A 72089-nucleotide genomic window follows, 5' to 3' on the forward strand; every position below is an offset into this window, starting at 1 on the left:
TGCATTGTAAATTATTCAAGGCTTGTGAGTTACCAAGAGGCTTCTTTTTTTTTTTTAGTTGTAGATGGTGTGCACTAAAAGTTACAGAGCTAGAAACATTTTTGCAGCTATCCTACTGTTGCAATACAGGGAACATCCTGCTATTACCCTGCCCCACCCAAGAAGCCCATTGTACTGGAACCCCTGATGCCTGTTAGCATCAGAGCCAAGTGTCAAAGCTGTTCACATCCTCACTTTTGGGAAAGGAATGTTTCCCAGGCCTGGCTTTTGCCAACACTATAGGATCAGCTGATGACCAGAGGCTTGTTCGCTCTCCACACATTATCTTTTTATTCTTTTTCCATTTTTTATTTCTCTCAGGATACTTTAAATTTCCTTTTATTTTCTTCACTGGTTGTTCAGGAGCGTATTCTTCAAGGACCCTGAATTTGTAAATTTCCAGAAATTCCTATTGTTTATTTCTAGTTTTCAATGGACCTTTTATTTTACTTAGTTATATGTGGTGCTGAGAATTGAACCCAGTGCCTCACATGGGCTAGGCAAGCACTCTACCGCTGAGCAGCAACCCTAGCCCCCAAGTGTGGAGAGCAGTGACAGTGATTGGAGACCAGTGTCTGAAATTGGGGTCCCTGATGAATTCATGGCTGTGGCATCCTTGGTGCCTGGGAAAGTTTCTGAGCAAAGGTACAGATACCCAGTTGCTATGGTAATGCCCTTTATGGGGAAGCTCCATGCTAGAGTCTTATCAGCCGCACCTTGCTCTTGGGCCCACAGCTCCTGGCAATGAAGGAATTCTCTTGCTAAGAAAACTACAATGTTTCATCAGTTCTGCTGATACTGAACCTTTCATGAGAGCTACACAATGCTCCTAACATTGCACATTGCAACTGTAGAATGTAACTGAGGAGTAAGATGCATAATGTTGCTAACTCTGTAACTTTCATGATACAAGGAATAATGCTAGCATAGTCTTTAATCTGATTAATGAGACATATATAATAAAGATTGCTGGCATAATTCTTTAGACCTGCTTCTCCATCAGAGACCAGCACTCCACCCAAACCCAGCTGTTAATTTCACAATCTGCATACATAAGTCTTATTTCTTCCAATCTCCAATCACCTCTCACAAGAACCTGCTAGTTTGGCTGTGCTGGTCATTGCACCCCAGAAATTCCTATTATTGAATTCTGGTTTCAAATTATTAGAGTTGGAAAGGACACCAGATAATATTTTCTTCTTCTTGAGTTTGCTAAGATTTGTCTTGTAGTGCAATATAAGGTCTCAGCTGGAGAATGTTCCATTGTGCTCAAGAAGAACTGGTATTGTTTTGCTGTTCTGTGGAATGGCCAATGAGTGTCGTGGTTGCATTGGGCCTAAAGTGGAACTTAAGTCTCATGATCTCATAACTTCTGTCTGGATGATCTGAACTTGGTGCATAAAAGCCCCCTATTTTCACCATTTGGCCATCTTCTGCTCCCTTCAGCTACTTTAATATTTGCTTTAAACATCTGGGTACTCAACTGTTGGGTGCATAGATATTATAATTGCTATAGCCTCTTCTAACACAGGACCCTTTCTGGTCATATAAAGTCCTTCTCCTGGTCTCCCTTTACAATTTTCACAATTGTACCTGAAAGTTTTCAAATTTATATTTAGCTGAAAACAAAAATATTAAAATATATGCTTATTCACTTTTGTTCCAGATGATGGTCAACACATGCACGTATTGTGTCAGGTCCAAGTCAGGATGTATTTATCTAATCAAGCATTTAATTAGTATATCATGGTGAAAACCTCTGGCTTCTTGCAGTATACCACATTGTCCTCCCTCTGCACAGTGGAAAAAGGGGACCAAGCAAGAGAGGAGGCACTAGAAGATGAAATCGGCAAGATTATGTTGCATGCGTGTATGAACACATCTCAATGAATACCATAGTTGTACAGAATTATAAGGCATAAATGTAAAAAAAATAAAAGGGGGACAAGGAGTGTAGGGGAGGGGAATCAGGAGAGGGTAGTAACAGGGGAAGTATTGGGGATTGAAAGGGAACATATTGTGTTATGAGTACGTATGACAATGTAGATGAACCCCACCATCAAGGATGATTAACTGCCACTAATGAAAACACCATTTCAAAAAGCATACGGTGCATGACTGTTGTCTATCAAGTAATATATTTGAGTCTAGCACTATTGGAATGAAATAAAAGTACATGCACATCACTAGTGAAAGAGTAAGACATGGCACAGGAGTGGGAATGGCAGGATAAAGAACAGATCCGGGGTTTGGAAAACAGTGCTACAGACACAGAAGCTCCAAAAGCTGAGGTTTGGACAGTGAAGGGGAGCACTAGGAGAGGGCCCATCAGTGAACTTTGCAGAATGTTCTACATGTTGTAGTTTGGGTATGAGGTGTCCCCTAAAAGCTCCTGTGTGGGGTACTCAGCGATAAAGAAAGTGGAGTGGGAGAGCTGTTACCTAAATCATCCATCCCAGTTTGAATGAACTGAGTGGGTGGTAGCTCTGGGCAGGTGGGCATTGGAGCATGTCCTGGAAGGATGCAGCCTTCCTGGGCACCTTCCTGGCTGCTCCCTCTCTGTCTGCTGGCTGGCATGAGATGAGCACTGATTCTCCACCAGGCATGTCTGCCATGATGATCTTTCTCACCTTGGGCCAGAGCCATGGACTCAATCTCTGGAACCAGGAGCCAAAACACTTTTCCTCCTCTAAATTGTTCTTGGGTATTTTGGTTACAGGTATGCAGAGTTGACTAGTGCACATCACCACCCTCAGCCTCTAACCAGTAAGACCCCAAGTCTGAGAGAATCAGCCAAGGTTAGCAAAGCGTCCTCAGTTGACTCTTATCTGACAACAAACCTTGAAAGGAACTGGAGGCATGTGAAGAGATGGAAAAGACCAGAAGATAAGGAGTGATATTGGCCAAATCATGTTCTTACATTGTGTTCAGCTACAAACATGTGATGACAAATCCCATCACAATTTGCAACTGTAATGTTGCAAATAAAAAAATTTTTTACATGTGGGGGAAAAAAGGCCAGAAGATTTCCCAACATACACACCAATATGAACAAAACTAAAAGCATTATTTTAAAATCATTTATTTTGGGATAATGTTCGTGGTGGCAAAGGCTTGATACCATAACCAGTGCCAGCAGAATGGAGAGAGTCAGAATAACCTGCTACATCTTCTAATTACCATTTGCTCTGATATTTAAAAGCAATGATCATGACGACCTGGTTGTTCATATTTATTTCGGATAGGGGTATCAATAAATGACCATGGTGGGATTGTAGGAAACCTGGAGATGCAGTCAGCAGGACGACCACTGAGGCATGAATCCTCATTCCCAGAAGCACTCCTGGGCAGCAGACAAGCTCTGGTGCATGCCTTTCTCACATGGTCAACCGTAAAACCACCACTCAGTGGACCTCTACATATTAAGGAAGAGCAGTTAAGGTAGCAACACAGAAAGGAAAAGAAAAAGAATAGAAAATGGAAAAACTGTGGTCTCAGATTTCCACCTTCATAAAATAAAGGAAACAGCCTCAGTGGGTTATATTCCACAGGACAGTGCAACTCAGCAGAATATCAGACTCATGGAAATCTGCAAATCTCTTCTGATCTGAGATGGAAAGAATTGAGAAGTTAGGACTGAAAAGGTAGAAAATGTTGGCAATCCAGAGAGAAAATGATACTTCCTAATGAGCTTCCTTAAATACTAACACAGTTGAGATTAAAAGAAACTCCAGGAAATTAACAGAAGGCACAAGGTCTACTTCGTGGTCTGGATAAAGAACCGCAGGGTCTGGTCCAGGGTCTCTGAGGCACAACTTGGAAATGTCTCCTCTACGGCTTCCCTCGGAAGAGTCTCCTCAGTGCTCCCGTGATGTCCTTGTTCCTCAGACTGTAGATGAAGGGGTTCAGCATGGGGGTGACCACGCTGTACATCACCGAGGCTCTTGCCGTGGATTGTGAGTTCTGGGTAATGGAAGAGCTGAGGTACACCCCCAGGAGTGTAGAGTAGAACAGGGAGACCACAGAGAGGTGAGACGCACAGGTGGAGAAGGCTTTGTACTTGCCCTGAGCTGAGGAGATTGCACGGATGGAGGACACGATCTTGGAGTAGGAGTAAAGGACCCCAACCAGAGGACCACCTCCCAGCAAGACAGCTCCAAAATACATCACCATGTTAATGGAAAAGGTGTCGGAACAGGCAAGTAGGACCAGCTGGTTGAGTTCACATACAAAGTGTGGGATCTCCAGGTCTGTGCAGAAGGACAGCCTCAAGGCCATTAAGATGTCTATTAAGGAGTTCAGAGCAGTCAAGGCCCAGCAAGCCAACACCAGCAGTCCACAGAGACGGTGGTTCATAATGACCATGTAGTGCAAGGGATGACAGATGGCCACATACCGGTCATAGGCCATCACAGCCAGGAGGAAGTTATCCAAAACCCCAAAGAATATAAAAAAGTATATCTGGATGATGCATCCATTATAGGTGATGACCTTGCTCTGGGTCTGGATGTTTACCAGCATCTTGGGGATGCTCGTTGTGGTGAAGCAGATGTCTGCAAAGGACAGGTTGATGAGGAAGAAGTACATGGGCGTGTGCAGGTGGGAGTCTGAGATGGTGGCCACGATGATGAGCAGGTTCCCCAGCACAGTGACCAGGTACATAAACAGAAACAGCCCAAAGAGGAAGGGTTGCAATGTGGGGTCCTCTGAAATTCCCAGAAGTAGAAATTTTGTAATGCGTGTGTCATTACCTGGCTCCATTTATTTAATGTGACTAATAAAAAAAATACAGATAAATCATTTGACACAATTAGGGAGTACTAACCTGAAGGAAGGGGATCTTTGAAGTGTACAATCAAGACTAACTGCTAAGCTTTGTTTATGATTCACTTCCTCTTTAGGGGATCCCCTGGCCACCTTCAGTTTGGAGTTACTGTCTCACTGTCTTGGTCTTTCCCCAAGAGAACCTTCATTACAGATCACTAAAGACTGACTCTTTCTTGTATTTGAGGAATATAAGTTAATAATTTTGGTGATCCAAGCACCATGTAGGCAATGATAGATCACTCGCAACAAACTGAACATCCCTGCAATCCAGTGAGGGGGAAAATAATAGAAGGAAGTCAGAGCAAATATTCATAGGGGAAACAGTAATCCTTCCACATTCTGATGAAGGTCAGTACACTGAAGCTCCTAAGGAGCAAGGGCAGCAGGAGTGTCATTTCCTAACGGGTGTTCAGACAAGATCAGCCCTTAGGTGACACAGCATGTAAGCCCTCCAGAAGGACAGGGAGGGGGCCACAGAGTCACCTACAGACACGTGTGTCAGGCAGAACGGAGGATGGTCAGTGCAGAGGGCCTGAGGAAGGGGCTTGTTCCTGATGTTCAAGTTCAACCAGGAAGCCAGAGTGGCAGGAGGATCAGCAAGGGGGAGGGGACGTGAGCTGGTGTCCCAGGGTGACAAGGCACAGATTCCCCCTTGAGGAGCCTCCTGGGCTTTCTGTGAATTGGCAGCACCTTGTTTATTTCTCTCAGTGGCCTTATGCTAGGGGTTGTGTGTTATGAGTCGCCTTCTGGAATACTCTCAGCTCAGGTCTCCTTTCTCTAAAAACCCTAAAGTCAAAAGCAAACACAGGTGCACACACACACACACACACACAACTTAAAAATATGCTGCAGACCACAGACTTCTGGGCCCATGTCTGCCCTGTACTTCTCCCTTTAGTCACACTATTTAAAATGAAAGGATGACAGGGAAGACGTCAACAGCAAATTATTTTTCCTCAACAAAGGAAAAGACAGTCCTCAGAGCTCTCACTCTGCCACACACATTTACACGTGGGTTGCCATTTGGAAAGGTGATTTTGCACTCTGCATTCAAGGAAACAAAAAGAAAGTCTGTTCAATTAAAACAAAGAGAGGAATCAAGTGGCTCTCAGGATAAAACCAGTCTATTAAACTCAGGTGTATCTGAAATTTTGTTAGAAAGAGCTTCTTGTTCCTGGCTGCATCTCAACTCCAGTTACATTCCAACCAGAACCATCAAACGTGATTGAAAATCAAACACACATTTATCAAAGGATAGACATAAGTCTACTTGGTGCCGACACACACGTGGAATGTCCATTTTTTTTAAAAAAAAAAAGGAAGAATAAATAAAAAATAATATACAAAACAACAACACAAATGGGTATTTTATATGAAAAATTAGAAAACCTGTGTTTCCTGCACCATTCAATGTTGGCTTGACTAACTGTGTTTACTTGTTAATTGACACAAATAACCATACATATAAAGCCTCCACTCCCTCTTCCACTGGGGCTGCCTTTGTCACCACTTTATTGTCAGCAAGGACCCTGCATTGCTGATCTCACTGTTCACTTCCTTTTCAACATGGTAAAAAAAATACATCAGTGAATTAACCAAGTAATTCAATAACCAACCACAGCAACCTCCCAGCTCTGGGCAACGCTGGTTTGGCACTTGGCTGAACTTAGGCACATGCTCTTGGCTGCAGAAGCCTTTCTGCAGCACCTGCTGGGCTCTCAGGCTCACCTGGATAGGTTTCTGGAAGGAAGTCCAAGTTCCTCCCTGGACGGTTGACAACGGACACTGAAGTGGCACTGCCAGGCAAGACTGCAGGAAGGGGTCAAAGCTCAGATTCCAAAGCAGATGTAGAGCTCTAAAGCAAGGAAGCCCACTCCACCCAGACCACGGCTGCACACATGCTGGGGGACAGGGGCAGGAAGATAAGCACTCCCTGTGTGTCTGCTCATGAGGCACACTTCCCTCTTGTTATTCCAACACTCAGACATCATTTCCCTGAGGGACGCTGCTCTGCACCAAAAGCAATTTATTTTTTGCCGATTCTCTGTTCCCAAGATGACTAATTAAGTGCCAGGTGAATTAGTCAATATTACTTTTCTCCAAGAACTATTCTGCCTTCTATATATCAAACTTCCCACACATTCCCCTAGCCCTGACAAAGTTTTTTCCTAAGTCTAAGACTCAGAAACCTACTTCACCAGGTCCCTTGAGTCCCCATGAGCTTGAGCCCCATCTCCAGGAAATTGACTCTTCCTCTATTCAACCATGGATGAACTCTGATCTCTGAATACAAAATCAAGCTACTACAAGCCTTGGCTTCGTGAGACTTTTTCCACAACAACAAACAAACAAAAAGTATGCTTATAACACAAGCTGAAAGTTGTCCTGTGGTCATGTATTCATAAAAATTTTATAAAGAGAGAAATTTAGATCCTTTTATGCACATTGCTCTGAGATTAGCAGTGTGTAATAATTCCCTCATTTAGTTTTTATAAAAGCCCATTCTTTGTGGTCTGTATTGTGAACCTTGTCCTACATTCAAACCCATTGGGTCTCAGAATGGTTAAGTGGTCTGCCCCATTGGGCCCAATGGGAGTTCCAATCTCCACACAGGAGGACTCAGAAACGTGCAGTCTGTAACAGAATGGAAACACCGTGAATGCTGTGTTCCATGTACCTGGAACATAGCAGGTGCTCAATAGACACTTGCTGAATGAATTATTCCACAGATCATTTGATAGAGCAATTGGTTTGAGAGGTTAGTGGGAAATGCTGCTGAATACTGAGGAAGGTGGATGAGTGAGAATTCACTCTGATGGGAAAGAAGGCAGAAGGCTTACAAATGTGGGGCAAAGGGTTGGGGACAGCAAATAAAGGAGGTCTATAAATGGAGAGATAGGGAATGTGCCAGCAATGACAAGGGGTCCTGAGAGGGTGATTGCTCAGTTGTCCTTGCCATAGTGAGCCGCCATATTGGGAGAGGCCCCAATGGCTACAGACCAAGGACAATTCCTGGTGCTGAAAGTGAACCTTGTCCAATAACCAGTCAGATAACAGGAGCTAGTTCTACCAAGGCAAAAAACAGAATTCTGCCAATTTCCTGCATGAGCCCAGAGGAGACTCCTGAGCTCCCACTGAGAACATACCCTGACCAGTGGTTTGATTTGGCCAATGTGTGAGAAGCCCTGAGCAGACAAAGCTGTCATGTATACCTAAATTCATCTGGAAATGGGCACTCGGGTTGATTCCATATCTTAGCTATTGTGAAAATCCTAAAACAAACATGGGAATGAAGATATCTCTTCAACATACTCATTTCCTTCCCACAGGATTTATCCTTTGTAGGAAAATTGCAGAATCAGATAGTTCTATCTTTAGATGTTTGAGGAAACTCCCTACTGTTCCCCACAATGATTGTATTAATATACATTCCACCAACAATATGCAAGAGTTCCTCTTTCTCCCCATCCTCACCAGAATTTTTGTATATATTTGATAATAGGCACTCTGACTGGGATTAGATGGTTTCATTGCAGGTTTCTTTTAAATTATTTTCTTTAGTTGTCAATAGGCCTTTATTTTATTTATTTATATGTGGTTCTGAGATTCAGACCAGGACCTCACACATGCCAGAAGATAATACATGGGTGTTGCTTTAGGGCGCTTACTATGTGGTGATTTCTTTTGCATCACTGCCAAGGCAAGATGCACATTCTATCTCTCCAATTATTTAGGTCTTCTTTGTTATTTTTTTTTAGAATTTTTTAAGAGAGAGAGAGAGAGAGAATTTTAATATTTATTTTTTAGTTTTCGGCAGACACAACATCTTTTGTTTGTATGTGGTGCTGAGGATCGAACCCAGGCCACATGCATGCCAGGCGAGCACGCTACCACTTGAGCCACATCCCCAGCCCTTCTTTGTTATTTTTAATGCATGCTGAATTGTACATATTTATGGTATGTGGGGTGCTATATTTATAAGCCTATAAATAAACATAATGTGTAATGATTTATTCGGGGTGATTAGCATTTTTATCATCTCAAACATTTATGATTTATTTGCATTGGAAATACTTGAAATCATATTTTTCAGCTTTTTTCAAATCCACCATAAATTATTGTTACCTTTAGTCGCCCTACTGTATTATAGAAGATGAGAGCCTTTTCTGCCTAACTGTATTTTTGCACCTAATCACACACTTCTTTCTATTCTCCCTCCCTCTTTCCATTCCCAAACTCTGGTAACCACTATTCTACTGTCAACTTCAATGAAGTCAATTTTCTTAGGTTCCACTTAGGAGTTAGAAGATATGGGACTTTTGTTTCTGTGCCCAGTTTCTTTCACTTAACATAATCTATATGGATCTCTTTATCCATATTACTGAAAATTACAGGATTTCTTTCATTGTCAGGGCTCTGTAACTTTAAAATGTGTAAATATACCACATTTCATTATCCATTCATCTGTAAATGGACACTCAGGTTGAGTCCATATCTTAGCTATCGTGAAAATCCTGAAACAAACATGGGAATGCAGATATCTCTTCACCATACTCATTTCTTTCCACAGGATTTATCCTAGGCAGGAGAATTGCAGGATAAGAGGACAGCAATGTCTCCTGCTTGTGAATCTACGAGGGTACTGAATGAGCCTGTAGGAGGGTAGGCAAAGCAATGAAATAAATCCTCTAATTTGAGGTCTGGGCTCTGCAGAAAGGACATGGGGGAGAATCCTTATGTTTAGGAGAATGAGACTCAAGGGACAGCATTGATAGAATAAAAATAATCTTCAGATAAATAAACAGATGGCAGGAATGGGAAAACATGGCTGCAGGAAGGGAGTGAGCCAGCAGATCTCACCTAGTCGAAGCATTCTATCTCTGAGAGTGTTAGAGGACCCCTAAACAACTGCTCTCTGCAGAAATCACCAGCGCTGGGACCCCAAGTGGGGCTCCAGGCCTTAGTGTTGGAGTAGGAAACCTTAGTGTTGGAGTAGTAGGTTGGAGCAGGACCCAAAGCCTGAAGTTCTAGCCCAGGAAGACTCGGGGAGCACCTTAGCAGAATCACCTATCAACACATTTGCAGATTGCCAAGACTTCGCTCAGTTCCCACACAAGAATTGCAGAATCAGATAGTTCTATATTTAGATGTTTGAGGAAACTCCCTGCTGTTCCCCACAATAGTTGCATTAATTTACATTCCACTAACAGTGTAGAGAGTTCCTCTTTCTCCCCTTCCTCACGAGAATTTTTGTATATGTTTGATAATAGTCACTCCGACTGGGGTTAGATGGTTTCCATTGCAGGTATTTTTTTTAAGAGAGAGAAAAGAGAGAGAGAGAGAGAGAGAGAGAGAGAGAGAGAGAGAGAGAGAGAGAGAGAGAATTTTTTAATATTTATTTTTCAGTTTGAGGCAGATACAACATACATCTTTATTTTATTTTTTTTGTGTGTGTGGCAGGCATTTTTTTCATTTTTTTTAGTTGTCAATGAGCCTTTATTTTATTTATTTATATGTGGTGCTGAGATTCAGACCCAGGACCTCCCACATGCCAGGCAAGCCTCTACCATTGAGCCACAACCCCAGCCCTCCATTGAAGTTTTTATTGGAATCTCAATTATAATTAGTGATGGCAAACATTTTGTAATTTATAGGTCCCATTTCTTTCATCTCCAGATAGATATCCAGTGTTCCCAGCACCATTTTTTGTAAATATAATTCTTTCTCCCATGTATGTTAACAACTTTGTTGAAATTAGTTGGATTTAAATTTATAAATTTATGTCTCAGCTCTCTATTCTGTTCATTGGTCTGTGCCCATGCCAGGACTATTTTATTACTATTGCTTTGTAGTATGTTTTGAAGACAAATATTGCTCTTTCTTCACCCTTATACTTCTTGCTTAGGGTTGTTTTCATTGTTTGGATCTTTAGTGCTTCCTCAACATCTTTAAGATTGCTTTCTTTACTTTTGTGAAGAATGTCACTGGTATTTTGATATAGAATTGCATTGAATCTATGGATTGTTTTGTGTAGATTGAACATTTTAACAATATTAATACTGCCAATGCATGAACATGGGCTATCTTTCCCTGTGTGTGTCTTCATCAATTTCTTTCATTAATGTTTTCTACTTATTGTAGAAATCGCCTACCTCCTTGGTTTATTTTATTTTATTTTTATTATTATGTATTTTTAAAGAGCTGTTTGTAAATGAGATTGTTTTCCTTATTTCTATTTCAGCTAGTTCATTATTGTTGTATATAAATGCTGCTGATTTCTGTTGTTGACTTTGTAACCTTCGGGTTTCCTGGATTTATCAGTTCTCGTTGTTTCCCAGTGACATCTTTCAGTTTTTCAAGCTAAAAGATCTTGAAGCTTGGATAGCAAGTACCAAAATATAGTTTTGTAAGGGGAATAACTTCTGGTGTTCTCTCACACAGTAAGTTCATTTTGGTTTTACAACATCTCATTATGTGCCTCATAAAGAACTAGGAAGAGAGGAGTTTGCAGCCTTCACACAAAAGGAAGTAGCACTTGTTTAAGGTGATAGAAAGGCTGATAATACTGATTTTATTATTGCACACTGCACAATATCAAATTGTCACGATACCCCATTAGTATGTATAATTATGTGAGAACTATAGGGATAAAAATCAGGTCACCTCAAATGGGACAACCTGACATTCTCCTGTCCAGTTTGGATGCCCTTATTATTGTAACTTCCAGAATTATGATGAAGAACAATGGTGAGAGTGACCACCCTCACCTTCTTCCACATCTTACAGGAAAAGCTTTCAACTTTTCCCCATTCACTAAGCTGTCGGCTGCGGGTTCATCATATGTAGCCTTTATTGTGTTGAGCTATGTTCCTCCTATGCCTAATTTGTTGAGAGTATTTTTCATCATGCAGGAAGGTTAAATTTTATCAAGTGCTCCTTTCTGTATCTTTTGAGATGATCATATAGTTTTTATCCTTCATTCATTTGATGTGATGTGTCATATTTATTGATTTGTGTATGTAGGATCATCATGTGAGAAAAATTGTGGGATATTACTCCTATTTGATCATGGTGTATAATCTTTTTTGATACACAGTACTCATTGTTTTTGGAAAAGATACTAAATATGATTTCATTCTGCTTGAATTTTCTAAGTCTTGTCTTGTGGCCCAACACATGATGTCTCCTGGAGAGTGCCCCATGTGTGCTGGAGAACACATCTTTCTGATGGTGAAAATGCTCTGTATATGTCTAATGGGTCCATTTACTCAAATGTGTGAAGTCTAGTGTTTTCCTAACTTTCTGTGCGGATTATGCAAAAGTGATATATTAAAGTCCCTTAATATTGTGGCATGATCTCTGTCATTTCTGGAATCTATAAAAGCTTGATCTCATGAAAATGAAAAGCAGAAGGGGGGTTACTACAGGCTAGAAAGATAAGGGGGATTAACAGATGGAAGAGACTAGTCAATAGATACAAGATTACAGATAGTAGGAAAAAATTATCATGTTCTATTGCACAGTGGGGTGACTATAGTTAGCCATAGTATGTTGTATGTTTCAATATGGCTGGTGGTGAGGACTGAATGCTCTCAGCACAAATGATAACAATTCAAGGCGTCGGATGTGCTAATTATTCAAATTTGCTCATTACACCTTATATGCAAGTCTACTCCAGAAATACATACAATACTCCATAAATATGTACAATAATTATGTATCAATTAAAAATACCACTCCTCCATAGTTATCCAAAAGAACTAAAATCAGCATATACCAATACAAATTTGTATAGCAGAACAATGCAGAATAACCAAGTTATGAAATCAGCTCAGGTGCCCATCAATAGACCACATGACAAAGAAAATGTGTTATATATACACAATGGAAATTTGCTCAGCCATAAAGAAGGATGCAATGAGGGCATTTTCTGGTGAATGGACAGGACTGGAGGACATCATGCTAAGTGAAATAAGTCCTCCAGTGTCAGAAAGTCAGAGGTCAAATGATCTCTCTCATATGCAGAGATAGATTGAAATAAGAAATGTTTTAAAAGGTGGGGGATTCCCATGAAAAACAGAAGGGAGGTCTATAGAGCAGATGAAGGGATCAAGGGGGAAGGAGAAGAGATGAGAAAGGGAAGGAACTGTAGAATGAAATTGACCAAACTTTGCTATGGGCATGTACACCACAGTGAATCCCACTTCCATACATGCTTATAATGCACCAGTTTTTAAAAAAAACAATAAACTGATAGAAGGAAGACCAATAGAGTAGAAGGGAGTCTAGGGTAGGAGAGGAAGGAAAACAGAAATACTGGGGATTAAAATGGATCTGATTATATAATATGCATATATGAATGTCTAAATTACCCCCACCATGATGTATTATTCTCATGAACTAATAAAAGCATGAGTTTTTTAATAATCAGTATTCTATAAAAATACTACCACTTTATCATATGTAATTGTTTTTAATAATTGGAAAACGAGAGAATGTAAAAAATTTAAATTTGTTAAATTCGGAAAGCTTGGACTCTAATTTAGAAATGCCATAATAAACAAATGCATTTTCATCAAAAAAGGCATCTTACTATTCTTTTATAACAATCTATCTATCCCTTTACATCCTGAAATACTTCCTTTACATATTTGGATGATCTACTGTTGGGGCTATGTGTTTATATATTTTTTTCTCTCATGGAATCAAATCCTTTATCATTATTTAATGACCTACTTTGGGTTATTTAAAGTTTTTATCACCAGCTTTAATGGTTCCCATGGGAAGGGAACTTTTTTCCCAATTTAGAGATACTCCCAAGGGGACAAAATTGACTGGAAATTTCACAATCATTTCTTGTCCCCAGATTCCTAGCAGATATATATTGCCTAGAGATTACAACATCAGAAGAAAAATAAAATCTAGACAAAATGCTCTGAGAATTCAGACTCTGGAATTCAGGACACACTGTGCATCCTGATGTTGTCCATCCACCAATCCAAGGACAGAAGGAAAATCTCTTCTGCCTCAGGAACATGACTGTGTTCCATCCCCTGATGGTGAGTGCACAGCGCCTGTCTGCACCCCGCACCTGCCTGCAGGACAAGATCACAAGCTCATCTGCCCAGGACCACGGTAGAGAGAGCAGGCAGCAGAGTGAGGTCTCTGCAGATGCAATCAGAGGAATGAGAGGCAGCTCCTCTCGGGGCATCACCTGGGGCTAGGAAACAGGAAAGTTCATTGTGTCAGAAATTTTCAGGTGCCTAGCCTGAAAGAAGGAAGCCTCAGGGACAACTGCAGCCTATTCTCTCCAAACACCTCCCTTGCCCTCTGCTCACTCTGACTTTTTTCCTCAGTCCTCTTCTTCCTCATCAGGAGCCCATTGCTAGTTCCCCTGGGGGCAATGCTGGCTTCCCCTAATGTCTTTCCCAGTGTCCATGTCTCCCGCTTACCCACAGGTCCTGCAACATCACAGTCACCTTGCTCCACCCACTCACATGGTCAGTGACCCCTTAATCCACCTACAGTCATTTCTTCCATGTGCACAAGTGACACCTCTCTCCTCCCATGTGTTTTTAGGCAGACAAAATGCTGTCAATCAGCAGAAAGGACTGATAAATCTTCTGCCACCGGTAAGTGCAAATGAACATGACTTACTGTTCATATCATATCCTGTTCACCTTCAATGAGCCAAACCCTGGTCTGTGGGTGTGACATTTCTGTACTATATGGAATACAACCTTTATGCAGGGTGGATTGGTTAATTGCTGCAAATAAGGAAGAAAGTTAAGTATGTGTGTTATTATTTAGCCTTATCAAAAAGACTTCTGAGTAGTTAGACTTTGCAAACAGTTTTAGGTTGTTCATATTGTCATCTGAAATGTGCTCTATTTACCTTTCCACAACATGTGAAGCTGTGGTTACTTTTTTTCCTTCTGTGGTCACATTGGTTTAAAATTTCAGAACAACATTGGGTAATGGTAGCAGCAGGTATATGATCTTCTGTACGAGCCTCATGTAAATTCCTCAGCTTCATGTGAGAGTGGATATAGCTGATAAACAGGAGAACTATTTTTGTCATATTTAAGCAACTTAACTGTACTTTTCCAGATCTATTTCCATAAAGTTTTTTCTGCATCTAATTACATGATCCTATTATAGCTAGAGGATCATTATCTTGCTGGTTGTATTAGAATGAGTGACCAGCATGAAATATTTGTTGCTTTCTTGGATCATATGCCACCTGTTTATCATATTTGACACACAATGAATATACTTTGTGACTTTTTCTACTTGTGCCAATTAATGGAAATCATGGCTGCTTTGTCTCCTAGTGCTACAGAACAAGCAGTTGTCATTTGGTATCAGGGTTAACATAGACTTGGAAAATTCCTTGGCACATTTATTTCCATGTGATTCCCAATAATTTATATGCATTGAAAATAGGTGAGATTTCAAAATTACTGAATTTTAATTTGGGTGACGTTCATCATTCATGAACATCACCAAAATTAAATGAAGAAATTGACTCACCCAATAATTCATCATTGGGTAAAGAATTGGGTGAGTCAATTTCTTCATTGATTGGTCCATTATACTTTTTAATTAAAAATTAACCAAGCCTATAGAAAATGTGACTTCCTCATCATTAATGGGAGTTATACAGACCCAGCTTTTAAATTTTTACCTAAATGGTGGTTATTACCATGACATTTAAAAGTGAAGCACAAAAATCATTCCAAAGACACCTGAGATCAGGAAGGCTGCTGACCAGGTGCAGGGAGTCGACTAGGTCCAATCGGGTTTGGGAACTGAATTAGGTTTGGTGTCTGGGTTTTCCAGCTGGTGGTGGCAACAAAAGGGAACTAGTGGCACTAAGGAACCCCAGTGTGACCCACAGTAGAGGAGGGGCCACCAAGCCAATGCCTCCTAGAGCACTGGGTCCATGCCCAGGCAGCCAGGGTCCTGAGGTGGCCGTGGACTTCCTCTAGCTGCCGTTTCCCCCCTGGGGATGTTTACTTTACATGGATCCAGAAAACCACACGGGGACTCCAGGATTTCTCCTCCAGGGACTTCCTGAGAAGCCAGAGATTCAGTCGGTTCTCTCTGGGCTATTCCTGTCCTTGTACCTGGTGACCATCTTTGGCAACCTGCTCATCATCCTGGCCATCATCTCAGACTCCCACCTGCACACGCCCATGTACTTCTTCCTGTCCAACCTCTCCTTTTCTGACATCTGCTTCACCTCCACCACCATCCCCAAGATGCTGGTGAACATCCAGACACAGAGCAAGGCCATTACATACACAGGTTGCATCACCCAGATGTACTTCTTCACTGTTTTTGCACTGCTGGACAATGGACTTCTTACTGTGGTGGCCTATGACCGCTTTGTGGCCATCTGCCGGCCCCTGCACTACACGGTCCTCATGAGCCCCAAGCTCTGTGCTCAGTTCTTCTCCTGAGCTGGCTCATCATTGTGCTGGGAGCTCTTCCTGAGAGTGTGAGTGGACTGAGGCTCTCTTTCTGCACAGAGGTGGAAATCCCACACTATTTCTGTGAATTCCTTGAGGTCCTCAAGCTCGCCTGCTCATACTGTCATCAGTAGCATCATGTTGTACACAGTGACAGGCATCATGGGTTTTTTCCCTCTTGCTGGGATCCTTTTCTCTTATTCTAAAATTGTGGCTTCTGTCCTGTGGATCTCCACAGCAGGAGGGAAGTACAAGGCCTTTTCCACCTGTGGTTCTCACCTCTCAGTTGTCTCCCTGTTCTATGGAACCTGCCTGGGGGTCTACCTCAGCTCCACAGGGTCACACGCCTCCTGGACAGGGGTGTTGGCCTCCACCTGTACACCCTGGTCACCCCCATGATGAACCCCTTCATCTACAGCCTGAGGAACAGAGACATGAAGAGGGCCCTGGGAACATTTATGTGCAGCTCTTTGTCCTCCAGCAGACAGGAATACTGACCCTGGGCCTGCACAGTGTGGTGAAGAGTGACCGGAACAGGGCGCTTCACGGTGTGAACGCTGCCTCTCCTGGCTGGGCTCCAATGCAGATGCTTTGCTTTTTGTGCTTCTTGGTCATATACACGGATTTTATGAAAAAGGGTGTCTATAAGTCTGTTGCCTATTTTGTATTTTTTTCTTCCTTTCAATCTGTAGAAGCAATTACTTGTTGGTTTGACTGTTATTGTTGTTGTTTTCTTTTGTTTTTGTTTGAGACAGGATGTCTCTGGGTTGCCCAGGCTGGCCTTAAACTCCCGATTCCCCTGCCTCTGCCTCCCAAGGAACTGGGATGACAGGTGTGCACACCATGCACAGCTGCAGTTAACCTGCTCTCAGATTTGTGTGTCTGTGTGTGTGTGTGTATGTGTCTTTTTCTAACCTGGGGCCTTCCTATTCCAGTATGTTCATGGATTTTTTGGTGAGCCAGCCTGTACATTTTCAATGAAATCCAGTGTTGCTCCATTTTTAAATTTACTTTTTCTTCCTTTAGATCAGGATTTCCGATCACAAAAACTATTTGAGCTCAGGAGGTGATAGACATGGACCCCAACTGTGGGGAGCCCCCCTGAATGCCTCGAACCTTCCATCCTGAAGCGAGAGGCTCTGACCCATCACTACATTTCCTAGTGACTTTGGCATTGTCCCAGTTCAGGAAATTGAGGGCCTGTCTTCAGATGTAGTGACGCCCCTTGGGTTGAATTACACTCACTTGTCCCTTCTGGCCTTTTGGGGATAGAACTTTCTAAGAACAAGGGTCCCCCCAATACAATCCCACTTCTCAATGTGCTCGCTCACTCTCATTTGTGACTTCCTCTTGCTCTCCCATTGGGGAGCCTGAGGCCAAGAGTGGAGAAAATGTGGGTGTGATGACTAATTGTAAAATTTGTAACAAGTTCCCTGTGGTGCAGAATCAGAGAGGAAAACAGTTTATATTCCTGGTGACATCAAAAATTTACTAATTATGGATTGGCATTGTGGCTCAGTGGTAGAGCACTTGCCTAGCACGTGTGGGGCATTGGCTCAAGCCCCAGCACCACATAAAAAAACTACATAAACAAAATAAAGCTATTGTGTCCAACTGGAACTAAAAATCTCTTCTAAAAAAGTGTATGAATCATACTTTATGGATTTGAACCAGAAATAGTAAGATGCAATGGGGAAATAATTTGATGTGCCAAAAAACATCAGTTTTATACATTTTTCCAAGAGTGGAACATGCTAAAATAGCATTAAAGACTCTGAAATCCCTTACTGTGCCTACTTGGAGCCTTCATGAGTGGTTCAGAGATGATGTTCATGAGTCTAACACAGGTGGTGGACAAAGGCTCTGAGCTGCCTTCCTGGGTTCAAGGACGATGTCCCCTGCACCACCACCCCTGTCTCCAAGGAGATGCTCAATGCTGTACTCCCTGTGCCAGGAAACCGTTGTGACATCACAGTGACCTGAGCCAATAAGGAATAAGGTGATGATCAAATGGCTGCTATCCCTGGAGCATCTGATCTGGGCAGGTCATTTCCTGTGAGGTTTTACCTACAGCTTAGTTCACACAGAAACACCATAAAGAAGGGGGGAATGACCCAGTTTGTAAATAAGGAGCCAAGGTCAGTAAGTTGGACTTCCTGTCATGAGGGAAACATTCAGGATGCAAATGTCAAATTGTTTAGGAAGAAGTTGCGCTCAACAGGGTCCACATATGACCACCTAAATTCAGAACTGAGGTGGTGGAGAAGGCCTCAGAACACCTGCACCTAACTCTGACTCTGGACCACAGCCTCAGTGCAAAATAATGGAACCACCATGTGATCCCACAGTTCCACCACTGGAAATGGTCATCCAAAGGAAATTAAGGTGACATCTCAGAGACTTCTGAACTTCCATACTCAGGGCAGCATTCACCAGAGTATGCAGATATGGAATCCACTTAGGTGTCTATCCATGGATGGATGGATAAAGAAAACACCATATGCATACTCAGGGGAGTATGATTCAACCATAAAAATTGAAGAACTTCTGTCAATTGTGACAGCACAGATGGAAATGGAAGTCCCCTGGGAAGTTAAAGTGAGACAGGAAGACAAATGCTGCATGATTTCTCTCACTTATAGAATCATAAAATGTTAACTCATAGAAATAAAAAGAGTAAAATGGTGGTCACCAGGGACTGATGTGGTTTGTGAGGTTGTGGTTAGTCAAAGGATCTGAGGTTCAGCTAGACAGGAGGAAGAGTTCAGGAGACCTACAACCTGGTGACCATAGTTAGCAACAGAATCTTTAACAGTGGAGAGTGGATATCGAGTGTCTCACCACAGAAATAATAACCACAGGAAGTGATGCACATGAGGATTAGCTGGAGCAGTCACTCCACAGTGCATGTGTTCTTGAAAATATTCTGTTATAGGCCATTATCACAATTTTTCTGTGTATTATCAAAAAACAAGAGAGTCCACCAGCCAGGACTGGCAGACTCAATGCCAACTGGGAGCACTTACTGTTAGGTGCAGAACAGACTGAACTATGTTATCTGCAGGGAAGGCTGAACAAATGTTAGCTGCAGGATAGTCCATGCTCTCAAACCTTCCTCTGTCTGGTCCTTTATCACCTGTTTGCGTCAAGTCTGAACATTCAACCCCACTCAAGGCTGAACACTCAACTCCTGCTCAAGGCTGAACACTTAACCCCCTTGTGCCAACAAGGCAGCTTGCAGACCCAGAGGCTCCATTAGATTTAGGCTATAAAAACTCCCTCCTGACAGGCCCCCCTCTCTCTTGCTCTCTTGCTCTGTCTCTCTCTCTTGCTCTCTCTGTCTCTCTTGCTCTTGTTCTCTCTCTCTCTCTCTCTCTCTCTCTCTCTCTCTCTCTCAATCCCTCTCTCTCTCTCTCTCTCTCTCTCTCTCTCTCTCTCTCTCTCTCTTTTCTCCTTTGTTGCACTGCTGCAATAAAGATCTCTTGGTTGCTCCAAGTGTTGTGGTCACTTTCCTTTCATCGGTGCTAAAACCCAGAAGAGGGTTAAAACCCACTTTTGGGTCCCTCTTCCTTTGGAAGTGCCACTCACTGGATAGCCTGAACCCATTTTCTCGACCTCCAGAACTCCATCCACCCCCGGCCTTCGATTGGTGAGTTTCCCCTTCCTGGAGCCCTAAACCCAATGATGGTGTCGGGAGAATTTGACCATTGATTGTCTGGCAAACCTCTTTGCCCACCTGTAGGGAGGAAAATACCCCACCACAGCCTTCAAGGCCACAGTGGCCCTCAGGGACTCCTTTCTTGGGCAGATTAGACTCCTAGGTTCAAAATTATTCCCCTTCCCCTTCCCAGCTGGTAGTTTACCAGCATAGGCTTTGTAGGTCTCCCTCAAAGGACTGAGTAACCTCCGGGGACACATGACAGAGAACTGAACATCAACCCACCCAGACCTTCACGGCCTCGGTGGCTCTCCTAAAGCCCTAGTCCTCGCACCTTCAGGACTCGGCCACTAGAGAGATGCTTACCTTCCCCTTCCTCTCTCTTCCCCTGTCTCTCTCTTTCCCCTCTTTTTGGTCCTGGGAGTATCCAGCCTCTCCAGGAGGGGTCCTGAAAAACCTTGGCCAAGGTCTCCCACAGCTCTGGCTCCATCCAGGACGAAAGCCTCGATTGTCAGGAGTTGGTGACAACCAATCTCTGCAGCTCGAACCTGCTATTAAGGCACTCCTGGTTTTTGGCTCTAGCAGGGACGCCCCTTTTGCCAATAAATCAGTTTCCTCATTCTCTCTCATACTATCTTTGCATTCCTTCCTTCTCCCCTATACTACTTTTGCGACATGGGAAATGTGTCCTCTCTGCCGGTCGATTCTCCCCTACAATGCCTCTTGGATAACCTCAAAACCCTCTCCTTGACATCTGATATTAAAACCCAAAAATTGATCAAATATAGCACCCAGGCCTGGCCCACTTATCCCTTAGACAACCAAAACAGATGGCCACCCTTTTGGGTCCCTGGATCCCTCCATTCTAAGGGATCTCTACAATTACTGTGAGCATTCAAAAAATGGGTAAAGATGGCTTATGTCCAGGCTTTCTTCTTGCTCTGATCCAATCCTGCTCTCTGCACCTCTTGCAAACCTCTACAAATTCTTTTAGCTTACAAACCAACACCCACAACCACTGATCCCCAACTCCTCCAGACTCATCCACTTCTTTTGACCCTGCTGAGGAACCTCCATTCTATCACCCAGCTCAAAGGGGTCCTCACCCTCAGCCTTGTGCCCCAACCCCTCCACCGTCACTGCCACCTGAACAATCTGCTTTCTCCCCTCCAATTACTAGATCAAACACCGTTTCCTCCTTGCTCAGGTAGCAGGTACTGAAGGAATCCCTCCACCCACTCACTCCTCTCTTCTCCTGTCAGTACCCACACCAGGTCCCACCAGGTCCTCTTACCAGCTAACCCAAAGCTCAAACGAGCTGAGGAGAGCCCTCGGACCCCTATCCAAGATCTGGTGGAAATGGCCTTTAAAGTTGCTTTGTCATCACTGAGAACAGGTTACTAACAATTGTCCCTTACAGGCTTTTTGGGATACTCACTCCCATCTTCCCCTCTGCTCTACCTGTTCTACTGCTCAAGTTTTCCTTGCTAGGAAAATCCCAAACCCCTTTCCCATTATTCTTTCATATCTCCTTCTTCATTGTCAGATCCACCGGAGCTGCTCTCAGCCCCACCTTCCCGTCTTCCCCCTCCCTACCCGGCCCACAGAAAAGTCTTAACTGACCTTCTCCAGAATCAACACCATGGCTGATTTTAGGACTGTCAGCAAAAGAATCCCTACAAAAAAGTTCAGTCTAGATAAACTTCCTCTTTTCGTGTTGCCCTGTTTTACTTGGCCACTGGCTGGGAAAAGTCAGCACTCCAAAAGCTAGACACCCCCTTACTAGTTTTTCACAAAATATGTAAACAAAGCCTCTGGCCTTGAGCTGGGGCTTCACAGAGATGGCTACATTTCTAAGATAAGTGAGTTACCAACTGGGCTCCATGGGAACAGCTGGCAGGGGGAGGAGAGAAAGGGAAGAAAAAGCTCTCCCCCTCCCAGGTGTCCTTGAAAATTTTAACTTGCCCAGAACAGAGGAAAAAAACTGCTTTTTGTGAACTTCCACAGACTGTGAACTTCTGAGCCCCTCCCCTTACACGTTGGGTACAAAATTCTGAAACTACCTAAACTTGAGGTTCAGGGGATTAATTGATTACAACAGAAGCTGTGCCCTCTGAATCTGGCTGCAACCAAATAAGACTGTTTCCCTATCTTTGGTGCTATCTTAGGTGCCTTGCCTTGTCCGACCCTACAACAGTATAATTCGATACACTTAAACATTGTTTATGTTTTCATGAAATGGTAAACAGATGTGATTAATTGTGTACTGCAAATAACAAAATATCTCTTATTAAAATGGAATAATTTGCCTAAGTTCAGAAATTTACAAGGATTTTTTCAAAGTGTAAATAAAGAAGGAGTTAACAGATGGGAAAGAGAAATTAGAAGGTTCTAGGTATGGATTTAATAGAAGGAAAATGTGTTTCTGGATAAGAGAGTCTAGTCTATGTGATTAAGTAAATAAGAGGGTTTAAGCAAGTGATAAAAAGGGTCTGTGTGCGTTGGCTATATAGGTGTAAGTAAGTGCTAAAGAAGGTCTGTGTATACAACTATGGTTAAACAACAACTGTTATTTTGCAATATTATAATATGTTATTTCTTTAAGAGCTAAACTTGATTCATTTAAAAACATCAATAGGAATTGTGGTACTATTACTCTTCTCTGTATATTAAATGTGGTCATATTTTCCAGGTACATAAGTCATTAAGATAGAAGCTTTAAAAAAATACATCAAGCTGGTATTCTCCAAAAGGTTGCATGATAATTTTAGGCTTATAAAAATAACATATTGGAGATTTATTTATATCATTTAATGTTCTATAACTGGACCTGTTATCAATAAGATAAATATAAAGGTGTATACACTGGGGTACAATTTAAATGTAATATCATATTGTGTTAGCTAGTATTCATGTGACCTCAAGGAACAATATATAAACTTTATAAAATGATATTTAAAAACAAAGATCAGCTTCAATACTAGAACACTTTACCTAAGATTTATAAAGAGCCCTGGCTTACCTGAGATAAGGCTGTGCCTCCCATCTTACTACTCCAAAGTAGGCCAGACTTCAGCTAAAGCCCAGTACTCTTAATTTAAGGTGAAACTGACTTTGCTGGATGTTTAAGATCAAGACTTAAAGTTAAATTAAAATAACAAAAAAAACCCCAATATTTGGCTCTGGCCCTCTGAGTCAGTCTGAAATCCAAGGAACAGGGAACTTCTCTAAAGAGCTTTGCAACTCTGGGCTACATAACTTCCTGATCAGGGAGATTAATGAGACCACTGGAGAATGAAAAGCCAATCACTGCATTTGCTGTGAATAGGAGGGTCATTGGAGACAGGAGACATCCCTGATGCTTCCAAGGGAAGCTACATGGTCAAGCAAGACCTGGACCCATCCTAGCGCAAATGGCACTAGCAGAACTAAGAAGCTGTTCTCAAGTTCCCCCACAAGCGACCCCTATGGGAACTCTGCTGACTCTTAACAATAGAGAGAAACAAGTCAATTTTGACCAGCTTGATCTTAAACACCTACCAAAAACAGTTAAGCCAAAACACAGTCATTCCTAGGAGTAATGAAAGACAAGAACAGCTAGAAAAGAGGAGACAGCAACTAGGCCAACAGGCTCCATGGGGAATGTTCAGTCAAGTATGGCCTTGGCTCCTCCCCCTCACAGGATCCCTATTAGTCCTCTTTATGTTTCTCCTAATAGGACCATGACTATTAAATTGCCTACAGAATTTCCTGCAAGATCAGATACACAGATTCACCAACCAGTCAGTCAATCAACTACTTCTTTAAGACTACCAGCCCTGATGCCCTCGATGGAGACCTACAACTCATGACGAACTCCTCTGGCTCCAGAGACTCTGTGCCCATCTAAAACCCTCTCTGACCCCTTTTTCCAGTTTTCACAACCCCTCTTTCACTTCCTAGGAATGAGAACTACTCTCCAGCAGGTCCACTCTGCTTATTCTGTCTGCTCTACAGTATCCCCACAAGGAAGCATCAAACCTAAACTCCCCACACTTCAGATGAGGTGCCACCAGCCAGGCAAAGACTGGTAGATCAACTTCACTCATGTGCCTAGGCACAAGAAGGCTTTGCTACCTACTTACTTTGGTTGATACATTTCCAGGTTGGATAGAAGCCTTCCCTACATCCAGGGAAATTGCTGAAAACATTGCCTCCATTCTCATTGAGGGGATCATTCCCATGTTTGAACTTCCTGCCTCCATCCAGTCAGACAACAGTCCAACCTTCACTTCTCAGGTTGTTCCACTAGTCTCCAAAGGCCTCAACATCACTTGGAGGCTCCACATCTCCTACCAACCCCAATCCCTGGGTAAGGTTAAGAGGCCTAACGGCATTCTCAAGGATCATCTCACTAAACATGCTATTGAACTCAGGCTCTTCTGGCCCAATCTCCTGCCATTAGCCCTCAACTGAATTCAGGTAGCCCCAAGGGCCCCCTTAGGCCTTAGCCCCTTTGAGCAACTCTATGGGCGCCCTTTCTTAATCAACCAAAGCTTTCCAATCACTCCTTCTCCCCTTGTGTCCTACCTGCCTAATCTCACACTTCTATGCAAATTCCTAAGGGAACATGCAGACCAGTGCCTTCCTGTTCCATTCATTGCCTCAATCCCAGCACAACCACCAACTGAATTGGACCCTCTTCAACGGGGTGACTCAGTCTTTCTTCAGGAACTGGATTCTCAATTGATGGAACCTCAATGGACAGGACCCCATACAGTCATAGTTACTACCCCAATGGTGGCCAAACTTTTGGACCACTCTCCCTGGTACTATGTCTCCTGCCTTAAAAGAAGGCACCTGTTCCAAATATCCAGTCCTGGACTTCCACCACAACCACTAAACTCAAAATTTCTCGCCAAACCTCTTCTTCTTCTGCTAATCATTATTCTCTCTCAAGTTTTTATCTCAAACCACAGAAGCCACTTCTACATCCAAGCAACATGGCACCAGGATGACACCACCACTCTCAGTTTATGGGTCAAGGCGATTGCCCTTCCACTGGCTGCAATTGGGCTGTCACCCTTAACATTACTGGATTCAACCAAGCCACCTCCAATACTTCCTAGAGTCCCTACAACAGGAACAATGGCTGATACCAAAGATCTTCTCTGCTCAGAAATGTTTTGATGCCATTGACAATCTATGGCTTCAAGGAACCTTTATGGACTTTGCCTCTTCCGAAATAACTGTATATAGCCACTGGACGTTATTTCTGGCTGCCCTGGTGTTCTCAGACCTGTCCCTGAACATTCCTCCACTTTCCCTTCTAGATTCCACGCTGCCCACCATTAAGCAGGAAGTAGCCAGAGAACTTTAGGATGTCCCCCGTGTCACTTAGAAAAACAAAAAGGGAGGAATGTTATGTGCAGAACAGGCTGAACTATGTTATCTGCAGGGCACGATGAACAAATGTTAGCTGCAAGATAGCCCACACACTCAAACCTCCCTCTGTCTGGCCCTTTATAAACTGTTTGCGTCAAGTCTGAACATTCAACCCCGATCAAGGCTGAACACTCAACCCCTGCTCAAGTCTGAACACTTAACGCCCCCCCCCCCTTGTGCCAACAAGGCAGCTTACAGACCCAGAGACCCCATTAGATTTGGGCTATAAAAACTCCCTCCTGCCAGGCCCCTCTCTCTCTTGATCTCTTGTTCTCTCTCTCTCTCTCTCTCTCTCTCTCTCTCTCTCTCTCTCTCCTTCTCTTTCTCTCTTTTCTTCTCTGTTGCACTTCTGCAATAAACCTCTCTTGGTTGCGCCAAATGTTGTGGTCCTTTTCCTTTCACTTACAAAACCACAACCTCTGGCCACACCAACCTGCCCCATCACAACCTGCATTTCAACCAGATCCCCAAGTGATTCATATTTTCACTGAAGTTGGAAAGAATCTGCTCTGGAAAAGTGTTTCTCAAACTCTCCACTCTCAACCTGCTAGGCACAGTGCAAATACACGTTGTAACAACCCCAACTTCCTCAGCCATTGCCACCCATCTCCAGGAGCCCTCATCCTGCCTGGTGAAAGACCAGTGCCCTGGAGCAGGAGAATTGGGAGGACCAGGAGGAAAGCTCATGACACTCAGTTCATCATTGGAGGCAGGTCCTGCAGGAAACATTCAGCAAGAACAGAAGCTGACAACATGGACCCACCCAGCCCAGAGCTGAGAGAGCTGAATGCTGACTCATTCATCTGCCACTGGTTAACATGTTAAAAAGACAAGCGACTCTCAGACTCTGCAGTGCTTAGATCATTGCTGACAACATATAATGGGAACAGAGTCCAATTGGACAAGACTGGGAAAGCGTATCAAGTATTTTCCTTAAAATGAGAACATATCCAGGGAGCTCCCCAGTGGCAGGTTGGGCAAAATGAGTCTCATGGGTGGCGGGTTGTGCAGTGAGGTGAGGGCATTTCTTTTTTAATTTCAGCCTGGAGTGTATTCAAGCCACTTCCATATTCATTACAAAGGTGAGACTAATGGGCTGCTCACAAATACTGCCTTGCCACCCTCCTTAAGGGGACACACTTCTCACAGCATCCTCTCTCATGCTGGGTGGTCACATAAAATAACTTTTATTTGATGGGTTAAAGTAGAAAATTGAAGGGCTTTATTTTGCAATTCTTTCCCACACTACAGGCTGAACACAATTTTTTAGGTTTTCAGCCTTTTTTTTCCCTTTGGTATTGCAAATTCTTTGCTTTTATGGGAATAGGCATCTTTATATTCTGAGTTCAAAGACAGAATTGGAAGTTATTTTCACTAAGGTCCTGTTTGCCATGTAGTTCTTTATATATATTTTGACAATTTGAGGGGGAACAGGTGAGCTTATGAATTTTATGTGGCCAAACCTATGAGTGGGTCCCCTTGCTGACCCCCCTCCATTGCTTTTTATATTTAAAGTTCTGCATGATCCATGCTAATCAAGTTCCTCATACACCATTTTGCATCTTATTTCTCATCTGTTTTTCTGAACTATTGCCTTTTGGCCTTTGGGTTGTTTCTATTCTATGAGCATCAATCACCCTCTTCCCTTTTGTAGAACGTACTCTATTGCATTCAAGTGAACATGTCCTGTGTCCTTCTCTTGAGCACATGTTTCATACACAGGAGTTTCATTACATCTGCAGAGATGTCCTCTCCACACAGTTGGAATAGGCACCTGGCCTCATTGGCTTCCTGCTGGCAATAGGTGGGAAGATGCAGGTGACACTCCTGGACCACATGTGTGGTGGGAACTCATGAAGGGAGTGATGGTGATGCTCTAACCTTGGTTTTTACTCACTCCATCACTCCTGCTGCTATGTACAGTGTCCGAAGCACATTTATACACACTTATGTTTTTACAGGATGAAATTGTACCTTTGGACTCCACTTTTTTCACTTCTCCTAAAAAGGTATGTTTTATCATTTTTTATATTCAGGTGTTTTTCAATCTCAAATTACTCATGATGATGGAATTAAATAATTGTTCTTTTAATTCTTTGATGGAAATTTTATTTTATTTTTTAAATTAATTTCTTTAAAAATAAATGACAGCAGAATTCGTTACAGTTTTGTTACACATATACAGCACAATTTTTCATATCTCTGGGAAATTTTATTTTAGATTTTCAATCAATTTTGTTTAAAGATACTGTTTTGAAACTATGTGTTGATCTGGGTAGAAATCTATATTTCTTTAATTTTTCTCTGTATAAATGCCCACCTTTGAAAACACAAAATGAACAGAACATGGAGAATCTTTTCTTCTTTGGACCTTATATTATAATGGAAAATGTATAATACACAAAAATAAATGCATGTATGTGATAATGTTCCCATGGATAAATCCTCTGTAGAAAGATGACAGAATGTCAAAATAGGTTCAGGATTTTATAGAGATCAGTCTAGTTCAGGGGCACTTCAGCTCATATATTCCAAATTGGGAATGATCCTTTTAACACACCATTGAACTCATTTAGCAATTCTTTTGTTGCAGTTTCTATGCTTCTGTGTTCATCAAGAATATGGGGCTGTAATGTTTCCTCCTTTGTATGGTGCTTCTCTGCTAAATTGAAACCTTGATACTACAGACCCCTGATCCCAACTAACAGAGAGAAACGAGGAGGGACCCACTCTTTTCCACAGGATATCTTTGACAACAGAACAATGCGTGATTATGCATCCATGAGATATCTCAAGTTGGCAGACTCATAGATACACAGAATAGAACAGCGGTGTCAGGGCCTGGAGTAGGGGACATGTGGGCTGTGTGTCCATGGGTGTAAAGTTAAAATTGTACATGGGATTAATATCCAGACACCTGCTGTACAGCATAGAACCAGCACTAATGGTATAATATCATAGAGGAGAAAATTCACTGTTGGGGTAGACCTTAGGGTAAGAGGTCCTGCCAAAGGAAAAAAACACAAAACAAGGATCTGGGGACACTCATGGAGGAGATGGGCACATCTATGACATTGAAGTGGTAAAGGGACAGCCAGGGTCACGTGTGTATGAATATATCTTCTCATCCACATAAAGTATGCACAGCTCCTCAGGAGTCAGCCAACTCAGGAAAGCTGCCTCCAGCAACAGTCACAAGAGGGCAGGGGAACAAAGACCCCTCCTGAGAATCTCAGCATCTCCACAGCAGCCAGGAGACAGCTCCCTCCTCAGCATTTGCAGACAGGGACTCCTCTGCACCCACCAACTACGCTTGCTGCCTGCTGGGCTCCTTTGAAACTTGAATGTGCCAGGCCAGCACCATCCTCAGGACCCTGCACTGCTAGCCCTCCCACCAGGCCCAGGCCTATGCAGACCACCTGTGGGCGCCTTCCTCTCTTGGCAGGCCTCTGCTCAAGGGTCACTTTTCACCTCTCCTACTGGACCCCCATAGGACAAGCACCTCCATCTCCTTCCTTTCTGAGCTCTCCGTGTTTGATTCATAGTAGTTATACAATATGTCATATTATGAGAATGCTTTTCTTTATTTTTCACTGTTATGTCTATTTATGCATATACAAGGGATCATCACTCCAACAGGGATCATCACTTTATGGAGAAAACATTGGAAACCCTCAGCTAGAGCTGTTGTTTTTAATAATTGTCTTTGTACGGTCTTTCTCCATGATGGAATCTTAAGGACTTCTGTTTTTCAGCATGCTGTGCCCATGGCCAAGCCAGTGCCTTGAACAGAATCAGAACTCAAGGCCCTTCCTCAAGGACATGGAAGAATTGCTCATTAAAACTGTAGAATACACAAAATTCTGACAAAATTGTAGTGAAGCTACCTTTTTCCTAATTCCAAAATAGGAATGAATCAGCTAATTAGAGAAGTAGTCTCCTAAACAGGAATGAAATTGGGGTCACCCTAAATGTGGCTAGGTGCAAAAACTACTCATGTTTTATTTTTTGTTTTATTTTTTCTCTTCACAGCACATGGAACCAAAAAAATTCACAAAAATTTCACAATTTCTTCTACTGGGATTTTCAGAGGATCCAGATCTGCTGCCTCTCATCTTTGGGCTGTTCCTTTCCATGTACCTGGTCACTGTGCTGGGGAACCTGCTCATCATCCTGGCCACCATCTCAGACTCCCACCTGCACACACCCATGTACTTCTTCCTCTCCAACCTGTCCTTTGTGGACAACTGCTTCACCTCCACCACCATCCCCAAGATGCTGGTGAACGTCCAGACACAGAGCAAGGCCATTACCTATGCAGCTTGCATCACTGAGATTTTTTAAATTATTTATGGGGTTGGAAAACTTCCTCCAGGCCATGATGGCCTATGACAGCTTTGTGGCCATCTGTCACCCACTGCACTACTCTGTCATCAGGAACCCCAGGTTCTGTGGATTTCTGGTTTGGGTGTCCTGGATCATGAGTTTTCTTCATTCCCTGTTACAAATGGCATTGCTACTGTCCTTCTGCACAGACTTGGAGATGCCACATTTTTTTCTGTGAAACTAAGCAGTTGGTTTATTTTGCCTGTTCTTACACTTTCTTAAATAATATGGTGCTGTAATTGTAGCCGGCTGCTCGAAGTGGTTCCCTGGCTGACATCCTTCCCTTCTACTCCAAGACTGTGTCCTCCATCCGTGCAATCTCATCAGCTCAGGGCAAGTACAGAGCCTCTCCACTTGTGCATCTCACCTCTCTGTGGTCTCCTTGTTCTATTGTATACTCCTGGGAGGGTACCTTAGTTCTTCTATTGCCCAAAATGCACACTCAAGTTCAACAGCCTCAGTGATGTACAGCGTGGTCAACCCCATGCTGAACCCCTTCATCTACAGTCTGAGGAATGAAGACATAAAGAGAGCTCTGAGAAGACTCTTTGAGGAAAAATAATTCAAAGGACCATTTTCCTGAGTCTTAAATATGGCTTTTGATCACAGAGCTCAAGACTCAGAGCAAAAAAAAATTACAATATTTTGATCTGAGAGAGAGAGAGAGAGAAGTATGACTTGTTCCTTCTACTTGTTTTCTGGAATTTCTCTTCCTTTAATTTCAACTTACCTGTGAAAATAATAAAGGTCACCCTGCTAAGCTCTCTCTGAAATCCGATTAGTCTTCCTCTCTATCATCTGCATACTCTCTCAAAGTGATTTTCAATCCTGAATTAGAGATATTGGAACTTCACTTTCATCTCATGGGATGACATGCATTTCTGAAAACCATTTCTTCTCCCATGATGGATCATATGGAGTAATTTTTCTTTCATTGATACTAAAACACACAGTCGTGCATGGTACTCCTGTGGGGGGAATGCATTTGACAGTTAAGACGGCCTGTGTAATAATCCTATACTGGAGGGAATCCCACAGCATGGCTTTGCCCTTGTGGGTCCGCCATGCCTTGGCACGTCCCCATCTCAGCTGCTCTTCCTGATGAGGCAGATTCTAACAGACCAGTGACCTTCATGGCTGAGCTTTGGCTTTTCTTCTCACCATTAGGATTCTTTACTCTTGGCCAGCTTGGTGTCCACAGTCTCTACCATAATCACTGACAAAGTTTATTTTCAAATACATGTCTCCACTTGAAGTCTAGATGGAAAGAAAAACTTAGAATGAAAGTTTGGTTACTTTGGCCTCAGAATCAGAGAAGACTTTAAATATGATGAGAAAAAAATGTCTACATTACACATATTGCTATGTAAATGTGCCTTTTCATCTTGCAAATATAATCACTGAGGTGTGGAAGGTTGGTGTTCTTGTGTTGGGGGGATTTATACATTGACATTGGTCAGCATTTTGTAGGTTGCATTATTGAGTCACTGATATGCTTGAAAATGTCCAGTGCTGCCTAGAAATATTAATTCTTCCATTATTCTAAGTGAAATATTCCTCCCCTTTCTGAATTTTGCCACAGCACTAGAAGGGAACTGAATGAGCAATACCTATATCCTCCATTATGTGTGTCCTTCAGTCTCAGAATGACTTCAGTCCTCAAGATCAAAGAATGGCTCACAATGGAGATGAATTTCCTACCCATCGCATGATTTCTGGCCACAGGCTCTCCTGTGAACATGCATATTCTTTTCCTGAGCCAGACTCAGAAAACCCCCAACAGAGAGTCCCATTGGGTAATAAAAACCTTATTAAACCATTTGCATTGAGGACTGCTTGTTCTGCGGCAATAGCTAGCCCTTGCAATAACTAAGGGAACAGAGCTGACGGTAATTGTAATAAAGTGCCAGTACACACACACACACACACACACACACACTCACTAATATGGTTCTCACCTTGACTGCTTGTTTGAGTGGAGGGCCCAGCAAACTTCTGTGAAGGGGCAGATAGTCAATGTCTTGGGCTTCACAGGCCACAAGGTCTATCACAGTGACTCAGCTCTGCCATGACATTGGCAGCCATCATAGATACCAAAGGAGTGGATGTGGCTGTCTCCCAACGAAACTTTACTTATGGAGACCAAAATTTGAACTTGATGCAAAACCACAGTGAGATGCACTTCACAGCCCAGAATGAACATAGAGAGGCAAAGACTGCAGAATCCCCCTAGAGGTGGAACCCAGAACTGCTGGTGTCTGGGGAGCAGAGAGGAGACTAATGGTTACCAGGGCTGGACAGGGAAGAAGAAGGGTAGTAGAGGTCGTCAACAAGCACAAAGTCACAGTCAGAAGGAATGCGTTCCGGTGTTCTGTTGCATTCTAGAGTCACTAAAGCTAATCAGAATGTAATTTTTTTTAAAACTAGAAGAGAAAATTTTGGGTGATCTCAACACGAAGAAATGATATGGATACATATCATACATTTAGGATACACATTTGGCAATGGCCCTGAAATGATCATTACACATTATTGACAATCCTGTCATGAATAAGTAATATAAAAGTAACATTTCTTTAAAAAGAAAATAATAATATTGGTGAGGATGGGAAGAATCTGGAATCCTCATGCACTACTCCTGGGAATGGAAAATGGTCCAGCCAGTGTGGAAAACAGTTGGGCAGTTCCTCAGAAGGTTAAACATAGAATTATCACATCACCCAGCATTTTGACCCCATCCATGTGCACCCCAAAGAATGGAAAACTGGACTCAAATTAATGCTTGCACACCAATATTCATAGCACATATATAGTGCTGAGTTGCAGAGGCTGATTTTAAACTTGGAATCCTCCTGCCTCAGCCTCCTGAGCCACTGGGACAAAGAGAAATTTATATGTTCTTTACTGAAAAAGAAAAATGAATGGCAAATAAATACACAGCAATCAAGGAAACTGAAATTAATTTTTTAAAGAGAGCTAATATTTCAAGCATTAGTTCAGAAAATCTGCAAATTGATTATATTGAATAGTTGTTAGACTAGCAGTGAAATGGATAGTCTTAAATGCTAGATTTTGGAGTCAATTTACATAGACACTTTATTCAGCAATTTGATACCAGTTATGAAAATTTAAGTGGTGCATACCCAAGGCCCAGCAAAGACACTTCTTTTAATCTACATCACATTAAACAATCCCACTTATACAGAAAGCTCTAAGGTTTTCTGCAGTATGTTTGCAAGAGTGAAAAATTTCATAACATACAAGCAACTATCAATAAAGTATAGCAAAATAAATAGGGTATGTCAGTATTTTAAATTTCAAAAAATAGCACATACCTGTCCATAGTATAGCTCATATTTTAAAAAACGTCCAATACACAAAGTTAAATGGGAAAGGCCAGTCAAAATATAATGCATATGGTTTTATCAAGTTAATACTTTCAGTATAATATTGTATCTTTACAGGTGCAAGGTGAGGAGCCTGAGTTTAGGAGAAGTGATTTGAAAATATAACAGTCCCCTTTAGGAATATAAGATTTTTTTCAATAGTGCATATACTTATTAATATTATTTAGTTGTTACAAGTGTCATCTTAGAGCTTATAAGGTAGAACAGATGTCATATTCACAACAGATGAGATTTCTGCAAGTGAACTCAGATTGGGCCAGGAAGCAATACAGAATTTGGTGTATGCACGGCACACTAGCACACTTTACAATAAAGACTGCAAAAAATAAGGTGTCTTCTGGGTATTCAAAAGAATAGTCTGATTGTCACAGCAATTACCCATTTTTATTTCAATGGGATTATGAAAAGATAAATACAGAAAACACAATACTAAAATGTGTAAAAAACAATAGTAGTATGGGGACCAGGTGGCTCTGCGAGACCTACCTTCTCAGACTTTCCAGGTGTGAGTGTTGGGAATGCCAAGTCTTGCTTCTGGATCAGGACACGGTGTTTTTGGTGGAAAGGAAACAGTAAGACACAAACTTACACAGACACACCTTAACCCTGCCCCAGAGGAGAGTCATGTGTTGGGCTGTTTGACTTCTCCTGTGCCATCTACTGAAGCCCTGAGTTCTATATTTAATCATGAGCCTTGTTTTCATGTAAATTACAAAAGTAAATCTAGTGATAGGTAATAACTAGATAAGTCTATTCTTTCTGAACCATGGTCCTTACAGGGCAAGAAGACCAGGAGAATGATCCTTCATGATTGAGCTTCTAATACACAGTGTCCCACCTTCCTGTCTCAGAAGATGGGAGTCACGCCAAAGAAGATCGTCAGCACAATTATTACTCATACTAAGCAAATATTTGGAGTTCTGAGAAATTCACAGGGAACTGATCAGAGGAAGAAAGCATCCAGACCGTGATTTCCTCACTGTGGTCAACTTCCTCACAAGTCATATTTAAACAGAAAGCATTCTTAACTCCAACCAGAACCAAACGTCCTCCATCACTGGCTGGCTGGTCTCGGCACCATGAGGAGCGGATGTCTAAGACTGCTCCAGGGTAAGTGGAAACGTGACATATGACAGGCAAGAAAGGGAGCTAGGAGCCACCAGCAAGTCCTTTGCTTCATTTCTGGCTGGTTTTCTCACTGTCCCTTAAGGGAGAGCAGGGAGGGTATTTGTAAAGGATGTCAGCTCTTTTTTTTAATTATTAAGTTCTCAAAGGAGAAAGTTATTCCTAGAAAGTTACTCCCTAGTGCAAACTTTAGCACACAGGGGGGTTTCTCATTTATTCCCTGATGCAGCAGGGCTCTCCGGATAAATGGCACCAATGGGGCTCTACAGAGAGAGGGGAACTTGGTTATTTTAAGGACATGGCTCATGCAATTGTGCAGGCTGGAAGTCCAGACTCTGCCAGGTAGGTGCAGGATGGAGACCAGGGAGGAGGTGGCAGGATGGAGACCAGGGAGGAGCTGATGTTCCATCTCAGGTCCAGAAGCAGTCTGGGCCAGAACTCCCTCCTCCTCAGGGGGCCAGTCTTGGTCTCTTAGGGCCTCCATGGGTTAGATGAGCCCCACACAGGAGAGGGGATTCTGCTTTCCTTGCAGTCTTCACATTCAATGGGGTCTCCTCTGATGAAGGCCTCATGGCAATGTTTAGAGCCTGACCAGCTGTCCAGGCAGCACATTAGACAAACTGACCAAGAAGGAACCACCAATACCCCTAGACTTTATTTTAGGGATTGAGAACCAGACTCTCCTTGACTCCTCGCCTGTCTCTCTGTTGAACAGCAAGAGGCTCATGTACCTAAGGCCCCGTTGACTTGAGGAGGGTCCCCAGGAAGTGCCCTGGGAGGGGGCAGCTGCTGAGTGGCAGGAACAGCAGGAGGAAGCCCCCCAGCCTGAGCCCAGCACCTGCCCACAGCACCTTCCTGTTGGGGGGGGGGGGGGTAATAGGGCACCATGGGGTCCCAGGACAGGCCGTGGGGCTGAAAGTGGTGGTGGCAGATGTGGCTCTCAGGTGCCCCAGCCACAGCTGCATGCCAGGTGGCTGGTGTGGTGTGTGTCCCAGGAAGGGGACAGGGCCAGAGCACCTGAGAGACCAGGCAGGGTACCTGAGAGACCAGCTGGCCCTGACCCTACCTTCCTACCCAAAGGTCAGTGATGGTGGTAAACACCCTGACACACTGGGGTTTGTTCTCACGTGACCCTAGGACGTGGGTGTCATCCACACTCCACAGAAAAGGAAACTGAGGCAGGGCAGTGGGGAAGCCTGCCTGTGCTCCAGGGTCTGAACCAGGGCCACCAGGCTCCAGTCCCCCACCCACAGGCCAGGAGAGCCACAGCTGGAGCCCAGAGCTTGCCAGGCTCAGTCCCCTTCCCATCCCCCAGACCCTCTGGGAGGCGCCACTTGGGCTCCCTCTGAGGAGTGGACCAGGTCCGAGCCCAGGAAGGTCCTCAGCCCCTGCCCTCTAGTGCATCACCTCCAGCCTCCTCCACCTGCTGGGCCCACTGACCTGCCCTCTCTGTGTCGCAGGGCTGCTGTGTGTCCTGCTGAGTCTCTCCAGAACCGGAGACTCTCAGGGTGAGTGTGGGGGAGCAGCGTGTCCACAGCCAGAGCCTGGGAGGGGCCCTGCGCCTGCAGCCCAGGGAGGAGAGGCCTGGGCAGTGAGGCTCGGGGCATCTCCCCACCTCTTGGGACCCTCCTCTGGGGACCACATTGCCCCCTCCCAGCCTCTGACCAGTCTTTGCCCCAACAGCCTGTGCCCCCTGGTGCCTTAGCAACTCCTTGGAATGTATCCTCACCCCCGCTTGTCGCTGCAACCTGACTTTGAACTCTTCATCTGTAGAGATCTTCACCCACCCCCTGGAGATCTGTCATGGTAAAGATGTTGGGGAAAGGGCCAGAGACTTTGGGTGCCCAGTGCCAGTGAGGTCATGGGTAATGATCAAGGGCTGAGCCTTTGCCCTCAAAGCCATCATCAAAGACAGAAAAGAGAAAGGAAATAGTAAGCTGGAAGAGAGACCAGGGAATGGCATGGCTCTGGCAGAGAGAAGACCTGGGCTCCAAGAGTTGGTCTCAGCCTGCCCTTAGGTCTGAAGAGGGTGACGCTGATCTTCTTGCCCAACCCCCAACTTGGCATTGTCCCTGGTGTGCAAACTGGGAGTGTCAGCCAGAGGACTGAGATGAACACAGCAGACTGTGTGGTCTTCAGGAAAGGCTTGCTCCAGGAAAAGCACAGCCTCAGCACTGAAGCCCAAGATTCTCTCCAATAGATACTAATTTCATGTCAGACCCAATACTGGGGGGCCAGTAGGGGACAGGAGTCTCTTGCCTGAGAGACCACACACCTTTGAAAGGTGACCCTTGGTCCTATTATGTTGCAGACATCAATGAATGTTTCCAGCCCTCGATGCTGTTCTGTGGATTTTCTTCTTACTGCCAGGGTGAAATAGGGAGAACCTACTGCACGTGCAGACATGGATTTGATTTCCTTTCTGAATTAAAAAAGTTCACTGAAGAGAATGAGACCTTTTGTCTAGGTAAGGCCCACCCCTCACCCCCACCCCACATGGAGTTCAGGGCACTGGAGCTGATCTGGGGACAGCACCCAGTTATAGCCTCAGCATCTGGACTGTGAGATGGGGCAGCTGTGTGTGCACCCATTACAAGCACCAGACACGGGGGAGGGTCAGGGCACTCTGGGACCACCTACTTGGCCCCATCCTGATAGTTCTGCCTGTGACGATGGCCAGGGTGCTTATCTGGAAACCCTGTGGACATTTGAGATGTGATGACATCATTGTTGTTTTCTGTTGTTTTTTTTAAAAAAAAAAAAAACAGGGTTGGAGTTGTGGCTCAGTGACAGAGCCCTTGCCTTAGCAAGTGTGAGGCACTGGGTCCAATTCTCACAGGGCATATAAATAAAGTCCACTGACAACTAAAAAAAAAAATTAAAAGAACAAGCCAGGCACCTTGGCCTGTGCCTGTGTTCTGAGCTACTAGGGAGGCTAAGGCAGGAGGATCACTGCAGCCCAGGAGTTCAACCCAGCAAGGGAAACAGAGTGAAGCCCCATTCCAAGGGGGAAAATGTGGCAGGGGGAGAGAAAAAAAAGAATAAACCACAGGAAGGAGCCCCTATCTTCTAAAGCTACAAACAAAGGTAGAGGCTGGGGTGTGGCTCCCGGGCAGAGAAATTGCCTGGCATGACCAGGGCCCTGGGCTCCCTCCCCAGCACTGCAGAAAATCAAAAACAAAACCAGAGGCAGCTTTGCTCTTGGTTCACTGTGTGACTTCAGTCAAGTCACCTCACCTCTCTGTGCTGCAGTGTGTCCATCTGCAGAAGGGGAGTCCTGGGACTGGGCCGAAGCTCAGTGGTAGAGCACTTGTCTAGCAGGTGTGAGTCCCTGGGTCAGTCCCCAGCACCAGGGGAAGAAAGAGGGAGAGGGGAGAGTCATAAGGAAGGAAATGAGATTCAAAGGCACTGAGCAGGTCCTGGCTCCCAGAAAGTGCTGTTAGCAATGGCTTCTGAGCTGAACAGGGCCTGGGCCCCACGAGTTGTGGGGGAACTTCCTCCATGGGTGGTGACAGCAAGACTCCCCGGAGACAAGCTGGGCACCTTGGAAAGGCCTGTCAGTGTCCACCCACAGTTCTGAGTGCCACACTAGGAGCTGGGGGCTTCCTGGGTACGATCAAGGGTGCATTTGTTCCACTGTGAGGAAAGGCAGGTGGAATTGGAAGCAGCCTGGGCCTGAGCACCTCGGTTTGTTTTATTTTTTTATTTTTTATTTTCATTCCTTTGTTTGTGTCTTTTGGTCCTGAGGATCTAACCCTGGAGCTTACCATTGACCACATCACAGCCCTTTTCATTATTTATTTGGAGACAGGGTCTTGATAAATTTCTTAGGCCCTCCCTGTTGTCGAGGCTGGTCTTGAACTTGCAATCCTCCTGCCTCAGCCTCCTGAGTCACTGGGATTACAGGCAAGGCCAAAGCACCTGATTGAGCACCTTGCTTTAGTTCTTCTTGTTGCTGCTCAGTGGTGGGGTTTTTTAAGTTGTGATGAAATCTGCATCCATAAAACTTATTATTTTAACCATGATCCAGTATATTAGTTCTGTGGCACTGAGGACATTCCTGTTACACAATCATCTCAGCCATCCCTCTCCAGGAGTGTTTTCCTGTTTTTTTCCTTTATTTCTTTAACTGACAAATAAAAATACTGTACATATTCATCATATGCAGAATGATATTTTGAAACATGTGTGCACACTGGAATGGCTAAATAGAGCTGATTAGCATATGCAATGCCTCATGTGCAGATTTTTGTGGCAAGAACACTTCAAATCAAATCCCTTAGTGATTTTCAAGAATACAGAACATTGGCCAGACCCAGTGGTGCACACCTGGGATCCAGCAGCTCTGGAGGCTGAGACAGGAGAATCACAAGTTTCAGGCCAGCCTCAACAACTTAGCAAGGCCCTAAGCAACTTACTGAGACCCTGACTCAAAATAAAAAATAAGCAGAGATGGGGATGCGGCTCAGAGGTAGTTCTATTTTTAATATCTGAGGACCGTCCCCACTGCCTTCCATCACAGCGGGGCTCACTTATGTTCCCAGCTCTGGTGTGCACAGCATCCTTTGCTCTGCCTGCTGGCCACCTGTGTGCCCATCAGACTTCCCCAACAGCCACCAGCAGGTGTGAGGTGAAAATTCATCACAGTTGTTTTCTCGTCCCCTGAGGATTGGCAATGGCAAGGGTTTTCTCCTGGGTCTCTGGGCGCTTTGCCTGTCGCCCTTTGAGAAGCGTCTGTTCAGGTCACTTGCCCATTGGCAGATGGGGTGAGCGGGTTTCTTAATGCTGAGTTGCTTGATCAAGCTCCTCATGATACTTTGCATATTGACACCTAATAAGATGCGTGCCTTGTGAGTGTGCCTCCCGTTCCCTGAGTTGTCCCTCACTCTGTCCACTGTTTCCTTTGCTTTTCAAAAGCTGTTAGTTGGCTACGATCCCCTTGGTCCGTTTGTATTTTGCTGCCTGTGCCTTGGGTCCCGTCCAAACCATCACTGACAGGCCACCGTCACGCAGCTCTCCCCTGTGCTCTCCGCTAAGCAGCTGGGCAGCTCCAATCTGACCTTCACTATTTAATCTGAGGTGATTTTTATGTGGTGTGAGGGGAGGGTCTGATGTCCTCCTGGTTGGCATGTCCAGGGTCCCAGACATTTTACTGAAGAGTCCTTCCCATTGTGCGCTCTTGGCACCTTCATCAAAAATCAGCTGTAAATACGTGGGTTATTTTGGGCTGTCTGTTCTGTTCCATGGCTGTGTGTGTATCCCCATACAGAACCACACTGTGTTGTCACTACAGCTTCACAGGAGATTCTGAGGTCAAGTGATGGGATGTGCCCAGCTTTGCTCTATTTCTGAGCACCTGGCTTTATCCTCAGGTGTTAATGATGAGTGTCACTCTGGGAAGCCCTGGACCATGATCTCCCACCCCCCACTGCATAGGCATCAAGGGTGGCCATCACTGCCACCTTCTCCCTGAGCATAGACCACCTGTAGGACCCCAGTGGTGCAAAGATTCCCAGAGGGGAGGGTCCAGGGAATGGCTGGGCCTCCCTCTGCCACTGCAGGATGGAGACGAGATGTAGATCCCTTGCCAGGCCCCACCTTGGCACAGAATCTGAACCCACATGTCCTTGGGCTCTGCTCCAGAGATTAGAGTGGTCCTGGGACTTCCAGAGCAGCCTGGCCTCAGGAGGTCCACCTGGGGTCTTAGGTCTGTCTGCGTCTTACAGCAGGGTCAGGCTGAGACCAGGGTCTCTTCCCTGAGAGAAAGCACAACTTTGGGAGGTGAGCCTCTGACCTGTCGTTTTGCAGACATCACCAAATGAGGGCCATGAGAGTGCCCTGTGGAAAATCTGCAGACGGCCAGGTCATACAGGGCACAATTGCTGCCCGTGTAGCCCAGGCTGTGTGCTCATTTCTGGAGCCAAGAATCCTTTTTTTAATGAGAGGAGAACATCTGCAAGGTAGGCCCTTCCCCCACCTCCCCATCATCAGGGTTGAGGTTACCAGACCCTTTCCTGTGACATCTAGACTGCAGAATCCTGGTTACAGGAGTGGTGCCCTGGTCTGAGACAGGCAGGTGTGCATGTACCTGTCGCCCAGCACAGAAGCAGGGTAGCATGAATGTGAAGGGTCCAGCTCTGCGACTGGCTGCCTGGGGCTAAAACCTGCCTGTGCCACCTGTTAGCTGCATGTTAATAGTCAAATCACTACCTCTCTTTGAACTTGGTCTACCCATCTGTATCATGAAGGTGATCATAACAGTGCCTACCTCCTGTGTATTCCAGGAGGATTATGAAAATTACAGGTGCCTCTAAGAGAGCCTGGCTAAACTAAGGATCAAGGGGACTCTGACCAGACAGGGTCCCCCTGGGTGCACATTGTGTCATATATACATGCCTTGACCAAAGGAAAAAAGCTTTTTTTTTAATTTTCAAAAAGCTCCTCCTCTCCAGGCGGACACAGCTCCATCTGATACTGGAAAATTGGTTGGTTTTCATCCCCTGCTTACCTTGTGCTTGGGCACCCTGATGCAATGAGCAGCCTGGACAACTGCACCTAAGGGTCAGGATTCTCCTAAGTACAAGCCCTCGGCCTCAGATGGTGGCTATTGTTATTGGCACACCCTCTGTGCCCCACACTGTGTTGCTAGGTTAGAAAGAAGCCAGGGCTTGTGGGGGTGAGGGGGCAGAGCTCATTCAGGTGGATGGGCAGAGGCAGGGTGAGCAGGGCTGAGGTGGAAGACACCCCCACACCCTGGGGCTCAGCTCAGTGAGGGGCTCAGCTGGGCCCTACTCATTCCCTCTTCACCCTTCAACACCGTGGTCTTCACTGCGCCTGAATGTATGACCACTGGCCTCACAGTCCATGGAGTCAGTGATGGGCAGACCTGGTACCCACTCCCTGGGCTCCTTGCCCCACCTTCTCCAGGTATCAGAGGGCCATGCAAGACACTTGGCCTCCCATTTCTGTTCACTTCCCAAGACTCAGAACTCCCCGCAGAGGGCCACTTCTGGACCTTCAGAACACCCTGTTGCCCATCCGTTTTGCATGAACTGCAAGGGGGAGGGATCAAGATAAGGAGCCCACAGGGAGCTCATTGCAGCACCATTCTGTCTTCTTTCCCCTGCTAGAGACTCTCTGGATAAGACTTGGCCCTCCCAGGGACCACAGGGACTCAGTCACACCTGGAACATTCAGTTTCCCCACAACCACGATGGACCCAGGGACCCAGCGGGGAAATTCAGTAGGTAGGAGACTCGAGGGTAGGACACAGTCCCAGCCAATACCCCAGCCTGGAGAGGACACCCTCTGTGCCCCATGCTTGTCTGGGCCACACCCTCACGGCCATGCCCTTCTCCACTGCTTGGCCTCATTTATTTCTCTGCTGTACTCTCTCCATCCTGATTTTGATCTGCACATGCACATGCTCATGCACACACCCACACACATGTGCACTTCTCCTAATGAACCACTGTCCTGTCCCAGCAGTCATGCCTGGCAACACCCGGTCTCCACACCGCTACAGTGGGACTGGGCCCCGCTATACCGGAACTGGGCCCCGCTATACTGGGACTGGGCCCCGCTATCCCGGGTCTGGGCGTCGCTACCCCGGGACTGGGCACAGCTACACCTGGTCTCTGCCCCCTGGAGTCCACAGCCAGGTGAGCCGCCCCAGCCACGATAAGGAGGTGGGAATTCATGGAGCAGCACCCTGTCCACCCCTTTGCCAGAAACTTCACACCCACCGTGACCCCTCATCTCACCTCCCCAGAGACTCTCCCGCTTCACTGACAAAGTCAACAATCTGCACAAGGATGTCAAGCCAGATCAGGCCAATGACACCATCCAGGTAAGGGCAGGATCCAGGGGAAGCAGGGGGAGACCTCCCATAGAGGGAGGGGTGCAGCTTTGGTCTGGAGGGAGGGGGACAGGCCCAAGCACAGTGGGGTCCTGCTCTGAGCTGGCCACTCTCCCAGGGCAGGTGGAAGAGGACATTGGGAGCCACACACACTGTTGGACGCCCACGTGCACTGTCTGTCCTCTTGCTCTCATCCTGGTCTTGGGTTTTGTCATCCTTGACAGTAATGAACCAGGGCTGACCTCTGAGGAGCAAGGACCACCCAGGGAGTCCCAAACCATGCTCTCTCTATCCCCAACTGGACAGCATCTAGGGCTGTTCTCTGGGGTTGAGTGGTCAAGCTCTTCATGTGGACCTTCTGGCCCAAGTCCACCTGCTCTGTGCCCCCATCCCTCCAGGGGATCATGCAGGAGGTGGATGAGCTGTTGGAGACCCCTGGGGACCTGGAGACCCTGCCCCCCTCACAGAAGCACTGTGTGGCCACTCACCTGCTGACAGACCTGGAGAGTGCCCTGACACAACTGAGCTGGGATCTGCCTGAGGGGACAGCAACCTTCAATTATTCTGCAGGCACACGTAAGTCCCTGGGTCTGTGCCAGCCCCTATTCCTAGCCTCATCCTCTTCTGATCCCACTAGAGCTGAGTGGCCACACTGTACCTCAGTGGCTCACATAAATAATCACAACAGTGAAAAAGGCAGAAAACCACAAATAGTACACATTAAACAATATGGTATACATTATCAGCAGTAAAATGACAATAAGGGGGGCTGGGGATGTGGCTCAAGAGGTAGCACGCTCGCCTGGCATGTGTGTGGCCCTGGGTACGATCCTCAGCACCACATACAAACAAAGATGTTGTGACCGCCGAAAACTAAAAAAAATAAATGAATATTAAAATTCTCTCTCTTTAAAAAAATGACAATAAGGAATTTTAGAGGGGCTGGATTGTAGCTCAATGGTAGAGCATTTGCCTAACGGCACAGGGTTTGATCCTCAGCACCACATACAAATCAATAAAAGCAAAGGTATTGTGTCCATCTACAACTAAAAAAAAACAAAACTTTTTTCCTAAGAATTTAGGTAACAAAATAGAAACAGCTCCCAAAAGCTAATTTGGAGTAATATAAACTAATCTTGCTTGATATGTAGATATTAATTGTCTTATTGTGGTAAAATTCACTTAACAAGTTTCACCAATTAAGTTCACCATTTAAAATCCACCAGTTCGACATTTCAGTGGAATCAAGAACATTCACAAACTGATGCAGCCATCACCTCCATTTCTAAGACAGTTTTCTCCAAAATCAAACATCGTGCCTCCTCAGCTTTCATCCCTCATTCCTCCCCTCCCCCAACCCTGGTATCCACTCACCTGCTTGCTGTCTTAATGGAGCTGCCTATTCCACCCTTTGGTAAAAAGCAATCATACAAAGTGTGACCTGTCCCTCTAGCTTCTTTCTCCTAGAATGATCCTGTTGAGCATGGCATAGCATCACTCCATCCCTTTTCACAGCTGAATATGATTCCATCCTATGGGTGTTGAGCTGACCCACTCAGCCACTGATGAACATCTGGGTGGGTTCCACCCCTTGGCTATTGTGACTTACTACTAAGAATATTGATGTATAAGTGTTTGTTTGAATAACTGTTCTCAGTGCTTTGGTGTGTCTGCCATAGACTGGACTTCATAGGTAACATGGTAATTCCATGTATAGTTTTGGGGGAACCACCAGATGGTTTGAGGAATGGCCACACTATTTCATAATACCACCAGCGGGGTGCAAGAGTGCTCTCTCCATGGCCTCGGCTAAACATGTTACCTGGATTCATTTGGTTTTTATCACAGCCATTCTAGTGCATAAGAAGTGATGTCTCTTTGCCAGTTTGAGTTGCATCTCCCTGTTGACGGGTGATGGTTGGCATCTTTTCATGAGCCTCTGGGCCATTTGTGTATCTTTTTGGAGAAATGTCTGTTCAGATCCTTTGTGCATTTGTGATTGGGTTGGTCCTTTGGTTGTTGAGTTGTAAGAGCTTTTCATCTACTTTGACAGGAGACCATTATGAGATGTGCAACTTGGAAATGCTTTCTCCATCCTATAGATTATCTTTTCACATCTGTGATAATCATTTCACTTTAATGTCAGATGTTTTGAGTTTTGAGGAAGTCTACTTTATCTACTTTCTCCATCAGGCTTGTACATTCAGTGTCATATCTAACAATCCACTGCCAAATCCAAGGTCAGAATGATACCACTATATTTTCTCCTATGGGCTTTAGTTCTTAGATTGAGGCCTTTGTTCTATTTTGAGTTAATCTGTGTGTGTGTGTGAGGTAGGGGTCCACATCCTTCTTTTTCCTTGGATATCCAGTAATCCTCATCAATCATTGAAGAGACTGTTCTTATACCCATTGAATAGTCTTGGTCCCCTGGATGAAAACCAATTGACTGCAGAGGTGCAGGTTTATTCCTAGGCTCACCTTTCCCTCTGTCTTCATGCCAGTACCACTCTGCTTTGGGCTCCTCTCATTTGCTGTCAGTTCTGAAATCAGGAGTGTGAGTCCTCCCCCTTTGTTGCTCTTCAGCCATGCTTTAACTACTTGGATCTCTTGCAATTCTGTGTTAGTTTTAAGGGGAGTTTCTCTATTTAAGCAAATTATAATATTAATAACTGTTGGGACGTGGATAGGGATGACATTGACTTTGTAGATTTCTTTCAGGCATGTCACCATCTTACCAATATAGTTTCCCCATCCATGAACACAAGGTGTCCTTCCCTTCATTTGGAGTCTTAATGCATTTCAAAACCTTCTATAGTTCTCTATGTACAAATCCTGAGTCTCTTAGTTAAATTTATTCCTAATATTTGTTAGACATTGTTGTGTCTATGTTTATAAGAGATATGGGCCTCTTGTTTTCTTGTGATGCCTTTATCTGTTTTTACATCAGAGTAAGATTAGCCTCAAGGAATTACTAGATGCCTCTTCTGTTGTTTGAAAGAGTTTAGAAAGAATTCATTTTCATTCTTCCCTATATGGTTAGTGAAATTCAGCCATATTGAATTGGTGAAAATCTGATCTCACATGTTCATTTAGGAGGTTTTTCACTATTGATTCAATCTCTTTACCCATTATAGGTCTCTTCAAATTTTCCACTTCTTCTTGAGTCACTTTTGGTAGTTTCTGTGTCCCTCAGAATGTGTCCATTTCATCATCAGTTATCTAATATGTTGCTGTACAATTGTTCCTACTGTTACAATTCGTCATAACTTCAGATTTCACATACAAGAATGTATGCACACATATGTATCCACTATATATATATATATATATATATATATATATATATATATATATATTGAAATTACAAAGGATTATATACATACATGTATGTGTACACATGTGCGTCTATATATACACATATACATGTGTGTGGTTTTAGTGAATTGGAAGTTACACATAGGTCCTTGATATATGTGATATACCCATGTACATATACAATATATATATATATATATATATATATATATATATATATATATATTCCTAACATAAAACTTCTTCTTCCCATGACTCATAGAACTGGCCCTGGAAGTGCAGAAGCAAGGAATTTGCAATGTCACCTTGAGTCTGAATCAAGCAAAGATGCAGCTGAACTGGAATCTGGCACAGGAATCTTGTTACACAGGTAACATCTGAGATGGGGAGAAGGTGGATGTCCACCTTACACCAGTACCATCCTGTTTGGAAGAGGCCTCAGGGTGGGAAAGATGCCCAAAATACAGAAGTAAAGACTAAAGGGTGATGTGGGTGGGAAGAGGTCACTAGAAGAGCGTCCAAAGGGGAGGTTCTGGGGAGTGATGAGGCCACATTCTGTTGTATGCACGTGTGAATGTGGTGCAGCAAGTCCCACTATTATGTATCATTATAATACAACAATTCAAAAGGAGGAGAGGCCATCTAAGGAGGAGGCCCTGGAGGAGACCCTGAGACTCACCCGTGGCCTCGTCCTGCAGGCCCTTCTGTGGTGGGCTTGGTCTCCACCCCAGGGATGGACAAGCTGCTGGCCGAGGCTCCCCTGGTCCTGGAGCCTGAGAAGCAGGTGGCTCCCCATGGGACACACGAGGACTCGCTGCCGAGAGTCTCGTCTGTCCTGCTCTCAGATGTTGTCTCAGTCTTTTTGAGCAGCAATGACACCCAGAACCTCAGCTCATCAGTTACCTTCACCTTCTCCCATCCTGTGAGTCGGTGGGGAGGGACCATGGTGTGGGAAGAGCCCCAGGCCCAGGCACACCCTTGTTCTCCTCTTAACCTTGAGGTTCAGGGGAACTACCCACAGGTGCACCCCACACAGGAAAGCCAGCCCTTCCTGGGTCAGCATCTCTGAGCGCAGGAAGACCAGCTCACACCCCTGTCCTGTTGCTACAGCCAGTGACACCTGCACCAAGGCATGAGCTGCTCTGTGTCTTCTGGGACCACAGCCAGAATGGGAGTCACTGGACCACTGCAGGCTGCAGGACAGTGAGCACCGGAGGTGGCAGCACCACCTGCCACTGTACCCACCTCAGCAGCTTTGCTGTCCTCATGGCCCACTACCACGTGCAGGTGAGAGGCTGCCTTCAGCATTGATTGCTGCAAAACATACTTATGCAAATGTCACTGCTGAAGTAAAACCAATTTGTTCCCTCAGGGTTTCTGTGGGTCAGTAACCCAGCACAGGGGGATGAGTTCCTTGTACAGATTCTAAAACACTGACAAGACCACATCAGCCAGGGCCGCAGTCTCTCCTGGGTCTTGCAGCCCTCCTCCAGCTCCCTGGTTGCAGGCAGAGTCCAGTTCCCTTCTCTTAGCAGCTGTCAGGGGGGACCACACTCAGTTCCTAAGAGCCACCCACATTTCCTCTCCTATGACCCCTGGTTGGCCTTCTCACAAAATATCAGTGTTCCTATCTGAAAACAAGCATGAAAATGTCCCTTATGTAGAATTTCTCTCAAGTTTTGAATCTGTTTTCCCAGGAAGAGTCCAGATCTTTAAAGCAATCGCCTGATTACACCAGATCAGGAGAATAAACTCCCTAATCTAAAAGTCAACAGATGGAGCCCTAAATTCCACCTGCAAAATCCCTCTACAGCAACACCTAGTTTATCAGAGAATTGAATAATTAGAAGAAGGTTTTTGTAACAGTAGGGGGTGGACATATGAAGACCAAGTTAGAATTCTACTTACCACCAGGGTCTGTAAGTCAACCATAGTCAGGGTTTCAGGTTTACAAAAAAGGAAGGTCTGGTGAAGGTGGAGGTCAGAGGGGGTCAGGGGAGTCAGAGAGGATGGCTGGACCGGGGACTGTGACTGTTTACCTCCTCCTCTAGCCAGGTGAGTGGACACTTCTGCTTCCCCAGGTTCAGACTCTCAGGTGAGCCCACGTTATGGGCATTTACTGTAAACACCCTGTGACTATGAGCATGACAAATATCTCAGCCAAGAGCTTTTTGTATATTACGGAAATTAGATTTTGTCTTTACATCAGAAGTTCTCAAAATTCAGCACATGTTAATATCACTTGGAGGACCATTTATTTTTAAGTGCTTTCTTAGGAAACAATTTCTATTTTTTAGATATGTTTCAAGAACAAAAATAGAAGAAATAGATCAGATACTTGATTAAAGTAAGAAAGTTAATGATGATGGTAACTTAAAATTTACACTTTCCCACCTATTTCTCCAAGTCTTCTTAAAACCAAGAGGAAATAAAAAGAAAACCCACCACCCAATTACTCTTTACCCAGAGGCATCTATTTTGAAAGTTTTGCCTCTGTTTCATTTATCAGGTGTCATTCTTTCCCTCTGCTCCTCCACTGTCCTGCCTCCTAATTTCCCAATTTTGTCTTTGCACCAGGGTCTCAAATGTAGCATGCACAAATGTCACCTGCAGGGTTTGTACTTTGTTTTCAAACATTTTCTTGGGAAACCATTTCAAATTGACAGATATGTTGCAAAAACAAAATCCACACAAACAACATCTGTGTGCACTTGATCCTGATGCACCTGCTTTGAAATTTTACCTTCATTATTTACCATTTGAATATTTCCCCTCCCTCTTTCCTCTTCTCTCCTCTTTCCCTCAATTACATTGAAATAGAATTGATGGTGGGCTTTTAAATGTCCTTATGGCTTTAAGATGGTTTTCAGAAAGAAGTGGGGGAAATGTGAATTTTAAGCTACTGTTATCATTAATTTTATTTTTAACCAAGTATCTAATTCTGACTTCACAGGGACTTGTGGCCAGTAAGGAACAGGCAGAGCTGCACTGAGGCCAGTGGTGTCTGGGATGGGAGGTTAATGCCTGGAAACTGAGGCACAGGTTCTGTCCTGTGGCCTCGTGGGACAGGGACAGAGGGACCCTCAGCAAGGGCTTCACACACACTCACTTACATATCACTTACGTGCCTTACTGTGCCCCAAAGTCAGGAATCCCGGGTCTCCTCCTTGAGTAAGGACTCTACACATCCGGGCCCTTCTAGCCGCTTACCTGCTCCATTCAGAAAACCTTACAGTCCAACCTTCTAAACTTGGAGCCCCTCCCCCATCAGCTTAACACATGAACCAGGTCCCTCCATTCCTGAATCTGCTGCACCAAATGACAGATAGCGGAGGGGTTCCTACCCCAGATCAGGGCACGTGGCTGTGAAGGCTCCTCCCTCTGCCCCAGGATGACGACCCCGTGCTGAGCATCATCACCTGCGTGGGGCTGGGCATATCGCTGCCCTGCCTGGTCCTGGCGGCCCTCACCTTCCTCCTGTGCAGAGCCATCCAGAACACCAGCACCTCCCTGCACCTGCAGCTCTCGCTCTGCCTCCTGCTGGCCCACCTGCTCTTCCTCATGGCCATCGACAGAACCCAGCCCAAGGTACCCACGTGTCCCCGCCCCGCCCGCACAAGGGTGCTGAACTCAGGAGCCAGGCTGCCCGGGCTCCTAATCAAACAGCCTGGGCCCCGGGGAAATCCAGAGGAGGTTGATACCCATTTCACGTTGACGGATTCAATGAGAAAACAAACCCTCTTTACAACCCCATCACCTACATCTCGTGTTGCTTAGCAAGAAGGCTTGCATCCTGGGAAATTCCTTCCTTAGGGGACCCATAGGGTGAACTGACGCAAATTCTAGATGACATCCGTCAATCACTGGAGGTGGCCTCCTGATTCAAAAAGGAGACACGAAGGAGGCAAGTGGGCTGGCGTCACACGGCACCCCATTTTACAGCAGACACTTTTTACCAAGAGAAAAAGGAGGTTCTACTGAATTTTTAATTTGGTTAGTCGAGTCCTTCATTTTCAGAATTTCTATTAGTTCATTTTTAGAATCTGGCTTTATTGAAATCATCCTCCACTTCCTGTAACTTCTCCAGGTTCATTCCTTACATCTTTATTAGCTCTTTCAACATTTTAACTAGGAGCTTTCTAAATTCTTCCCCAACATTTCCTCTGCCATTGTGCCTACAGAGTCAGTTGTTGGTGTGCTGTGGGCTGTATGGTTTGCTCCCTTGCTCTTTCCTGCTGCTTGTAGGTCTGCCCACCTTCTGGGTTGATTATCTTCTCTGCTTTGATTCAAGGAATTACTTAATGAGCTTCTGTCTCTTAAGAGCCCAGGGATGGGTGAATATCCAGCTACTGATACTGTCATTCAATGTGCGTCCTCAGCTGTTCCCAGGATCAGAACCATTTGGAGAGAAGATACTAAACCCTGTGAACTACAGTCACTTCTAAAATAATGTGAAAAGCATAGTGTAGTAAGTGCATAAGTCGTCACATGATCATTGGATGCCATTTGTATGTAGTAGGTCCTGCCGCTCCTTGTGACCCTGCTGTTCAGTAACCAGCAGGGCAGCGGGTTTGTTCACAAGAGCATCACCACTACTGCATGAGGAACGCTGCAGGGCAGCGCTGGGAGGCTGTGACGTCACCACTACTGCATGAGAAACATAGAAGGGCAGAGCTGGGAGGATGTGAGGTTCACCACTAAGGCATGAGGAACTCCACAGGGCAGCGCTGGGAGGTTGTGACGTCACTGGGCAGCAGGCCCTTTCCAGCTCTGCTGTGATCTATCGGAGCACACACGCAGTCCGTGGCTGAAGCACCACAGTGCAGTTCCTAGTGCACAGCAGAATCCACTGCCACTGGGCACAGGGGGCGTCCCGGGCCACGCCCAGACCCTGACTGCTGCCCCGGGGTCTCTCTCCTCCCCAGGTGCTGTGCGCGGTCACCGCGGGCACCCTGCACTACCTCTACCTGGCCTCCTTCACCTGGATGCTGCTGGAGGGGCTGTTCCTCTTCCTCACGGCGCGGAACCTGACTGTGCTCAGTTCCTCCAGCAGAAACAGGCTCATGAGGAGGCTCATGTTCCCTGTGGGCTACGGGGTCCCGGCTACCATCGTGGCCGTGTCTGCAGCAGCCAGACCTCACCTGTATGGCACCCCTGCTCGGTAAATGCGGACCCCACTTGTCCTTCTCCTCTCGAGCATATCCATGCCCTTCACTTGAACCAAAGTAGCATTTTTAGTATTTCAGAGCTTAAGATGGACAGCGACACTAACTAGTAACCCCTAGGGCATCTTTCCTGTGAAAAATTATAGTAAGGATTAATTAATTAACGAAGTCTCTCTCCTAGAAATAGCAAAGAAAAAAAAATCAAAAGAAAATTTTTTATTTTCAACTTAACCTACATTTTAAACAAATTCTATAGAAAGCCCCAATTCCTCATTTGGGAAAGTAGAGTTTCTTTAAATAATCAAACTAATAGACAAAGATAATCACCAAACTTGTGATTGTGGTTACCATGGTGACAGGAAGGATATGCAATCAGAAAGGGAGAGTAGTCCTCATCATCTTCTCCCATGAAAGGTCTTAATTGCTTAAGCTCACATGTCAGTCCTAGGGATTTCATTATAACAGGTTTAAACTTTAATGATGTAGAAAAAAAATGTCTTAATTACAAAACTAAAAATGAAACATAGTGCCATAGGTAAGATTTACAGCGTGCTTATTTCATGCCAGGTGATTCTCTAGCCACTTTTATATGTATTGACTCAAATAATCCTCACATCTCTACTTACAAGTAGATGCTGTCATTAGTCTGACTTCATCAATGAGGAAATAGAAGGACAATTGAGTTAAGTGTCCAAAGGTGGCAAAACTAGCTGGTATCCACAAACTCAGGTTTATTGCAGCACTATCCACAATAGCTGAGTCACGGAATCAGCCCAAGTGCCCCTCACAGATGAATGGAGAAAGAAGGGGTGGTGTGTGTGTGTGTGTGTGTGTAATGAAATACTATTCAGCCTTAAATAAGAAAAATTTTTTTTAACATTTGCAGCAACAGGGATAAAAATGAGCCAGGCACAGAAAGACAAGTACCACATGTTGTCTCACATTTGTGGAAGCTAAAAAATAAATCCACCTGAAAGTAGAACAGAGTGAATTCAAGAGATCCAGAAGGGTACAGGGCAGTGGCAAGGAAAGCAGAAAAGGGAGGTTGGGTTGAATCAGTGCACACGGTGGGCCTGGGTGGAAATACCATGCTGGGCTCCTCTAATACAGACAATTAATATGTTCATGGGCGAATTTCATTTTTAAAATGCTGCATTATGAGTGAACCTTGAAATATCACGCTAAGTGAAAGAATGTAGTAATTAAAGATCACACATTTCATGATTCCATTTTGTGAAATGCCAAGAAGAAGAAAATCGATAAGAGAAAATAGATTCCTGTGGCTGGGGGCAAGGTAAGGGGTGGGAGCAGAAGGGAAGAGCGAGTGCTGATGTGCACATGTTTCTTTCTGGAGCTGTGAGAATGTTCCACAGTTAGGTTGTGATGATGGCTTCACAGCACTGGTTTGTTCAAACAGAAACTGTGCAGTTCATTTTTCTGCATTTTTATTGGTGCTTTATAGTTGTACCTAATGATGGGATTTGTTGCTACATATTCATGCATGCACACCGCATGACAATGTAACAATGGGTGAATTTTATGGTACATGAACTCCATGTCCATAAATCCATGAAAGAATTGTGGTCATTGGGTAAGTTTAGCAGCAGACAAAAAGCAACTATATTGAATGGGGCAAGATAAGCCCTTAAAATGATGTCAGGTTCACAAGAATCTCAAACACTGATCATGTTCACAGTCCTCTGCCCTGCTCCAGAGCTGACTACCTCAATAACACCCACCCATCTTCATGTCCTTATTAACATTTGATTTCCTTGGGGAATTCTCCTTAATCATCCTAATCCCACAGAACAAATCTTAATATGCCTCCAGGACTCATCCTCAGAACCCTCCATTTTTGTTTTATTGTTACAATGTGTCTACAGTGTGCATCCTCCAGGAGGTGAGACTTGGGAGATATACAACTGTGTTTACTTTCTTGGTAACTTCAGAGCCAGACAGAAAGCCTACCACCCAGACACTCAACGTTTGTTGAGGAAAGGGAGGAAGAGATCGAAATAACTGCTCTCTGTCTTCAAGGACCAATGCACGTATTCTCTCTCTTTGTTAATTTTTCATTTGTTCTTTTTAGATATACATGGCAGTAGAGTGTACTGTGACATATCACACATACAGGGAGTCTGGCTTCCCCTCCTTGTGGTTGTGCATGTGTGGAGTGACACTGGTCGCGGAGTCCTACATGAACACAGCAAAGTGATGTTGTTCTCTCTTTTGCTCAGGTGCTGGCTCAATGCAGAACAGGGGTTTGTGTGGGGCTTCCTTGGACCGGCCTGTGCTATCTCTTGTGTGAGTGATGTCATCAGAGTTCCTTGCTATCCACATGAGGGTCACTAGAAGAGCAGGATTATAAGGATGGTGATAAGAACAGGACTATCCCTGGATTGTTATGGGTTGGGTTGGGTTGGGTTTTCCAAGACTTCTGCATCTACAAATTCTAACGTTATTGTCAAATACTAAAAACTGCATGGGCTAGAATGGAGAGATAACAGATTTAAATTTTTATTCAATAAAACTTTGCTGTGGGGGATTTGGGTGTAGCTCAAGGGCAGAGAGCTTGCCTGGCATGCACTAGGGTCTGGGTTCCCTCCACAGAACTGCAAAAGAGAAAAGAAGATATTCATAAACCTCCCACAGTTTTTTTTTTTGGGGGGGGTCATTTTAGTTATAAATGACGGTAGAATCCATTCTGATACAATTACACAAGCATGGGAATATACCTTATCTAGTTAGGAGCCCATTCTCGTGAATGTACATGATGGTGGGATTCACTGTGATATTGTCATATATGTACACAGGAAAATTATGTCAGATTCATGCTGCTGTCTTTCCTTTGTGGTTTCTTGAAGGTCAATTTGGTTTTCTTCCTGATGACCCTCTGGATTTTGAAGAGCAAGTTGTCCTCCATCAACAGAGATGTGTCCACCCTCCAGAACACGAGGTGAGATGGAGCAAGGGACAAAACCCCACAGACATAGATGATGCCCAAGAGCAAAGCCATGTGCCTGGCCAGCCCCTCGTGTCCCTTCTTGAGGGCTTCTGGGTGGCCCAGAAATAACAAATACGGCTGCCCTTCTACAGCTGCCATCTCAGACTCAGGGCTCTGCTGCAGATGCCAAAAAAATGCCTCCATCTCTGATCCCAGCTTGTGACTCCCTCAGCCTCAGGAGGAATTGGTATTGGCTGATCAGCAATGCTTGGACTCTGTTTCAGCCTTTCCACAGCAAAAGTGCCAAGAGCATTGTTATTCTCCTGACAGTTGCTACATCTCAGGCTGCACTTTTTTGCCCCACCCTCAGCTAGAATCCTTCCCACCCTATAACTTACTGTTCCTCCCTGTAGAAAAATGCTACTCCAGTTCAGTCCTCCAGGGGGCGTGGTTGTTACTTCACTCAGCATCTTGTGTACAATTCTTGCTCTTTCTTCTGGGTTCCTCTGATTAACCTTTCAAATTTTTGCATGTTGCTATTTAGTTGTATTACCACTTGAACAGAGCATACGATTAATGAAAACAGAAATTCTGTATTCTGTTTGTTTTCTAAGATAGGGCCTCACTATGTTTCCGAGGCTGTGTGATCCTCTTGTCTCCGCCTCCGGAGCAGCTGGGAATAGAGGTGTGCACCCCTGCCCCCAGCCTCTCTTTGTGATTTATATCCAAGCCCTAACACAGGAAATCCTCAGTAACACTGGTTAATGAAATTAGGGATCTTCATGGAAAATGAGTTTTGGGAACTAACCTTATGAAGTATCGCTCTCCTGGACCCCAAATGGCATTTCTATTGTGAGGTATCATTGAGAGTAAAGATCAGAGTTCAATCCAAGAAATCGCTTACAGGGGAGAGTAGGTGCATCCGTGGGTGGAGAGGGGAATACCTCATTTTGTTGTGGGTGCATTATAAGGCTCCATTCTCCCCCAACCTAGGATGCTGACATTTAAAGCAATGGCTCATCTCTTCATCTTGGGCTGCACCTGGTGTCTAGGTGTCCTACAGGTTGGCCCCATGGCCTCCTTCATGGCCTACCTCTTCACCATCGTCAACAGCCTGCAGGGCGTCTTCATCTTCCTGGTGTACTGCCTCCTCAGCCAACAGGTACCCCTGCCCAGCTCCCACCCATGCCTCCCCACGTGCACTTCTCTCTGTGAGCTGACCTAGAGCGTGGGTTGCCTCTGCAGGTCCGGGAGCAGTACAGGACATGGCTCAAGAGGATCAGGAAACGGACAACTGAACCCGAGTCCTACACTCTGTCTAGCAAGGCTGTGTCCGATGCCTCCTGACCCAGCACGGTAAGGTCACTCCCTGCTCCCGGAGCTCACGTTCCCTGGTTTTGGCAGGATTTCTCTCCTCCTGTCCACAGACCATGCTTCCCCTGTCTCCTGGACTCCACCATCATGCCTCCCTGTGCACTGACCTTTCATGATTCTGTCTCCCTCCCTCCCACCCACCTCCTTCCTGCTTATTATCATTTGTCCCCACCCTTATCTGAGTCTCCTAAAGACCCTGGTGATGACCTTAGGCTCACCTGTATAATCCAGGATGATTTTCTCATCTCAAGATGTTTAACATGCATGATCCCACTGATATGTGAAATGCAAACATTGATCTCATAGAAACAAAGTGTAGAACAGTAATTCCCAGAGGCTGGGAGGAGGGGGTGGGAAAAGCTTGATCAGTGGGTACTAAGTTACAGTCAGGAGAAAGAAGCTCTGTGGTGTGGTGCACAGTAGGGCCACTAGACCACAAAGTGCACTGTGCCTTTCCAACAGCTCTGAGGGGTTAGGGGCCGCTCAGTGGGAGGGCTCTTGCCTGGCATGTGCAAGGCCCCGGGCTCCATCCTAGCACCAAGTCTCTTTAAATTATAAAGAAAGGATTTTGAGAGTTTTTACCACAAATAACTAATGCATGTTGGAGGAGATAGTTATGTTTAATCTGATGTAAACACTCACACTGTAGACACCCAGGGAAACATCACATTATACCATTAGTATGTGCCATCTAAGTATATTTAACGTAAAATTTGATTTTTTAATCTTTAACATACTCCTTCTTGAGAATTACCTTTTCCAGGCAGGGTAACACTCACAGGCTATGGGGTTAGGGTGTGGACATCTGTGGGGTCATTATTTTGTCTATCACACCAATTACATAGGTTGGGTTTCTCTCTCATGGAGCTGTCAAAATCTGCATCTGGTTGTAGATAAATGAATAGATTCACCACTCCCTCCCTCCACCACAGCCCTAGGAATGATATACACATTGAAGAAAGGCAACGTCAACATTTTATCTAGAAAATAGGAAACCATCAGATAGGGAACGAAGGCTTCTGAAATTCAGGTGATATGATCAGGCGTTTCTACCATCTTGGGCACTGGACTGCAAGGGTCCACTCTGTTGGTGGCCAGATGTCATTTTATCTTAAAGTGTCTCCTTAAACAGGGCATCTCCAGGATGTCAGTTGATGGACTCTCTTCCTCTCATTTTGGAATCCCTCCCTTGGCTCATTTCATAAAAACAAAACATTTGTCTTGTAACCAGTTCTGAATAATTTTATGAAGCACAGCATTCATAAGGCTCCAGTGAATCAGCCTCACTTCTGAGAAAGTCCAAAATCAGCAAAATGAAATCTCATGTGGCCTCTTGATCATGCCCTGATAAATCCATCAGGCAAGAAAATATTGTGATTGAAGTGAGTGTGTGTGTGTATGTGTGAGTGTGTGTGTGTGTCTGTGTGTGTGTGTTTGCATGCAACATCATACCCCATAAAGGGATGATAATTATTTGTCAATTGAAATTTTTAAAAATTAGGAGCAGGATTGTTGCTAAGACCCTCCAATGCTCATCCCCCAGGCACAACGGCTTAACAAACTCATTGTGTATTTTTGGGGTGTGTCCCATGAATATACAGAAAATAAAATGGTTACTATAATAATGGAAATTAACTTACCCATCATCTCACATTCTTCTTTGTACTTGAGCAGCTGAAATCTCTTTATCTAACAAATATTTTATTCTCTTTTTTAAATGGAAGCTGTGAGTTATTTTTCAATAATCTTATGTCATTTTAAAATAATTATCATTCCAGACTGATTAGAAAGATCATGGGAGCTACATCATCCTTCCCCATGGAAAATCTGAACCGCCATTTTTTAGTCATTAGGACAGGAAAAAGACTCTTGTGCTGTGTGTTTCAAGGTATTCATGGTGTTGGCCACGTGAAGGGATTCTTGGAGGACATGATCGACATTCAATACCTGCAGAACCTGAAATCTGTCCATGCCCGACATGGTGCTGGGCAAACTCAACATCCAGATGCCATCCGCAGCCCAATTCCTCAGTTTCTCTGTTAAACGTTCTTCTACTGCCCACCCTACCTATGAGGCCTCTTCCATGCAAAAATTCTAGAAGCAAGAAAACCATCCTCCCAGGATGGTCACATCAACAACACTCAAAAGGAATAGAACTCGCCTTAAACTTTTTGACAAAAAAATAAAATATAAATAGAAAAAATTATAAAAATAAAATATTGTGGTGCCTACAAGGAAGAGACCTTGCTCTATGTGGGACATGGGCTTCTGAGGATGTGGAAGGCTCCCCAGAATGCCATATTCCACTAAAGATCTTCCATAGTCATGTAGAGGCCAAATTGCCAAGAAAATTGGTCCCCAGATAATTTCCTGACAGACATGTTAGTAAGTAAGAAGGAAAGAGTAGGAGACAAGACTGGGAAGACAGGGAGATGGGCCTGGGTCACTTCCTGGGCAGTGAGTACAAACAGCACCTGCAGATATTTCCTAAGAAACTTACAAAAAGGCTATTTTTAAGTCAGGACCTATGTGACTCTGGTCCATGCCTCTCCAAAGAAGGAAAAAGGCCCAATGGACATCTTGATTGGACAAAAGGCTTCATGGACACCTGGTGGACACTGCATGAATATACTTTGTGACTTTTTCTATTTGTGCTAATTAATGCAAGTAATGGCTGCTTTGTCTTGTAGGGCTTCTACAGAACAAGCAGTTGTCGTTTGGTATCAGGGTTAACATAGACTTGGAAAATTCCTTGGCACATTTATTTCCATGTGATTCCCAATACTTTATATGCATGGCAAATAGGTGAGATTTCAAAATTACTGATGATATTTCTGGGTGATGAACTGGGTGAGTCAATTTCTTCATTGATTGGTCCATTATACTTTTTAATTAAAAATTAACCAAGTCTATAGAAAATGTGGTTTCCTCATCATTAAGGGGAATTATACAGACCTGGCTTTTAACATTTTACCTAAATGGTGGTTATTATCAGGACATTTAAAAGTGAAGTTCAAAAGTCATTCCTAAGACACCTGAGATCAGGAAGGCTGCTGACCAGGTGCAGGGGAGTCCCCAGGTCCAGTCGGCTTTGGGGACTAAATTAGGTTTGGTGACTGGGATTTCCAGCTGGTGGTGGCAACAAAAGGGAACTAGGGTCACTAAGGAACCCCAGTGTGACCCACAGCAGAGGAAGGGCCACCAAGCCAATGCCTCCTAGAGCACTGGGTCCACGCCCAGGCAGCCAGGGTCCTGAGGTGGCCGTAGACTTCCTCTACATGCTGCTTCTCCCCTGGGGACATTTACTTTACATGGAACCAGAAAACCACACGGGGACTCCAGGATTTCTCCTCCAGGGACTTTCTGAGAAGCCAGAGATGCAGTTGGTTCTCTCTGGGCTGTTCCTGTCCTTGTACCTGGTGACCATCTTTGGGAACCTGCTCATCATACTGGCCACCATCTCAGACCCCCACCTGCACACGCCCATGTACTTCCTCCTCTCCAACCTGTCCTTTTCTCACATCTGCTTCACCTCCACCACCATCCCCAACATGCTGGTGAACATCCAGACACAAAGCAAGGCCATTACCTATGCAGGCTGCATCACCCAGATGTACTTCTTCACCGTTTTTGCACTGCTAGACAACGGACTTCTTACCATGATGGCCTATGACTGCTTTGTGGCAATCTGCCGGCCCCTGCACTACACTGTCCTCATGAGCCCCAAGCTCTTGCTCAGTTCTTCTCCTGAGCTGGCTCATCAGTGTGCTGGGAGCCCTTCCTGAGAGTGTGAGTGGACTGAGGCTCTCTTTCTGCACAGATGTGGAAATCCCACACTCTTTCTGTGAATTCCCTGAGGTCCTCAAGTTCGCCTGCTCATACCTTCATCAGTAGCGTCATATTGTACTTAATGACAGGCATCATGGGGTTTTTCCCCTCTTGCTGGGATCCTTTTCTCTTATTCTAAAATTGTGGCTTCTGTCCTGCAGATCTCCACAGCAGGAGGGAAGTGCAAGGTCTTTTCCACCTGGTGTTCTCAACTTTCAGTTGTCTCCCTGTTCTATGGAACCTGCCTGGGGGTCTACATCAGCTCCACAGGGACACGCACCTCCTGGACAGGGGTGTTGACCTCCACCTGTACACCCTGGTCACCCCCATAGTGACCTTACAGCTTTTCAGCTCCTTCCAGTTTTTGAATAGGGTTAACCAGCAAAAGCAGCGTGTCTGTGTACATGCTATCATTCCTTTTAAAACCTTAAAAGAATTAAAAATGCTTGTGGTACTTATGGCCCTAAATCCCATTTATACAAAGCGTGCTCGACTTGGTTTGCCAAAAACCCCTTCTGCCCAATGACTGGGTGTCCATGGCCAGGGCTTGTCTGAATTGTAGTGACTGCCTTCTCTGGGGGTCTAACTGGGCCAATTTTTGTACCGAGCATTTTGAGAGAAAGACGAGACAGAATCTTGAGACCCCTTTGGAGATGTTGATGGGAAAGGGTGAATTCACAGATTTAGAGAGGCAGTTCAACTATGACTTGGCAGTTTATGATCAGAATAATTCACGTGCAAACAAGGCCTGGCAGCCAATTTGTTCCCGGCATTAGTCTAATCTAGTTTGACTAAGATAAAATGGGTCTCAGAAGATCCGTTCTCCGACTTTGTAGTGCGCTTGCGCCAAGCAGCTCACAGGTCCATCAGGGACTCAGGTGCCTGTGAGTTGGTTGGTAAGCAGCTAGCATTGGAAAACACAGGTAAGGCCTGCCAGGACATCCTCCTGCCTCATAGGGAAAAAGAGGACCATCTCAGAATTTGTTTGCCTTTGTGAAGATGTCGGCCCAAGCCAATGACAAGGTTTTACACTCACCATGAGTTTGAAGGAAATACTGCAGCCCCACCCCCAGGGATACCATTCTCGTGGTTGTTGGTAAAGATGGTGCCCCCAGGGCTTCTATTCCCAGAGCTTAGGTCTGTGATTACTGAATGGTGGGAACTTTGGTGCGCAAACCATCAACTCCATTCCTTTTAAGTGGCCACCACCAATCCCTGAAGTGGCGCAAACTCTCGGCCAATAAAGAAGTAACATCCCACTACCCCTGCTCCCCCTCACCCCACGTTGAGCCCATAAATATCAACACCCTGTTCATTCTCTCTCTCTCTCTCTCTCTCTCTCTCTCTCTCTCTCTCTCTCTCTCTCTCTCTCTCCCCCCTCCCTCTCCCTCTACCTCCCCCTCCCACTCTCCCTCTCTCTCTCTCCCCCCTCCCCCTCCTCTTTTGTGACTGGCCACTATGGTCCCACTAATAAAATCTCAGGCATGTAAATGGTTGTTTGGCTTGTTGAGTTTATGGAGTTTTTCCGCATCCTACATTGGTGCCGAAACCCAGGATGGGGATCCCCGATGCTAAAGACAGAACCCCATTCCCAAACTCCGAACCCAACCATTCCTGTTGCAGTCCACTCCTCTGATCACCTGCCTGACATCCACCACCAGCCTGCGGATTGGTGAGTGCCCCCCTCCCATGAGCTCCTGAACCCAAACTCACCAGGACCAGGGAATTGGCCCTTGAGTGTCTGGCAATCCCTCCAGGTGACTTAGAAGGGAATGCACCCCACCCAGTCCCATCAGGATAGCAGTGGACCCCGGGTGCTCTGCTAGGACAACCCTGGGAATCGACCTCCTGGGACATAGATGAATTCTCCCTTTGTGACTCCTCCATCTCCCCTTGCTGGCGGCTCCCATGGACGGGTTAGCGCAGTTGCTGCAGCCAGTCTCACCCAAGTTCTGACTCCATTCCACCCAGAAATCCTTCAAACACTCTCCTTCTGACTTTCATTCCACTCAAAAAACTCTCCTGACGTCGGGTTTCCTGCGGCCTCAGCCCTATTTGGGTCTCACAGATGGCACTCCCCTGGTGACAACCTGGCAGTTCCCTCTATTTCCCTGTGGTGGTCAGCCATTTTGGGGACACCCACAAGACCCTCCATCCACTTGGGAGCTTCCACAAAGTACTTTCCAGGCCGGGCATTCTCTCTCTCTCTCTCTCTCTCTCTCTCTCTCTCTCTCTCTCTCTCTCTCTCTCTCTCTCCATCTCACCCTTCCAGCATGGGAAATTCCTAGTCCCTCTCGGCCAATTCTCCCCTGTGGGGCCTCTTAGATAATTTGAAAACCCTGAGCCTGGCCTCTGATATTAAACCGAAAAGGCTCATAAATTCTATACCCTGGACGGGCCTGCACACCCCCCTGGACATCCAAAACGTTGGCCCACGTATGGGTATGTGGATCACAGTTTACTCCGCGATCGTTTAATTACTGTGAGCAATAAAAGAAGTGGAAGTAGATTCCCTACGCGGAGGCTTTTTCCTTGCTAGGATCTCACCCAAATCTCTGCACCCAGTGCAAGTCTCAGCACCTACTCCTTGCTCTCAAGCCTCCTTCCTCCTCTTCTCCTCCACTCTCTGCCTCCACACCTCCCCCCTTCTTCCACTTCTCTGCTCTCCACCTCCACTTTCCACCCGGCTGATGAACCCCTCCATACCACTCCCCCCCACTCAGCCCTGCTCTCCCCAATTTCACCCCCTCCCACTACCCCGTCCTCTACATCTGCAGCTTCTTCTTCTGTGGACACTCCTCCTCCTCCTCCTCCCAACACTCCCCCACTACCTCCTCCCACTTCTGTTCCTTCCCCCGGGTCCCTCCACCTCAGTTTAGTCCAATGCAACACCTAACTCACAAGTCACCACATCTCATCACCCGACTCAAACTTCACATGTTGTGGCCCCACTTCAAGACGTCACCGGGCCAGACGGGATTTTTAAGGGTTTATGTTCCTTTTTTGATGCTTGACCTTTCTCAACTTGAAAAAAAAAAAATCTGATCTTACACTGCAAACTGTCTCTTACATTAAAGAGTTTCAATATTAGCCCAAGCCTACAGCCTCACCTTTCATGATCTCTATGATTCTGTCCAATATTCTGCTCCCTGAGGAAAGGAGAAGGGTCTGGGACCAGGCTAGGGTCTATGCACACCAGGTTCATCAGACTGATGTCTGGCCGTTCCAAATCAAGACCCCATTGGGGTTATAATGACCCCCAAGACCTGGGCGCAGGGACCACCTGATTACCTGTCTGACGGCTGGCCTAAAGGCAGTGGCACAAAAGGTTATTAACTTTGATAAACTCCAGGAAGTCGACCGGGAGAAGAATGAAAACCCCTCGGCCTTCCTATACTGACTAACAAGGCTCTCCTTCAGTGTACTAACTAGGACCCTGAATCCCAGGATGGGAGGCAACTCCTTATGATCTAATTTTCTCACAACGCTACCCTGAAATATGGGCAAAGCTAAAAACAATTAGAGAGGGGACCCTTGACTCCTCAGACAGAGGTGCTGGCCATGGCCTTCAAGGCCTATCACCACAGAGATGAAAAAGCAAAACGCCAAAAATGCCAGATGTTGGCCCAGGTGTCATAGGGTTCCTTCCAACCTATGTAAATGGGGACACAACAACTCGCACAACTAGGAACCCCTGGGCCCTGCTTTAAGTATGGTAATGAAGGACCCTGAGCTACAGCTTGCCCTAACACCAGGGCACCACCCAGACCGTGTCCCAGATGCTGATGTCCTGGCTCTGGGGATCAGACAGCCCTAATTCATGGAGGGGAGCTAAAGACAGTTCCTCACCAGTGACTTTCTGGGCCTAGCAGCCGAGGATTGACGGGGCCCTGGGTCTTCTGTCCCGACCTATTCAATCACTAAGCAGGAACCCACAATGGTTATCTGCGTGGATGGGCATCCCATAAACTTTTTGGTAGACACCAGGGCCACAGTCTTGGTTCTGAGAGAGTTTTGAGGAACTAAATATCCCTCCAAATCTCCGATTGTTGGGGTAGGGGGTCAAACCATCATCCCGTGCAGAACTCCTCCCCTCACTTGCTCCGTATCTGAGCTCTCCTTTTCACACCATTTTTAGGTTATGCCTCAGTATCTGGTCCCCTAGCTGGGAAGGGATATATTATCCATCTTGAAGGCCTCCAAAACCTTACCCTTATTGTCCTCCCCTACTCATATCTTCATCATGGCTTTACTCCCTGATGAAGAAAAGACTTTACCTCTTTGTATCTGGTGTAGAGACCCCAATGACCACCAGAACACACATTTTCCCCTCTCCTGTAAAAGAGTAGATCCACTTGTATGGGACACTGAAACCCCATCCTTGGCAAATTGCTCCCCCATGGAAGTGCATCTTAAAGACCCTAACCACTTCCCAAACCAGGCCCAATACCCACTGCCAACTGCCACTCTTAAGGGCCTAAAGCCAATCATTCAGAGCTTATTAATAAAGTTGTTCCTCAATCCCACACACTCTCCATTCAATACCCCAATTTTAGCAGTAAAAAAGCCTAACAGAACACATGTACTAAGTTACAGCCAGGAGAAAGAAGCTCTGTGGTGTGTCGCACAGTAGGTCACTAGACCACAAAGTGCACTGTGCCTTTCCAACAGCTCTGAGGGGCTAGGGGCCTCTCAGTGGGAGGCCCTTGCCTGGCATGTGCAAGGCCCCGGGCTCCATCCCAGCACCAAGTCTCTTTGAAAGAGACTTTTGAGAGATTTTACCACAAATAACGAATGCATATTGGAGGATATAGTTATGTTTAACCTTATGTAAACACTCACACTGTAGACAGGCAGGGAAACATCACATTATACCATTTATATGTGCCATCTAAGTAGATTTAATGTAAAATTAGATTTTTTAATCTTTAACATACTCCTTCTTGAGAAGTTCCTTTTCCAGGTATGGTAACACTCACAGGCTTTGGGATTAGGGTGTGGACATCTTTGGGGTCATTATTTTGTCTATCACACCAATTACATAGGTTGGCTTTCTCTCTCATGGAGCCATCAAAATCTTCCTCTAGTTGTAGATAATTGAATAGATTCACCACCCCCTCCCTCCACCACAGCCCTAGGAATTATATACACATTGAGGAAAAGATACGTCAATTTTTATCTAGAAAATAGGAAGGCATCAGATGGGGAATGAAAGCTTCTGAAATTCAGATGGTCTGATGAGGTGTTTCTACCATTTTGGGCACTGGACTGCGAGGGTCCACTCTGTTGGTGGCCTGATGTCATTTTTATCTCCAGTGTCACCTTAAACTGGGCATCTCTAGGTTTTGAGTTGCTGGAGTATCTTCCTCTCATTTTGGAATCCCTCCTTTGGCTCATTTAATAAAAACAAACATTTTGTCTGGTAACCAGTTCTGAATAATTTTCTGAAGCACAGCATTCATAAGCCTCGAGTAAATCTGAGAAGGTCCAAAATCAGCAAAATGAAATCTCATGTGGCCTCTTGATCATGCCCTGATTAATCCATTGGGCAAGAAAATTATGTGATTGAAATGTGTGTGTGTGTGTGTGTGTGTGTGTGTGTGTGTGCAACATCATACTCCATAAAGGTAGATGGTTATTATTTGTCAATTGAAAATTTTAAAAATTAGGGAGCAAGATGGTGGCTAAGATCCTCCAGTGGTCATCCACCAGGCACAACGGCTTAACAGCTATAATTTACAAACTCGTTGTGTATTTTGGGGGTGTGCCTCGAGAATATACAGAAAATAAAATGATTACTGTAATAAAGGAAATTAACTTACCCATCATCTCACATTCTTGTTAGTACATGAGCAGCTACAATCTCTTTATCTAACAAAACTTTTCTTTCCTTTTTTAAATGGAACTTGAGTGTTTTTCAATAATCTCATGTCATTTTTCAGTAATTATCATTCCAGACTAATTGGAAAGATCACCAGAGCTACATCCTCCTTCCCCGTGGAAAATCTGAACCACCATTTTTCAGCCATTAGGACAGGAAAAAGACTCTGTGCTGTGTGTTTCAAGAAATTCATGGTATTGGCCATGTGAAGGGATTCTTGGAGGACATGATCGACATTCAACTCCTGTAGAACCTGAAATCTGTCCATGCCTGACATGGTGCTGAGCAAACTCAACATCCAGATGCCATCTGCAGCCCAATTCTTCAGTTTCTCTGTTAAACATTCTTCTACTGCCCCCCTTCCTATGAGGCTTCTTTCATGCAAAAATTCTAGAAGCAAGAAAACCAGCCTCCCAGGATGCTCACATCCACAACATTCAAAAGGAATAGAACTCGCCTTAAAATTTTTAACAAAAAAATAAAATATGAACAGAATAAAAACAAAATATTATGGTGCCTACAAGAAGAGACCTTGCTCTATGTGGGATGTGGGCCTCTGAGGTTGTAGAAGGCTCCCCAGAATACCATATTCCACTATAGATATTCATAGTCGTGAAGTAGTGGCCAAATTGCCAAGAAAATTGATCCCCAGATAATTTCCTGACAGACATGTTAGTAAGTAAGAAGTAAAGAGTAGGAGACAAGACTGGGAAGACAGGGAGATGGGCCTGGGTCACTTCCTGGGCACTGAGTACAAACAGCACCTGCAGATATTTCCTAAGAAACTTACAAAAAGGCTATTTTTAAGTCAGGATCTATGTGACTTTAGTCCATGCCTCTCCGAGGCAGGAAAAAGGCCCAATGGACATTTCGATTGGACTAAAGGCTTCATGGACACCCCGTGGACACTGCATGAATATACTTTGTGACTTTTTCTACTTGTGCTAATTAATGCAAGTAATGGCTGCTTTGCTTGTGGGGCTTCTACAGAACAAGCAGTTGTCGTTTGGTATCAGGGTTAACATACACTTGGAAAATCCCTTGGCACATTTATTTCATGTGATTCCCAAGACTTTATATGCATTGCAAATAGGTGAGATTTCAAAATTACTGATGACATTTTGGGGTGATGAACTGGGTGAGTCAATTTCTCATTGGTCCATTATACTTTTTAATTAAAAATTAACCAAGCCTATGGAAAATGTGGCTTCCTCATCATTAATGGGAATTATACAGACCCAGCTTTTAACATTTCACCTAAATTGTGGTTATTACCAGGACATTTAAAAGTGAAGCACAAAAGTCATTCCAAAGACACCTGAGATCAGGAAGGCTGCTGAACAGGTGCAGGGAGTCCCCTAGGTCCAGTCGGCTTTGGGAACTAAATTAGGTTTGGTGACTGGGTTTTCCAGCTGGTGGTGGCATAAAAGGGAACTAGTGGCATTAAGGAACCCCAGTGTGACCCACAGCAGAGGAGGGGCCACCAATCCAATGCCTCCTAGAGCACTGGGTCCACGCCCCATGCATCCAGGGTACTGAGGTGGCCGTGAACTTCCTCTAGATGCTGTTTCTCCCCTGGGGACATTTACTTTACATGGAACCAGAGAACCACACGGAGACTCCAGGATTTCTCCTCCAGGGACTTTCTGAGAAGCCAGAGATTCAGTCAGTCCTCTCTGGGCTGGTCCTCTCCTTGTACCTGGTGACCATCTTTGCAAACCTGCTCATCATCCTGGCCACCATTTCAGAACCCCACGTGCACACGCCCATGTACTTCCTCCTCTCCAACCTGTCCTTTTCTGACCTCTGCTTCACCTCCACCACCATCCCCAAGATGCTGGTGAACATCCAGATACAGAGCAATGCCATTATCTACGCAGGCTGCATCACCCAGATATACTTCTTCACAGCTTTTGGACTGCTGGACAATGGACTTCTTACCTTGACGGCCTATGACTGCTTTGTGGCCATCTGCCAGCCCCCGCACTACACAGTCCTCAGGAGCCCCAAGCTCTGTGCTCAGTTACTTCTCCTGAGCTGGCTCATCAGTGTGCTGGGAGCCCTTCCTGGGAGCGTGTGTGGACCGAGGCTCTCTTTCTGCACAGACGTGGAAATCCCACACTATTTCTGTGAATTCCCTGAGGTCCTCAAGCTCACCTCCTCATACTTTCATCAGTAGCATCATATTGTACATAGTGACAGGCATCATGGGGTTTTTCCCTCTTGCTGGGATCCATTTCTCTTATTCTAAAATTGTGGCTTCTGTCCACTCCCTTTTTCAACCTGGTAAAAAAAAATATATCAGTGAATTAACCAAATAATTCAATAACCAACTATGACAACCTCCCAGCTCTGGGCAAGGCTGGATTGGCACTTGGGTGAACTTAGGCACATGCTCTTGGCTGCCAGCTTCTCAGAAGCCTTTCTGCAGCACCCACTGGGCTCTCAGGCTCACCTGGATGGGTTTCTGGAAGGAAGCCCAAGTTCCTCCCTGGATGGTTGACAATGGACACTGAAGTGGCACTGCCAGGCAAGACTGCAGGAAGGGGTCAAGGCTTGGATTACAAAGCAGGCATAGAGCTCTAACACAAGGAAGCCCACTCCACCCAGACCATGGCCACACACATGCTGGGGACAAGGCAGGAAGATAAGCACTCCCTGTGTGTCTGCTCATGAGGCACACTTCCCTCTTGTTATTCCAACACTCAGACATCATTTCCCTGAGGGACTTTGCTCTGCACCAAAAGCAATTTATTTTTTGCTGATTCTGTTCCCAAGATGACTAATTAAGTGCCAGGTGAATTAGTCATTATTACTTTTCTCCAAGAACTATTCTGCCTTCTATATATCAAACCTCCCACACCTTCCCCTAACCCTGACAGTTTTTTCCTAAGTCTAAGACTGAGAAACCTACTTCACCAGGTCCCTTGAGTCCCCATGAGCTTGAGCCCCATCTCCAGGAAATTGACTCTTCCTCTATTCAACCATGGATGAACTCTGATCTCTAAATACAAAATCAAGCTACTACAAGTCTTGGCTTCGTGAGACTTTTTCACTACAACAAACAAACAAAAAATATGCTTATAACACAAGATGAAAATTGTCATATGGTCATGTATTCATAAAAATTTTATAATTTTAAGAGAGAAATTTAGATCTTTTTATGCACATTTCATTAAGATTAGCAGTGTGTAATAATTCCCTCATTTAGTTTTTATAAAAGCCCATTCTTTGTGGTCTGTATTGTGAACCTTGTCCTGCATTCAAACCCATTGGGTCTCAGAATGGTTAAGTGATCTGCCCCGTTGGGCCCAATGGGAGTTCCAATCTCCACACAGGAGGACTCAGAAATGTGCAGTCTGTAACAGAATGGAAACACCGTGAATGCTGTGTTCCATGTACCTGGAACATAGCAGGTGCTCAATAGACGTTTGCTGAATGAATTAATCCATAGATCATTTGATAGAGAAATTGGTTTGAGACGTTAGTGGGAAATGCTGAATACTGAGGAAGGTGAATGAGTGAGAATTCACTCTGATGGGAAAGAAGGCAGAAGGCTTACAAACGTGGGGGAAAGGGTTGGGGACAGCAAATAAAGGAAGTCTATACTGCAGAGATAGGGAATGGGCCAGCAATGACAAGGGGTCCTAGAGGATGATTGCTTAGTTGTTCTTGCCATAGTGAGCCGCCATGTTGGGAGAGGCCCCAATGGCTACAGACCAAGGACAATTCCTGGTCCTGAAAGTGAACCTTGTCCAATAACCAGTCAGATAACAGGAGCTAGTTCTAACAAGGCAAAAAAAAAAAAAAAACAGAATTCTGCCAATTTCCTGCATGAGCCCAGAGGAGACTCCTGAGCTCCTGCTGAGAACATACCCTGACCAGTGGTTTGATTTGGCCAATGTGTGAGAAGCCCTGAGCAGACAAAGCTGTCATGTATACCTAAATTCATCTGGAAATGGGCACTCGGGTTGATTCCATATCTTAACTATTGTGAAAATCCTAAAACAAACATGGGAATGCAGGTATCTCTTCAACATACTCACTTCCTTCCCACAGGATTTAATTGCAAAATTAGATAGTTCTATCTTTAGATGTTTGAGGAAACTCCCTACTGTTCCCCAAAATGATTGTATTAATATACATTCCACCAACAATGTGCAAGAGTTCCTCTTTCTCCCCATCCTCACCAGAATTTTTGTATATATTTGATAATAGTCACTCTGACTGGGGTTAGATGGTTTCATTGCAGGTTTTTTAAAATTATTTTCTTTAGTTGTCAATGGGCCTTTATTTAATTTATTTATTTATATGTGGTTCTGAGATTCAGACCCAGGACCTCACACATGCTAGAGAATAATACACGGGTGTTGCTTTAAGGTACTTTCTATGTGGTGATTTCTTTTGTATCAATGCCAAGGCAAGATGCACATTGTATCTCTCCAATTGTTCAGGTCTTCTTTTTCATTTTTAATGCATGCTGAATTGTACATATTTATGGTATATGCTGTGCTATCTTTATAAGTCTATAAATAAATACAATGTGTAATGATTTATTCAGGGTGATTAGCATTTTCATCATCTCAAACATTTATGATTTATTTGCATTGGAAATACTTCAAATTATATTTTTCAGCTTTTTTGAAATCTTCCAAAAATTACTGTTACCTTTAGTCACCCTACTGTATTATAGAAGATGAGAGCCTTTTCTGCCCAATTGTATTTTTGCATCTAATGCCACAGTCTGGCTGGGCACAAATAACCAGGAGGTCGAGCCACTTGTAGATTCAAGCAGGAACGAACTTTATTTTCGAACTCACGTGAACGCCACCCATGAGACACTCTAGGAACTCTGCGCGAGCTCAACTAGAGCTCCACCAACCCACGTGAACCCTCTAGGAACTCCGTGAGAACTCAAAAATAGCGGGCACCTGAGGCAGCAGGAACCGCCCCTTCTGGCAAAATGCCAGGCACCATCTTGACCTGGCCGTGGCTCTCAACATCTCCCCCCTTTTGTTTAATTAAACAACAAGTATGTGGCTTAGGGACCGTGCCTGTCTTAGGTTGTCCAATACCACATATGGTCCTTACCCATCATCAGATGAGCTGACCTCAAGGCGTCAGCCTCCTGTCTTAGGTTGGTACCATTGCAATTGGATCTTACCCGTCATTAACTACTCTCCCAGAATTTAGCCACACTTGTGGATAGTAGTTTTTACACAAACACCATAAACAACCTGCTACAAGCAGAAAGGGGAGGATACAAAACACCATGACACCAAGCAAATTGACAGCCCCTTTTTGGAAAAATTGTACCACCGATGACATCATCAGCAAAGATACCCCGGCACTACCACAATTCACTGCACCAATAGATAGTTCACAATGCATACAAATAATACATAGTCCAGGCAAGTTCTGCAAGCAGTTCAAAGCAGAGGAATCCATTAATATGTCCATTTCCTCCCAAAGTAAATCGATTCCTTGATTGAGTATCACTTTTTGAGTTACATTATTCATTGATGCATCATTTTATACAGTTTGTTGTGATAGCTATCACAGAAGCTGTAGTTTGGTTTTATCTTTGTCTTCACCGGCACTGGGATGAAGATAGGAATTCTGTCAATGATGGCTAAAAAAAAAATTATGTAACATTCCAGCAGGCACTAAAAAAAAACAATTTTCTAAACAATTTAGTATCCTGACTAGAATTAGATATAATGAAATGGAAAGGTGAAAGTAAACAAACAGATCTGTTAACCTCCTTTTTTGTTCACATTTTAAAACAATCCTCAACAGCTGTTTACCCAATTTAAACTAAACCATTTAAATCACGTAAATAATAAAAAAAAAATTTGGATCCATTTTTTCATGAGCGCTCCTCATATATGATATGTGGACATATGCACATACAGACATACAACACAAAGTGTGCACACATAATACAATACATATAACACATAACATAATAGTAAAGGCCTATTGTAAAGGTGAAATCCCCATTGCAATGCTCAAAAACTCCACAGTCAAAAAATAAATCTGATCAGAAAAACATTAACCTAAGTCTGTATGAGCTCAAAAAACAAAATAAAAGTCCATGATGTGGGAAAGGGCAATAATAAAATAGATATTGAAAAAAGCATCCTGGTTACCACCTGGGTTTGACTCTTCTTTTGATATCCCATCCTTTTTCCTGTAACTTGCATTCGGGTCTGAAGGTATTTCCACAAGCAAGCCTCAAGGTTTCTTACATTTGAAATAGGCCTTAATGGTGTTCATTATTCATTAGCCTCCTGGTGTGGGAGAACCACTGTCACAGATGTAAGGATAGACAAACTGGAGTTCTGGATATCAGCTGTTATAGATTTGAGCCAAATTATCTTCTTTTTGGTCTGTAGAAATCGCTTTAGTTAGTCTCTCTGGAATCCAAATCGGCTGCTGTTCTCCCTGTGGAAACACACAAACAGACTCCCGACTCCAGACAGTCACTGGATCAGGACCTTTCCATTGTCCTGTTAGAATATCCTTCCAAAGTACCTTGGGCTTAGGTAAATTTTTTTGGACACATGTGCCTTTCCACAGCACTAAGCCCTGGTGAATCCAAATTTTAAAAGTTTAGAGTAAAAAGGGTTATTTTAAGTTTATCTTTGGGGAATATATACCCCTTCCCAATTCCCTCTTTTTTCTTTAATAAGTACATTTTAATAGTTTGATGAGCTCTTTCAACTATGCCTTGTCCCTGTGGATTGTATGGGATTCCTGTTATATGAGTAATGCCAAATGATGAGCAAAATTGCTTAAAAGAAGTAGAAGTATAGCCAGGGCCATTATCTGTTTTTAACTGTTTTGGAATGCCCACAATGGCAAAATTTTGTAAGCAATGAGCTATAATATCTCTAGTTTTTTCTCTGGCATGAAGGGAGCCCATCAAAAATCTGGAAGCAGTATCAACTGTAATATGCAAATATTTTAATTTTCCAAATTCTGGCAAGTGTGTGACATCCATCTGCCAAATATGGTTAGGTATCACTTCTCTAGCATTGACTCCAAGATTAACTTGTGGTAAAAAGGTCACACAATTTTGACATTGTTTTATTATTTGTCTAGCTTGTTCCTTAGTTATTTTAAAATGCTTTTTTAAAGTATTTGCATTGACATGGAAGGATTTATGAAAATTTGTAGCTTCTTCTAGCGTAGAAAAAGTATGTATGTCATTTGTAGTTTTATCTGCTAAATCATTGCCCAAACTAAGGGCTCCAGGCAATCCTGTATGTGCCCTGATATGTCCTATAAAGAATGGATCCTTTCTGTTCCAGACTAGAATTGTATAGTGGAAAACAAAGAGAAAACAGTAGAGGAAGGGGAAATCCTACCAGCATCT

General features: G+C 44.5%; 2 protein-coding genes and 1 pseudogene across 4 annotated transcripts; 2 read left to right on the forward strand and 1 right to left on the reverse strand.

The window, feature by feature from the left end:
- Positions 1–3870: 3870 nt before the first annotated feature.
- On the reverse strand, positions 3871–4800 carry LOC114107824 (olfactory receptor 7A40-like). Its single transcript, XM_027955274.2, has one exon. It carries the CDS (start codon positions 4798–4800, stop codon positions 3871–3873), a length of 930 nt encoding a protein of 309 aa, XP_027811075.2.
- Positions 4801–15890: 11090 nt separating this feature from the next.
- Positions 15891–16837, forward strand: LOC139707823 (olfactory receptor 7C1-like; annotated as a pseudogene).
- Positions 16838–34244: 17407 nt separating this feature from the next.
- LOC114107697 (adhesion G protein-coupled receptor E2-like) lies at positions 34245–57931 on the forward strand. 3 transcript variants are annotated; one of them, XM_071601836.1, is made up of 18 exons: positions 34245–34325; positions 35801–35848; positions 36024–36146; positions 36652–36807; positions 41471–41587; positions 41826–42001; positions 42112–42189; positions 42597–42774; positions 45779–45886; positions 46215–46438; positions 46627–46803; positions 48907–49104; positions 50442–50677; positions 52919–52985; positions 53546–53637; positions 54619–54787; positions 54871–54981; positions 56778–57930. In XM_071601836.1, exons 1-17 carry the CDS (start codon positions 34295–34297, stop codon positions 54970–54972), a joined length of 2280 nt encoding a protein of 759 aa, XP_071457937.1. In that variant the 5' UTR covers positions 34245–34294; the 3' UTR covers positions 54973–54981; positions 56778–57930. The 3 variants fall into 3 exon arrangements, with proteins under 3 accessions (XP_071457937.1, XP_071457944.1, XP_071457946.1); XM_071601843.1 differs by lacking the exon at positions 48907–49104 and having other exon boundaries at positions 56778–57931; XM_071601845.1 differs by lacking the exons at positions 52919–52985; positions 53546–53637; positions 54619–54787; positions 54871–54981; positions 56778–57930 and adding an exon at positions 52771–52847.
- Positions 57932–72089: the final 14158 nt, after the last annotated feature.

The sequence above is a fragment of the Marmota flaviventris genome, chromosome 1, assembly GCF_047511675.1.
Source record: "Marmota flaviventris isolate mMarFla1 chromosome 1, mMarFla1.hap1, whole genome shotgun sequence".
Classification (NCBI taxonomy): Eukaryota; Metazoa; Chordata; class Mammalia; order Rodentia; family Sciuridae; genus Marmota; species Marmota flaviventris.

Excerpts from the sequence above, each read along its gene's own strand:
- LOC114107824 (XM_027955274.2), bottom strand. The coding sequence starts at position 4,800 with ATGGAGCCAGGTAATGACACACGCATTACAAAATTTCTACTTCTGGGA.
- LOC114107697 (XM_071601836.1), top strand. The coding sequence starts at position 34,295 with ATGAGGAGCGGATGTCTAAGACTGCTCCAGG. Across the intron at positions 42,190-42,596 it reads AGGCCAATGACACCATCCAG|GGGATCATGCAGGAGGTGGA; the intron begins GTAAGGGCAGGA and ends CCATCCCTCCAG. Across the intron at positions 49,105-50,441 it reads TCGACAGAACCCAGCCCAAG|GTGCTGTGCGCGGTCACCGC; the intron begins GTACCCACGTGT and ends TCTCCTCCCCAG.